Consider the following 54,592-nt stretch of genomic DNA (forward strand, 5'->3'; position numbering starts at 1 on the left):
ACACAAGGTAGGAACCCAATAACTGTTAGCTGAATGAATGGAATGAGTGGTCATTGGGCAGCTTGCTGTGCTGGGCAGCGGCACTGGCCAGGGTGGGGCTACTGGTGACAGTCAGGCAAGCGTAAGGAAGGAACTTTCTAGCAGCAAGAGCTCTTGGGTAGGCCCTGTGGGTGTTCAGTTGAGGCTGAAGGAATCTCAGTACGAAAATTGGAGAAGGCCATTAAGCTTCAGCTAACCTTTGCGATCCTTTCTGACTCTGCGAGTCTGAGGTTACTGTATAATTCTTAAAAAAACCAAACGAACCCAATAAAACCCTTTGCAAACATGAAGTTATCTTTAGCCCCAGCTGTTCTGAACAGGAGCTGAGTGGATGTTCAATCTGGGGCAATAAATGCCAACATCTGTAAGACCTCGAGTCCTCTGGGGACCACTCTCAGGATTCCGTCATCAGAGAATGATATTGACACCAGCTAGCATTTATGGAGTGCTAACTACACATCAGGCCAGATTATAAACCCTTTAGGCGCATAAACTCAGTTCTCACAACAAACTCATGGGGTTGTGAGTAGTGTATGAGTCAGGCGAAGTTGCAGTAACAAGTTCATCTTCGGTCCTCAGTGCCTTAACACAATAAAAGTTCATTTCTCACTTTCTTAAAGGCTGAAGGAATTTGGGCCATTTTTTACCTTTCTGTTCGGACACGTGTGCCCTCCAAGGGCACTGTGGTAAGGAGAGAGACAGTGGAACAAGTGTACGGGTTTGCTGTTTTCAACCTGAGAACCTAAAATGACATCCTACCGCATATGCCTATTGTGATAGTTTAATGAAAAAGCAGCAGTGAGGCATTCTGAGCTGTGAACAAAGTAAGTGCTCAGTAAATGTGAAGGGTGACAGGAGTGATGATCCGTAGGCCAGAGGGATGACTGGAGCCCCACACGGAGCCCCAGTGTGGGAAGGGGCAGGAAGGTGAAATCTCACACTAGCTAAGCCCTCCTTGGCTGGAGTCCCCCAAGCCCCTGTTGGGAGGCTCAGTCCAGACCAGTGTCAGAGGTCACACTGACCAGGGCAAGTATATCAGCAGCCCCAGCCTACCCTCTGTCAGAGGTCTGGTACCTGCTAATACTGTACCAGCCTCTGTCATCCATGCACCCACCTCGTCACAGATGGCTCTGTCTCTGTGGCTAAGCATCTGATACAGCATGCTGCTCCAATATCTATCTATCTATCTATCATCTATCTATCATCTATCTATCTATCTATCTATCTATCTATCTATCTATCATCTATCTATCTATCTATCATCTATTATCTATCATCTATCTATCTTTATCTATTATCTGTCATCTATCTCTATTATCTATCATCTATCTATCATCTATCTATCTATCTATCATCTATCTATCTATCTATCATCTATCTATCTATCTATCATCTATCTGTCTATCTTTCTATCTATCTATCATCTATCTATCATCTATTATCTATCATCTATATATCTTTATCTATTATCTATCATCTATCTCTATTATCTATCATCTATCTGTCTATCTATCTATCTATCTATCTATCTATCTATCTATCTATCTATTTATCTATCATCTGTCTATGCTAGGGTGGGAGCCTTTGAATCCCTGCCAATTTGTCTCCTGCCTGGCCCTTGTCAGTGCCCAGAACCGTGACGCTGGGAGCTGTATAATTTGGCAACATGTCTGCTGCCTCACAGGCTCTCCATGGATACTATTGGTTGCCCAAACTGCCCCTCACTCAGGTGCTGCATGTTTGTCCGATGGTCCTCAGGACAACCAGGCTGTTAGCTTCCCATACTTCTGTTCTCTCAAACTTCCCTCCCTTTCCCTCCTGTCTAGTCACGTCATGCCTGAGTCGGTCTGAACCAGGATCTGGGAGATGGGAAAAGCACCAACATTCATTCGGAGACAATTCTGCTGAGGGACTGCAACCTTGTTTCTGGAGTCGGACTGACGCTGCAATTTTCTTGCTGAGTATCTTTGGTAAAGTTACTTATGTGTCTGTTTCCTTATCTATGAAATGGGGGGAAATAATATTACTTAACTCAGAGGGTCGTTGAGAAGATTAAATGAGCTAGTCCAGATGAAGTGAATAGATAATACATCTTAGCTGTAATAATAAAAACATGTATTCTTCGAATTCAAATCTGTCTCTAAAGCTTCTGCTTTCCCACTCTATCCCACACATTACAAAAGTATTCCTTGATGGAAAGCCAATCTGAGCAGATTAAGTTTGATTTTTCTTTTTATTCTCCTAAATTCACAGGGGATATTGGAGAAGGGTATTTTTAGGAGGCCTTACTGAGAAGCATAGCAGGTGGCCAGATGGTAATGACAGGAAGCATGGTCCCTTCCGTCTGTAAGAACAGCTGAGTGGCATTCAGGTGTGTAACAAAATAAACTACATTTCTAGAGATATCCTACTAGGTCCTGGTAGAAGAGGAGTCACTGTGGAATCTTGCCAGAGAGTGTACAGTCTGGGAAGATTGCAAAACCAGACCCCTGTTCCCAGTCCTGTCCCCTAAGCAGTCCTTTCCCTGCATGGTGCGGACATGGTGTGGACATGGTGCGGACATCTGGTTTACCACAGGCCTCTCTTTCAAGGCACTCTTCCAGAGGACGATGGTCAGGTCATACTCTGATGATGTTCTGTGACTTGTGTTCACAATGTCGACTCCTTCTCATTAACTGAACCACAGGCATTGCTAGACAATCAAATTATGCCACTGGTGATGCTATCTCTGTGGGGAAGGAAATCCCCTTGGCTCCAGAGCTTCTCCTGGGGGTTTCATTTGTCTGCTTTTGTTTTATTTGATTTCATTTTTTTTTTTTTTTGAGAGGGTGAGGTGGCTAATAGGAGTTTTTCCATCTCTTAGCCACTCAGCATCCACTGCTTTTCTCAAGATCATTTCTCAAATTTTTGTGGTATAGGAACTGTCCATCCTTGTATGTGTGGGTTTTGATTGGGAAATGATTTCCAGTGCTCTCCTTTTGGTAGGGAAGCCAGGGAGGACCAGTCATTTCTTTCTCTACTCTTAGGAAAAACTAACCGTGGGTGTTATGTGTGACTCCAGACAAACAGAAACTCCTTCCCTCAGACTTTAAATACGTAGTCTCTGACTGAGGGGGGGCACATGGAAGTGGTTGGAGAACCTGCCCCCAAAGACTAAAAAAACTCAGGGGACTGGGTCTAAGTTGGGGTTCCCACAGCCTGCCCTCTCTCGGGGCTACTTTCTACTTTGATCCATTTACCCTAGAGTTTGTAAAGTTAATACCTTCACAGATCAGGTAAGTCCCTTAAATGTGTGAGGTGTTGGGGTCAAAGACTGGGGAGAAGGGTTGGGTTTGTGCGTAAAAGCCTGTCCTAAACAAAATGTTGTACATCCTGCATTTTGGAGTATAACTCGGCATCTGAGATGGCTAGTGTTCTTGTACTTGCTTGAAGCATTCCGTAAATAATGACATTCTATCACCCAGACTGTATGTCTTAGAATTCTTGTTCCCCAAAGGGGCCTCCAAATCCTTTGTCAGACTAGGGGACCTCATCTGGGGATCAGAAAATAGTCTCCTAGCGGAGGTAGCAGAGGCCTTTGAGGGCAGGGCTCTGAGCTGGGGGTGGAGCTGTGCTCAGGCCACCTGGCCCAGGTCCCCTCTCCTTGGCTCTGTGCAGGACACCAATCTGTGCTTGCCGAATGGCATGGTAAGCCCCTGTCACTGAGGCTGGGAAAGACATTGACCAACATGCCGAGTCACGGCGGTTTTCAAGAAGGAAATTCACGTCTCCTCCGTGTAACAATGTGAGCACCAGCAGGCCCAGGCTGATTCAATGGCCCTACGGCACTGGGACCTGGCACTTTCTTTCTTGTTGCTCTGCCGTCTTTAAAACGCACATCCCACCTTGGGACAAAGATAGCTGGTTTGGTTCCCAATGCCAGGTGCATCTTTCCAGAAAGCAGGAGTGGAGAGAAGGCAAAGATGCTTCTTTTCTTTGAGGGCCTGACCATGGCTTCACAGGGCCTTGGCCTCGATCCAAGCAGTTGGCCACAGCCAGCTGCCAGGAAGATTGGGAAAGATGGTTTTTAGCTGGGTGCCCAGAGAAGACATCTGCTTACAGAAGGGAGAATGGAGACTGGGGAGATAACCAGCAGTTTCTGCTCCAACACTCAAGTGCCTGCCCACCAGCCTTAATAACCCCTGCAAATTGCAGTTGCATTTGTAATTTAATCGTCCTACCCTCTGCTTGGAGCGAAACATCTAAGGCTGCCCTTTATGCTTTTCACGCAAAGGGAGGTTAAATGACTTGTCCAAGTTTCCATAGGAATCTTCAATGGTAGATCTTCAGGCACTAGGCAGGGAGGGGGAGGGGATCTTTTCTGCCTCTCTGTCTTCCCAGGGGAACTTCTTGGTCTCCACTGCTTATTCTCCTTTTCAACTGAGCTTGAGCGGAGACAATGAATCTCTCTTTAAGTGAAGGTGCCCTGAGCAGAGGCCACTGTCTTTTTTTTTTTTTTTTTTAAAGATTTATTTATCTATTTTTAGAAATGGGGGAAGGGCAGAAGGGGAGGGAGACAGAATCTCAAGCCGACTCCAGGCTGAGTGCAGAGCCCAATGTGGGGCTCGATCTCATGACCTGAGCCGAAATCAAGAGTTGGACGCTTTAACCGAATGAGACACCCAAACACCCGTAGACCGCTGTCTTTAAGAGTGAATGCTAAGAGAAGCCAACCACTGCTCCCCGCTGCAATCCCCCCCTTGCCGGTGTACAGTGGCATCTAACCTTCCTGTTCTCACTTCCTGTCCTTGTTTGTCCGGGCCATACCAAGGTGGGCCAGGTGTGGCCATCTGAGGACTTCCCACAGGTTGGGCTGGGCACATGGCATTTTGTCTGAAGAATTGAAACTGGGTGACATTGGAGCTCAGTTAGTTGATGGTGACTTGAAACAAGAGGTTACATAGAATTAGGGTCAGAGTTCCCGCCATGACAAACCAAAACTGCAAGTAAGCCAAAGGTTTGGGGGCACAGATGAGCCCTAAGTAACCCCCCAAATTGTTCTTCTCCAAGCTGGTGGAGTGCATGGGCAGAGAGAAGGTGGAGAGAGATGGAGAGACATTGTGGGTCATTCCTGTTCCCCCTGCACGTGCCTTTATTGCCTGTTAGCCGACTCTCCCTTATTGTCTGTTCCTGTGTGTCAGTCTGGTCAGTATAGTGCAGGAGCTGGGAGTGTCAGCTCTGCACTCAGAGAGCTCTCTGCCCCTAATACTGTGACTATGGGCAAGTAACTGAGCCAGGTCAAGCCTCAATTTGCTAATCTGCAAATGGGGATTCTTCCAGTGTCTACTTCCTAGGGCAGCTTGAGGGTAATACAAGTGACAAGTGCTGAAGTTAGCTTAGAAACGTATTTTCCTCCTTTTCTGCCTCCCCCTCCCTCCCTCCCGCCTTCCCTTCCCCCATCCCCTCCCTCCCTCCTTCCTTCCTCCCACCCAAAGATTCAGGACAAAGGGTAAGGCATCTGAGATGCCTGGCCCATCTCTTTCCTACAACTCCCTTTGACTCCATTCTCTCTTGAGGTATGAGCTCTTTCAGTGAGTTAATTAATGGAGTGATTTGTTTAACTTGATTAAGTTCCTCCCAGAGCCCCTAGCCCACTTCACTTCTTTTTGTGGGTGGGGAAACTGAGGCCCTGGGAGTTAAGCCAGCTGCCCAGTCGAGTGGGAGCAGTGTGGGTGTGCATACCCCTCCACCCTTGTGGGATGCTCCCTCCCCTTCCTTTTCCTCCATCAGGGAAAACCTGGGCATGGTGTGCTTGAGAAGCTTTCCAGAAGGCTGCACTGATGAATTTCTATGCCTTCTCACATGAGGAGCTGGGACCTTCTGACCTCAATATGCAAAGAGAGGCTAAACGTGCAAATTGGCAGCACTCAGGTTCACAGAAATAGCTCAGCCAAGCTGCTCCTCCTCCCCTGTCCCCCAGCCTCCTTTCCCTCATCTTCTGGGTCCTCCATTCCAGGCCTGCCTTACCTGCCTCTCTCCTCCCACCCTTTCCCTCATTTGTTCTCCTTTCTTTTCCCTCCCATGTGCCCAGCCTCCCTTTCTGCACTTCCTTCCCACCTTCTTGCCTTCCCTGCTTTCCTGACCAGGCTGTAGATGGACAGACAGGCTGCACCCCTCACCACGCATCCACAGACTGGAATGACAAGGGGCTTATTAGGGAATTATTTCGAGGTTTTCCAAAGCCCTGCGGATCCTTGGGTGCTTGGGTAGAAGGTGTAGGGATGGAGGGAGGCCTAAGACACAGTGGCCATGCTGTGGGTTCTGGAACCACACTGCCAGGATTCAAACCCCAGCCCTGCCTGGGGCAAGTAACCCCGCCCCTCTGGGTCTCGGCTCCTTCGTGTGGAGAAAGTCAACAATGCCTTCTATCTTACTGGGTTGCTAGGAGGGCCGCACGAGTTCATGCAGATACCTAGCTTGGAGAAATCCAGCCATGATCACTAGCTTTGAGTCCTGAAAACCATGTGAGGTACCAAGGCAACACCTGGGCATAAGTGGGCCAGTGGATGTGAGACCATCTGGGAAAGGCCCCATGACTGAGTACAACAGGTGACAGGTGGGGTGACCCAGTGGGGTAAGCACACGCTCAGACCTGCCTTGGAGTCCCGGCTCTGTCCTTTTGTAGCTGTGTGACCCAGGTCCTGTGGAAGGACATTTCTAGGTCTCAGAACTCACACCTGTACACCGCAGATGCAGAAGCCCTGGTTTTGTGACTCAGGCTTGTGACTTCTCTGTGAAAATGAACGCACGGGGCTTTGCACAGAGCTTGGTGGATATTCTGATGTAATAACTATGATCGCTAACGTCCGTTGCCCACTAACCGTGCATTAGGGATGGTGTCGAGTGCTTTGTGTGGATTAGCTAATGATATGCTCACAATAATCCTATGAGCAGCCGCTACTACCGCCCTCACGCCCATTTTACATATGAGGCTTACAGGAGTTAAGGAACTGGTCCAAAGTTGCACAGTGAGGAGGTAGGATAGCCAGGACTTGGACTCAGGGCTTTGGCCTCCAGGGCCCACCAACGTGACATGGCATTGTATTGCCTCTGAGCTCGAACACACGATGGGCTCCTCTTAATGTCAGAAGAGGAACTGCTGACTTGCTGCTGAGGTCAGAGCTGGAGAGATGACTCCCAGCAGGAGAAACCAGGGATGCCTTCCTGGAGGCATGACACCAGACCAGGCTACAAGGATGAGTAGGGTTTGGCACAGGGAGATACGGCCAGGGATAGCCTCCCTCCCAGGCCAAGAGGACAGCTTGTGCAAAGGCACAGAAGTAGGGAAGTGCCAGAAATGTTCTTCCTCCAGAGTCACTGGACTACATGGGAGCCGGGGCTGCCAACACACATTTTTTGTGTCCAAATCCAACAACTGCCAAAGAAGAGGGCCTGATGGACACTTGTAAAAGGGCAGTGGATGGGACCGGCAGTCAGGGGCCCCAGTGGGAGTGTTTCTAAATCAGGGTTTCTCCATCTCGGCACCACGGACCTTCTGGGTCAGAGGAGTTTTGTGGCAGAGGGCTGTGCTGTGCATTGTAGGAGGATGAGCTGCCTTCTCACCACCCCTCCTCTGGAGCTGGGACGGCCAGCAACGCCTCCTGACATCGCCAGATGTTCCCTGAGGGGCAAGATCGCCCTGGTTAACAACTACCATCCTAAGTGTAGGTGGGGGCAGAGTGTGGAGCATGGGCGGGGGGGCGGCAGGGCAGGACACTGGGGGCCTCATACCAGCGAGTTCGTGCTGTGTGATTGAGGACAAAGCATTTCCCCTTTCTGGGTGTCTGAAAAGTAAGGTGGGCCGATGGGCCCCAGAGGTGTGATCAGCAGCTCCACCTGCCTGTTGCAGCTTCGCTATGCGGCTCGGTGGCATCTGCGCCTTCTCTGAGCCTCTTGTCCCCACCGGGCAAGCTGGCAGCAGTCGGTTCTCTGTCCTGCTCAGGGCCGGGCTCGCCGCTGCCTCCCAGAGCAGGTGTGTGAAGGGCTCTTGCCGTCACTTTGCACAGCAACACCCGGGTGACATCCCTAATTATAGTCAGGAAGAGTGGGTCTCAGGAGGTGGATACGGCTCGGGAGGTGGGGACAAAGTGTTCTCGGGTGTGAGAACATGATTAGCACCGGAAAGCGGGCCAAGTGGGGCTGCTGACGTCATTTCCTGAGGTCCTAACGGAAGAAGGTGGACCCTCCCATTGCTTTTAGAGGAAACTCGTTTCTCGCCTTCACCTTTTGTCCTGGGAACCTGGCAAATGTTCCAGGTGAGGGGAAGGCCATCATGGACTTCATTTGGCTTTGGAATTTAGAATCATGGCAGACAGTTGCGGGGTGGGGGTGCTGAGAGTTTCCTCCCCTATTATTGGGAGCTGCTTCACTGTGCGGAAAAGGTGGGGGATCCCCTGTAGGCCAACTGGGGGCAGACTTTGTGAGCTCAGGCCGTAGGTCTCAGCTCCAGCCCCTGTGGGATGTCAGCACTGAGAGCCTCTCCCCGACAGGACTGCTGGGGTGACCCCGGCTCATGGCAGGTACAGCTGCGGGACTTCATGCAGGGGCCTCCTCATGCCTGCAGTGGGGAAACCGGAGTAGCCAGGCTTTGTCATGCGCTGTCCTTGGCCTCCAGTGATCCTGGGAGGGAGGTGTTCTCAAGCCTGGTGTCACAGATGAAGGTCAGGGAGGTTGGAGCCATTTGCCCAACATCTCTTGGTATGAGGCAGAGAAATGGTTTAAGCTCCGGAGGAGGATTCCAAGGCGCCCATCCTGGTTTGTGTGGAAAGACTCAGAAACTCCCCGTTCTGGAATCTGAGGGTGGGCTCCTCGCTCCCTCAGCCTGTCCCTGTCTGGGAGTCTGGAACACAACTTCTGAGTCTGCTGTTTCCTGTAGGACTCTTATCAAGAAGACAAAAAAGAACAGTCGTGTGGGTGAGGGATGAGCAGATAAGGGGGCAGTGATGGAGAGAGGGACATTTGATAAGGGGCTGGGGGACCCAGAGGGGCTGGCAGGCTGGGGGACAAGGGGGAGATAAGGGGATTGGGGAGATGAAAGGGGACACATTCTGGGAGCCCGTGATAGAGGGGACGGGCAGATAAGGGGCAGGGTGAGGGTGGCCCATGGGGAATGGGGCGTGGACATTAAGGGGAGAAGGAGGAGATAAGAGGCCAGAGAGGGGTAGAGGAGGCACACTCAGAGGCGGGCCTGTGCTGGTGTGGTTCTGGGGCTGATGGGGGGCCTGTGTGCAGGCTCCTGCCCCATCTCTTTCTCTTCATTCTCCAATGGAGCCCTGGCTTTTCCCAGCGCGTGATTCTCTCATTAATCTGTGGGATACAGATATCATGGTGGAGGAGGTGGGGCTCCAAGAGGCCTGGCTGGGTCCTTCCTTAGTGAAGGCTCTGGAGAGACTTCCTCCTGCCCCCTCTATCCACGGGGGAGTTCCCCCCCACTCAGAACTAACTTCCCTCCCTCTCTTCCTTCCTTCCTTCCTTCGCTGCTTCCTCCTTCCCTCCCTCCCTCCTTCGTTCCTTCCTTCCTTCACTGCTTCTTCCTTCCCTCCCTCCTTCCTTCCTTCCTTTGCTCCCTCCCTTCCTCCCTTCCTTTGCTCCTTCCTCCTTCCCTCCTTTCCTTCCTCCTTCCCTCCCTCCCTTCCTTCCTTCCTTCCTCCCTCCTTCCTTCCCTCCCTCCCTTCCATCCTTCCTTCCCTCCCTTCCTCCCTCCCTCCCTTCCTTCCTTCCTTCCTTCCTTCCTTCCTTCCTCCCTTCCTTCCTCCCTCCCTCCCACCTTCCCTCCCTCCCTTCCATCCTTCCTTCCCTCCCTTCCTCCCTCCCTCCCACCTTCCCTCCCTCCCTTCCATCCTTCCTTCCCTCCCTTCCTCCCTCCCTCCCTCCCTTCCTTCCTTCCTTCCTTCCTTCCTTCCTTTCTTCCTTCCTCCCTCCCTCCCTCCTTCCCTCCCACCCTTCCATCCTTCCTTCCTTCCTCCCTCCCTCCCACCTTCCCTCCCTCCCTTCCATCCTTCCTTCCCTCCCTTCCTCCCTCCCTTCCTTCCTTCCTTCCTTCCTTCCTTCCTTCCTTCCTTCCTCCCTCCCTCCCTCCTTCCCTCCCTCCCTTCTATCCTTCTTTCCTTCCTCCCTCCCGTCTTCCCTTCCCCCCCCCCTTCCATTCTTCTCACTTCCTCCACTCAGCGCTCACACTGCTAAATTCTGGTCCAAGTTCTGGGGACACAGTAAAGTTTGCTGTACATTCTGGCAGGTAGAGACTGAATATTAACAATCAAATAGACAAATAAGGAGGCCTAACTGTCATGAAGAAAATCGAGTTGTGTCAGGGGACAAGGTTGGCTTGGAACTGGTTATGCTGGGTTGGCTGGTCAGAGCAGGTGTTTTTTGAAGGTGACCTGGGAGCTGGGACCTAATAATGAGAAGGAAGGCACCCTGAGAGCCTGTGAGAGAGAGCCCTGTAGGAAGAAGGGACAGCAAACTCACAGGCCCTGATGTGGGAGTGTGCTTGTCTTGTGAGGCTGGAGAGGTGGAGAGGCTAGAGTGTGCAGAACTCAGAGTCCAAATTCTATTCCAAGTATAAGGAAAAAGCCTGTTGGAACATCATTGTGACCTTGGGGAAATCCATTCCCCTGTCTGGGCTTCCGTGCTGTTTGTGAACTAGGAGGAGACTCAGGAATCCCTAAGGTGCACAGACATTTGAGCAGAGTCAATGAGGGGCACCTGTGAGACTCGGACCCCCTTTTCACTCTGGATTTTACCATGCATGGCAGCACCCAGGTGCGTGAGTTCAAATCTTGACCTCACCATTTAATTTGTGTGTGACTTTCAGCAAGTGGCTTAACTTCCCTGAACTTCTAATGTCGTCATTTGTAAAACTGGAAAAATAATAGGACTCACCTTATGAGGCTGTTATTGGGGAGGCAATGGGATAATCATGTAAAGGATTTAACTCAGCTTCTGATGCACCATACAATATTATCACTGGTGCCAAGGACACCCTAATCCTGACCTTGAGGTTAGACCCATCTCCTGAGCATTGACCCAAATGTCCAGCTACTGATTGATCATTTCTTCCTGGAAACTGATGTCACGTTGGCACATTCAGCTAAATGTGATCAAAATCACTCACCATCCCCCTCACTCCCCATTTTCTCCCTTGTCCTGTTTTCTCCTCATGGGTCCCTTATCTTGGTTCATGGCACCGTGAGTCTCGCAGACACTCATGCTCAATCTCAGTTATCTTGGCCTTCTTTCCCCACATCCAATCAATCGTCAAGCCCTATCTCTCGGACTCTCATCCTTCCCCTCATTTTCATTCCTAATGTTTCCCTTCAGGCTTTCCTTCCCCTCACCTAGACTATAGGATAATCTCAGAACTGGGTTCCTGCTTTGTTTCTTCCTCCCCGTCCCCATTTCTGCCATCCATCACCACCGCTCTTCAAACACTGTCGCCCGTGTGACCTTAATGTATATCTCCATGCAGGTCACTTCTCTGCTTAAAAGTCTCTGTATCTCCCCATCCACTCAAGGCCCCAGGAGAAAACCTATGGCCCCAGGCTGCCTTCCAAATCTTTCCTGATTTGATTCAAACTTACTCTTCCAGGGCGTTTCCATCGTCCTCCCCTAACACACATTATACCTTAATAGCACCTGTTTGCTCAACCATCTTTGAGCGCAGCTCACTTCTAGAGAAACTCAGTTTAAGTTTCCCCTCTTTGCTGAGAATCTACCCACACTCTGGTGATGTTCTTTCAAGTTCATCCATGCTTACAATTTGAATCAGAACCTCACTACTCTGTGGAGCCTCCTCACGTGTCCACGCCCTGCTGCCCTGCCAGGTTCTGGCTCTCTTTCCCCCATGCTTTCTATTACCTTTTCCAAAAAACCCCTGCAGTTCTCTTGAATTCTTATGTCTCCATTCTTCTCCCCTTCTAGGCTTGCGAATTCCCCAAAGATGGGAAGTCTGTCTTGGTCATCTTTATATTGTTGCCTAGATGTAGCAAATGGTTAAAGAAGTCTGCTAAGTCTCTCAATGTACTATAGCTAAAACGGGATTCTTGATTGTACCCCCCACCCCCCGACCTCTCTGTCGTTACCCTGAGCGGTTCTGTTCTTTCTCCAGTCTTCCTCTTTGTGGTAGATGGAACTGCCATCCACCCAGTTGCTCAAGCTCCGTACTTAAGTCTCAGCCTTGATTTTTCTCCTTCTCTTCCCCCATCCTAATCTAGTCCATCACCAAGTTAGCTCTATCTCCAAAATCCATTCAAATTTGTACACTTCCCTTCACCTACCCTGCCCCCTCTCTTCCCTGGACAGCTGCAATGAGTCCCAAGTGATCTCCTTGCATCTGTTCTTGCTGCCTCGCACTCTGTTCTCCTCACTGAGGTGACAGTGTTATTTAAAAAGGTACATCACATTATATCACTAACTGACTTGAAACCCTTTGATGGTTTCCTATCATGTGGAGTAATACATAGACATCTTATTCTGGTTTACAGAGCCTAGCACACTTACCTTTTCTAATCACATATCACACTACTTTCCCTGGTACCCATATCACATCTCCAGCCACAGTGACCTTTTATCCAATATACTAAGCTTGTTCCTGCCGCAGGGCCTTTGCACTGTTAGCTCTACCCACACTACTATTTTTCCTGATCTTCATGTCTCATATTACAACTTCAATTTTAACTTAAATATTACTTCTTTAATCTGAATTACCTACCCAATCATTCTATCATACTGCTCTACTGCTGCATTGTACTTATCACTCTCTGATTAATTATTATTATTATGTTTTATTCTGGTTGTTTCCATTCTGCTAGAAATAAACTCTATGAGATTAGGGGCTTTAGTCTTAGTTATCACTGTATCCCTAGAGCCTAAGGATATAGTGCTTTGCACATGATAAGAATTTATTGAACAAATAGGAATAATAATAATTATTACTGTTACTCTAGTGAATTGTGTATCTATTACCAGCTGCTATACAGTGGGGAAAAAATGGGGATAATAATATTGATCTCATAGGACTTTGTGAGGATTAGAGATGATTCATGTAGAGTGTTTGGAATGCTATACTTTTTATTATCACTTTTTTGACCAATGTCTAAGGCTGAGCAGGCCTGGAATGCAGGTCTCACTGCCTTTAATACCTGGACTCCTCCCACTCTGTGGAAAAATCGGTAATACTCTGATCTATTTCGTCTGATATTAATATAGTCACAGAAGATTTTGTTATATTTAGTGTTTGCATTGTATCTCTTTTTCATCTGTTTCTTTTAAAACTATATGTGCTTGTATTTCAAGCACACATCTTATAGTCAGCATATAGTTGGATTTTGCTATTTTGCTGATCTGTCAATATTTACTTCTTAACTGGCAGGCAGTTTTTGGTTGATTTTTTTAAAAGCTATATTTTTAAAGTAATTTTATTAGTGGCTAATTAAAGATTAATACTAACTTAATTTTGGGAAAATAGAAAACATTTTTCTCCAGTATAACTCCACAGACTTCTCCTCCTTTGTGCTATTTCCATATATATGACATTTATATATGTTGTAATCCGACATTTCAATGTGTCATAATTACTGCTCCACATAATCTTATGTCTTTTAAAGAAGTTAAAAGAAAAAAAGAGAAAAATAGATGTATACTGTCTTTTGTATTTGCCCAGTATTTAGTTTTTCGTACTTTTTTTTTTAAATTTTTGTTGCTATTAATTTTGTGGATTTTTTTAAAAAAAGATTTCATTTATTTATTTGTCAGAGAGAGAGAGAGCGAGAGAGAGAGAGAGAGAGAGAGACAAATGAGGTGATTTTTCTGGCTTGAGAGGGGTCAGGAAAGGCTTCATGGTGTTGGTGACATTTGACTTAGATCAGAAATGGAACAGAGGAGAGGTCTTTTGAAAATGGCTCTTCTGGGTGGAGAGAACAGGTGGACAGATACAGACAAGGGCCTGGGTGGGGAATAGAAGCTGGCTTGAGCATTTTGCGTGTGAGGCAGAGCATGGATAAGAAACTGGCACAGCAGGCTGAGACCAGGTGGCAGTGGTAAGTGCCAGTTCCAGGAAATGAACAAGGACTGAGGACTTTCGTGAGATTTCTTTTTGTCATGGGTCTGTTGTAAGATTCAAAGGACTGGATTCATAGAATAGAGGTACTTCCCAGAGGAAAACCTCTTATATTGAGAGCAAAGCTTGATAAATTTGTAGAAACTCCCTTCCCTTTCCTCCTGCTTGTGTTATTTGGGTCCATTTCTTTCATCTGTCTCAGTTCACTGTTCTACGGTGTCTGGGCTGAGGCTGACCACGGGCCCACACTGCCTCCCTGTGCTGAGTTTGTGCATAGCACTCAGCGAAGCCGCTCCCCAAGGCTGCAGTGGACGTGAGCTCGGGGGTCAGTCCTGGTCCAGAGGCTCACCACTGTCATTCACTCAGCTTTTCAGATGGGCAGTCTGGCTTCATTAGCAAGGATGTCAGGATGGGCACTCATGTTCCTTTCACACAGAGTCACATGGAGGGGAGAGGAGAGGATCTATCTTGAGGACGGACCTCTACTTGCCTCCTGGGCTTTAGGCAAGGGACAGAGGCCTCGGCCTGCTCCTGTTGGCATCCTGACCTCGTGGCATGGTGCGCCTTAAGTTATGGTTACTTTTTTGACCAAGGGTAGTGATATTTTTTCTATCTTTTTTGACTTCACATTCCTTTCTAATTGTAATGAGAATTTCTGAATTAGTTTCTCGGTCTTTGGGAGGACTTCCTATGAGCAGAGCAGGACAACAAAGATAGGTCAAAACCATCCCTAGCACATAGGGGATGCATCCTCACTCCAACACATAACGTTCCATGTCTTCACCTGGACTTCAAGGCCCATCAAGATCTGGCTGTACTTTTCTTTCTGGTCTCAACCCTGACACGTCCCCTCTATGCATCACATGCTTCAATCAGAAAGCACTCCAAATCTCTGCCTGGAATACCTTTGTCCAATCTTTTTTCTGGCCCACGCCCTCCTTCTAGAGAGCCCCTGCATACCCATCCAGACTCAGACCAAATACACCACCTCTGCAAGTGTTTCCTGAGCCTGAAGTCAGCCATCTTCCCTGGAGTCCAGTGATTCATACATATCTCATCTCAATCTCCTTGCCTATGATGGTGGGCTGGCGTATTGAAGGCTCTCAGGGAATGTTTGTGGGTGAGTGCATACACTGTCCCACACCCATGATGTGGAAGGTGGTTAAAATGGTGGATAGATAGTGACTTGACAAAGCGAAAGTTTAGAGAGAAGGAAGCGGCAAAAGAGCAGGTTCATGAAGAGGTCTTAAATCCCTAGTGTGCCCCTGCCCTCCCAACACCAAGGAAGAGAGAGAGCCACTCCTTTCCCTCCGGTTGTCATCCTGGGTTTCCTGCCTAGCTCCAGGCCCTCCATGTCAAGTTCACACCTGTAACTTCACTAACTCTGCCCACCTCCAACCTGGGCTTGACTTTGGCAGCCAAGTGCCCTGGATCAGGGTGAGAGCCCCTTGACTATGTTTTCACTGAGGCCCAAAGACCAGGTTCAAATCTGGGATCCACAATTTACTGGCACGGGGTCTTAGGCAAATCTCTCTACTTCTTGGAGCCTCGGGTTCCTGAATTGTGAAATCAACGTGGAGGCAGGTATAAAAAATCATACCTGACAATGGATATGAAAATGCCTCCTGGAAATGCTGGAGATAATCATTATGATGGTAACTGATAAGAAGAAATGCATGGAATTTTGCTCTTCCCTGCATTCTTTCCTGAAAGCTGAAGCCAAAAGAAAGTCAGAATCTAAGGATGGACAAATATCACAGCCAACGTGCTGAGTCATTCTGAAGAAATGAAGCAAAATCTTTGGAGCTTTTTATCCGCTCTTAACAGGAAACAGAGTGAACTAGACTCTGACTCCGTGGGACTCCTGCTCTTCATGCATCCCTAAAAGCAGGGCAGCCTAATGATATAGAGTATGGGTTTGGAGTCACATGACCTGGATTCAAATCCCATCTCTGCCAACTGGGTAGACTTGCTTAAGCAAAACTTGCTTAGTCTCTTTGTGCCTCAATGTCTTTGAAGTAATATAATGGTACTTCTCTGTTCTGTTTGTTGCAACGAGATGCCATGACCCCGCAAAGCCATCCGAAGAGTGGCTGGCACACAGTAAACGTCAGCTTTGAGCATTTCCTCTGTTAGCCTCCTGCCCATGGGGGTTTGACAGTTTTGCTTTCGCTCTTGTCTTGAATAAAATAATGAGGCTCAATAATGACCAGGCAGAGGGCAAGGAAAAACATTTAATGAAAGATTGGCTCCTAAGGGACGATAGAAAGGATCTTATCAACTCTCTAGTCCAATTCCTTCATCTTAAAAATGAAGCCCAAGGTGGAAATATTTTCCCTGAGATTACATAACAAATTTAGTTCACTTTATTGGCTTGTTTCCCATGCTGATTATACTGCTTGCATTATCCACATTTCTGTGGATCAGTGGGTGAATAAGAAGTAGCTCTTGCCTCTGCAAGCTATTTTCCAATGTGTATGACATGCAAAATGAGGTTATCATGGTCACAATTTAACCCCCGAAATGCTGGATTAAATGAAATGAAACGGTTTTTTTTTTTCCTTTTTTTTCTGTGCTCTTCTCCAGAAGGGACTTGCCCACGGGCAGTGTAGGACAGAAGTCTTTTTTCCCCTAGGAGTCCATCTTGTGGGATTTGTGCTCTGTGGCCTGTCCCGTAGAAAATTTGACATTAGCTAGAAGTTCACAGAGTACTGGGGCAGGGTGATACGTGAAGACAGATTTACGAGAATGTCACTGGTCATGAGGCAGACATGGGATGTGCTCGGGGGGACCTACCTTGAGGACAGAAAGCTCTTCCCTCTGCCTTGTGCTTTATGTAGATGAAATCTCCTTCTAAGGACCACTCAAGAGCAGTATTAATCAATGCCTAAGAACACATTGTTTATGAAAAACAGTCTTGTAACCAAGGTGTTGAAGAAAGAAGAGACAAGAGAAAGACAACCAGACTGAGGCAATGACGAAGACAGAACAGGATGCCTGCTACCACTGACGAAATGTCTGCTGTGTGCCCAGCCTCCTATTAAGGAATTCAATTCTCCTATCAACGCTTTGAGGTAAGGACTATTCATACCCCCATTTTACAGGTGAGGAAATGGACACAGGTGTTTCAGTGACTTGTCCAAATTCGTCTAGCAAGCAGTTAGAGGAGCTGATGTTTGGATCTAAGAAACTGGCTCCAGTCTGGGGTTGGCATCTAGACAGGGATAGGGACTACCAAGATGTAGGACAAGTTATGAGGGAGTTGTGCCTGTGTAGCATTCTGATCTGCCATGTGGTCCCTAGCATTGGGATGGAGGGGCTCAGCTTGGGGTGGGTGGTCCCTCCTGCTCGTGTCTATCTTCCTTTACTCTAGGGATTTTCTCAGATACCACCTTCTCCATGTTTACTGCCTTTTCTATGCTCAGGATTTTGTTTACACTTGCCTGTGGTGCTTCCCATGTTGTACCTTGTTTCCACATTATTGGAATAGATCTATGGATGCCCTCTAATAAGTCATACTTGCTGGAAGGCAGAGACAAGTTCTTACTCTTGTCCTAAAATTGACAGCCTCAGGACTTTGCTCAGTTGTTACTATTAAATGAATAAATGAATTTAATTCAGAACCACTGAGTAACACTTAAAAACCTCTCCAGAAGTGGAAATACCATATGTGGAAGTCATTTAGTGCTGTTCACAAACATTTCCATGGTCCCACTTTCCAGGCACATGATAAATACTGTTCTTTTACCTTCTATGACACTGGATATGGCCATGTAATCTGCTTTGGAAAATTAAATGAGCAGAAAGGATATGAATGTTACTTCTGGGGAATAGATTTAAAAGTCGGTGTACCTACACCTGAAACTAATGTAACACTGTGTGTCAATTATACTTCAATTAAAAAAAAAGCCAGTGTATCCTCCATCATATTCTTTCTCAGTCATGATGATGGCAGTATTTCAGGTGGTGGCTGCTCCACCAGCCAGAGTCCCAGAGTGGCTTGAAGCAGCAGTCCCAGAGGACCCACAAAGGACTTGTAGCACAGTTGAGCAGTGAATCTTTGTGATTTGAAGCTGTGGGGATTTTAACACTGTTTGTTTTTGCAGCATAACCTCGCTCATCCTGACTGATGCACCATAGAAGATCTTCTGGAAGACAATTTTGAAGATGAACATCACTCTGGCCAAAGAGAGAGAACAGAGAGGAAATAGGAACCTTGAATTAGAGGCAAAGCTCTGTTATTATCAGTTCAGAATCCAGTCTTAAGAATAGCAGAGGGGCTGAAAGGGAGCCATATGTGTTGAGAGCCAGAGAGATGCTGACCAGAACTGGAAGGGCCATTTGGTCCATAAGCCATAGCTAGGGAGGTGGTGAGGAGCGGGGCTTGTGGATGACATGTGAAGGTCTGGGTGGATGGTGGGGTGCCTAGGTCACATGCGGCCCATCTTCAGTTCTGCTCATACAGTGTTTTGAAAATTTTCAATAATTGCTATTATTTAAAAGTCCAGATTACTGACCTCTCTGGAAAAATCAGAAAATCTGGGCAATGTGGTATGCATTACACAGTGTGTTCGACATAGTGTACATGCTCTAGGTCCCTACTGCTCATTTGTTTCTCTACCTGCCCGATTCCTGGAGGCATTGGAATTGGAGACCCCCATATGATCTACATATACAGATCTACGTATATAGATTTCTACATCTACATAGGTGATCTACATATATAGACACCTAATCTCAACCTACATTATGTCTATTAAATGTTATTAGAGGCAAAGCAGTGCACTCCCCTCCTCCAGATTTTGATAGCAGTTGCTCTTCCCAGCACTAATATAGGATTGTCTTAGGGTTTCAAGGCTGAGAGAACAAAGATGTGCAAGACGCTGACATAGCTTGCTGTGCACAAGAGAAGATGATTCTGGGTTGAGACTCAAGATAGGGGCATCGAAACCAGGAGCTTTTTTTTTTTTTTTTTTAAAGATTTTATTTTTATTTATTTATTCATGAGAGACAGAGAGAGAGAGAGAGGCAGAGGGAGAAGCAGGCTCCCCGCTGAGCAGGGAGCCCGATGCGGGACTCGATCCCAGGACCCTGGGATCATGACCTGAGCCGAAGGCAGACGTTTAACCATCTGAGCCACCCAGGCGCCCTCAGGAGCTTTTAAAAGTAAAAATAGCCTTGGGCCGACGAGATTGGGAAACTGTGGATTCTGGCTCTGTTTGCAAATTAGTCATGCCCATTTTCCCTTTCTGTAAACAGGCTAGATTGAGGGAAGATAAAGATGAAGGCTTTTTTTTTGCAAGCGAAAGTGAAAAGTGGGCAGAGAGGACTGCTGGGAGGTCTGAGCTTGGAGACAGTGGTAAAAAGGCTTCAGAGCAACTCTTTGGCGAGATGGTTTCGCTCAGCGGATGAAAGAAGATGTGGAACAAACACAGGGAGAACAAAGGCAGTAGAGGAAACCCAGGCAGGATCAGGAGATAAGTCAGGGGAAGAGGACAAAGGGAGCTAAATTTAAACAGGAGGGAAGAGATGCCTCAGCGGGGCCAGGAGCAATCTATAAATACCTTGAAGGCAACAAGCTCTGGAGAGAAAGGAAGGCTTATTCACTGTCTCCCCAGATGTAGGACAGAGTAGGGGCCAGCAGCAAGCTGAGAAGGCGTCAGGCTGCTGGACCCAGGGGAACAAGGCAAAGTCTGTGCTGTGGTAGGAACTGGGCAGTGAGTGGGACTGGCTCCCAGATGGCTGCTCAAAGTGGGACCCCCTCCACGTCCCCCCAACCCCACACCCCTCCCCTCCTCATGGGGGCTGCCTGGCTCTGGGTGCCTCAGAACCCACCAGCCCCCAGCATCTCTGCTGACCAGGAAAGAGTCCCCTTGGTGGAAAGAGATCCCCTTGGTTCTGGGTGCTAAGATCGACTGGTGGCCTTCCAAGTCACTTTCCTTCTTTAACTCCTGTCCTTCCTCTCTATAAAATGGGGATAATTGCTAGTAGCCTCATAGAGATAGTCTGAGGATCAAGTGAGCCTTTGTATGTTATGACAATGGAAGAAGTTTGCTCTGCCCGGTTGCCACTGGCCTTCGTGTTCCCAGACCCCACGGTTGAGCCCATCAGGGACACTGTTAAGGAGCAGGAAGGTCTTTCCCTTCCTTGTTCCTCTCCCTCACTTGTGCTCTCCCTTACTTTCTTCAAACATTCCTTGATGCACTGACACCCCCTGAGGCCCAGGAAATACACCTTAGTGCAAGGCAGAGTTCCCATCTTTAAGGAGTTAACGACTCAATGGGAAGAGGTGGGCATGAACTCAAATACCATCCTTTTGGTGTGGTATGTCACAGCAGAGGCAAGGGCTCAGCTGTCTGTGACCAGGGAGAGGTGTGGTCCAGGCAGGAGGAACAGTGCGTGCCCATGTGCTGAGCAAGGAACAGCACACTGCGTGTTAGGGAACAGCAGTAGCTCAGTGAGGGTGGTGGTATGGGCTGTGTCTCCTGTAGAGCTGTGTGAGGTGAGGTTGGAGTGGAGCTCAGGGCTGCACTGTAAAGGGGTCAGGGTCCTGTAGCCTGGGCCAAGGACCCTTGCCCTGTTGGTAGAGGGGATTCAGTGAAAGGTTTGGAGCAAGGAGTGCCAAGATGCCCTTTCCATTTTAGAAAGCCTTCACAGTAGTCAGTGTGGGTGAAGGACTTAGGACAGTGGTCTGAGCAGAGTACTGGCCACTCTTGATACACATTTGCCAAGGAGGACTTGAGAACCCCAAGTCCCTGGAACTTATGGAGGGAGCAAAAGGGTTAATCTTGGGGTGGAGCTGAGGCTGTGGATGAAAAGTACTTATTAGCTGAGGGCTAGCAGCCAGGAAACTGCTGGGATTGTGCTTCCTTGCTTAGGCTGAAGATACTCTACCACTCCCCACCCCAGGTTTCTCCTGAGAGGAAACATCACCCGGGGGCCTAGTATCTGTAACTGAGGAGCGGGGCTGGGTGCCTCCTCTCATCCCTGTTTGCATTTCTGTTTGAGAAAGGGAGTGGGCTGAGCAGAATAATGCCATCATTAAACTCCCCCAACAGAGACTTTCATGATGGGAGAGGACTCTGAAGATGTTTTGTTGATGTCTTTTGGAGGACACACCCATCATTTAATCTGAGAACATTCCTTCTGCCTGGCTATCCCATCCTCCACATATAGGAATGGACTCTGGTAGCCATGTTTTACTGCATGTTCTTGCTTCTTCAGTGACAGCTGATTGGGCAAGGGGTAGACACCTGACTCAGGAAAACCAACCCAGAGGCTGGGCTGGTCCAGTCAGACCGTCTCCTGAAAGCCTGGAACTGGGTCACAGAGAGGATCGTTGAGCTTGCTGTAGGTCTTGGCCCTGTCAGGTGACAGGGAACTGAGGTCTGAGAGGGCCATCCTGGGACATTGGGCCATGTGCGAGTAGCATAGAGAAAGTTCATTTGCACAAAGAATGGATTAGAAAAAATTGAATGACCATGGAAGGAAAGTGGGTGAAAAGGAGAGAGAGAAAGGGAAGCAAGGGAGGGAGAGAGAGAAAGAGGGAGAATTTGCCTTGGCTCCTGAATGACTTTTTGTTTTTGATGCTCCTACTCTTGGCTTGTGTAAGATACTACTATATTCTGCCAGTAAATTCCTCTTATGTAAGTTTGGAAGGGGTCTTCATAACCAAATGATTGGACAACTAGTCTTGTTCCTACAGAATCAAGAGAAGTTGTACCTAAAATTTCTAGACCTCTTTTTATTTTTTTTTTGGAAACTCTATGAAAGATTTTCTCATTAGCTTTCTTGCTAACACTTTTAATACCTCATGCCCCTCTGATTAGGGGTCCTGCATGAGGTCAAATCTAAAGTCTTCTGTTACAATTCAAGGACAATTACTTTTTTCTATGACAGATCATCTCTTCTTTACATTCTATCTTCTCTTCCTTACAGTAACTTGTACATAGTAGATATTTATAATTTTTTCTATTGACTAGAGAAAAATTCCTTAACAATTCCCAAAATTTAGCTGAAGAAAAAAAAAAGAGGGAAAACCATATACCTTTTGGACTATTGAAAAAATATCAACATTTTGCTTGGAGAATGGTGCAACCTCTTAGGAAAAGGTAGTAGAAATTAGCTGGGGATTTATCATCTTAGTTGAAGAATCCAAAGTACAACACTAGATTTGTTGCTTAACTCTTCCTAAAAATTTTGCAGCGACTTAGAATTTAAGAGTATAAGACATTCTGAAAATGTAGATATGTCAAGTGAAAACCTTCTGGGTGGTCAAGGACTTTTCTCGCATGGCCCCCAGGGGCCCTGTGGCTGATTGGAAAATTTCTGGATTTTAGAGGTTCTTATGGATAGTGGGTAAAGCAAGGATCCCAGACCAGACAGGTCTCAGGTACTGACCGCATCTCAGCGTGGCTTTGACCAAGTGACTTAATCTCTATGAACCCTGTTCTTTCCTTAAATGGGACTAAAGATAGTCCCTGTCTCACAGGGTTGTGGAGGGTTGTTTGTAAGGTTCTCTGGAGGGGTTTAACCGTTACCAGTAGTCTTAGGAACATGGCTGTGAAGGCGTCACAGGGCTGGAGAGGATCAGAGAGTGCATCTTCTTATTGGATGCCTTCAGCTGCAACCACAGAAAACTCTGATTGGTTTTCACAAGAAGAATGTTTTTTCATCTGCCATTATTGGACAATGAGGTGGGATGTACCTGGTTGCCTGAGCCAGTATGGGAGGCTTTATCACTCGTCTCTCCTCTTTGCCATCCTTAGGAAATTGTCTGCCCTCAGGTTGGCTCTCTGCTAGGTCCCTAGTAACTACAGATATTTCAGATGTCCCATTTAGACACATGAATTTTTAGAAGAGCAAGAGACCACATCTATTGTGTCTCTCCATGAGGGGTGAGAACTTCCTAGAAGCCCCCTTCTGGCCTTGAGTTTCCTCTTACGCCTGTTTCTGAGCTAATCACTGGCAACAGGAATAAACTGAACACAATTGTTTATTCATACCGTGCCTGTGGGCTGGTGGTAAGATCACCTTTCTGTCACATGGGAGAGGGTAGAACTTTGAATAAAAGTGGGTCGTGTTAGCAAGAAAGGAGAGAATGGATATTGGATAGGCAACCAAGTGCTTGCTCTGCAAAGTCTCTCCAAGTCTATTAGTTTGCCAAGGTTGCCATGGTAAAATGCCACAGGCAGAGTGGCTTAAAGAGCAAAAATGTATTTTTTCACAATTCTGGAGGCTAGAAGTCCAAGTTGAAGGTGTCAGCAGGTTTGGTTGCTGCTACAGTGTCTCTCCTTGGCTTGCCGACGGCTGCTTTCTCACCACGTGTGTCTGGGTCCTCATCTCCTCTTTTTATAAGGACACCAGTTATATTGGACTAGGCCTAACCCATGGGACCTCATTTTATCTTGATGACCTCTGTACAGGCCTATCTCCAAATACAGTCACATTCTGAGGTACTGGGACTTAGAATTTCAACATATGAACACGGGCAACACACAATCCAGCCCATAGTGTCATCTTATCCTCTCACTTTATGGATTTGGAAAACTGAAGTCTGTTAGAATCGTGATCTGTCCTGAATCACACACGTTCTCTAGATTCTTAGGCTCGCACAACTTTCCTACAATTTATTTTATATTTTTAAGATTTATTTATTTATTTCAGAGAGAGAGAGAGAGAGAGAGTTTGAGGGAGAAGGGGGAGGGGCAAAGGGGGAGGGAAAGAGAGAATGCTTGCGCAGACTCCCCACTGAGAATGGAGCCTGACTCCGGGCTCAATCTCAGGACCCTGAGATCATGACCTGAGCCAACATCAATAGCTGACCACTTAACCGACTAAGCCACCCAGGTGCCCCACGACTTTCTTACAATTTAAATAGTACATTTTTAGCCCTGCTCTCAATCTTAAGAAGTAAGCTCATGTTTGGCCAAGCTTCAACATACAAGTTGCAAAAGCTTATTTCTAGCTGGGAACTCTTGGCAGGAGGCAGGTATTGGTTTTTGAAGCATGAGGTTAAGCCAGTAAGGACATGTTGGTTGACTTGTTCAGAACCCATTGCTTGGCCTGGAAGATGGCCACATGATCCTAGAGACTGTGTCTGCTTCAGAGAGGGTCACCTGGTAAGGGTTCCTGCAAAGAAAGAACTTCAGTCTGGGGTGGGAATTATAATAACACCTGTCCTTGGCTTTATTCAACTGGATTTAAGGACATAAGCTCACCACAGGTATAGTGTGATATTGGAAGTCCTAAGCAACGTTGAAACCACACCCCAGCCCCTACACTTAGGACTTCTCAGAGCCTTTACCATGCTAATGCCATTTTGTGAGTATATTTACAAAAGGGAATACTATATACACCATATCCCAAAATGACAGCAAAATCCTTTTTTTCTCCCACTTTGGGAAATGCTAGTCTGGAGCAATGCTCTCGCTAACCTTTTCCACAACCTGTCATGAATAAAAAATAATAATCTTTGGCCTCCTGGGTAGATACTACAAGCTTCTCATTGCCAGAGATGCTCTAACGGGCGGAGCATGGCATGGTTGTGGAAAACGGGCCTGGACTTTACAAGTCAGGTAACCCTAAGCCCACAGACAAGACAATCAGCCTTGTCTATAGATCCTGCTGGATTCCTCCATCGTACAGGCTTTGGATCCCTGCCTGGTGGCCAGATTTTCATTCCCTGGAAACCCCTCCTCCCTGCCCTTCCCCCAACAATTCTCACTTCATTCTCTTCCCCCTTCTTTTTCTTTTGCTTCTTTTCTGTCTTATTCTTTCTATCTGCTTAACTCTCCCAGATGGACAGACACTTGTACACGTGTGCACATAGGTGAGAAAGGGTGATGCTGGTGTATACATGGATTAAATAGAGTTCATTGATGATGGGAGTAGATACACCAGTGTTGAGTGCTAAGAAATGTAGGCTCCAGGTAGAATAACAGTAACACACACACATACACACACACCCCTTTGTAATGAAAGAGAAAAGATGGCTGCGTAAAGGGAGCTGTGAGTTGGCAGAGACATGCCAGGGCCCGGAGCCCAGCTGCTCAGACAGAGGGAAATGCTTCTCCGGCCCCCTGTCCCATAGCCGCAGCACCTGTGCCCCCTCCCACCATGGCTCTGCAGGTGGAGGCCATGAGGGAGTAGGTCTGTAGTCTGGGCACCTGTACAGGGCTGGGCATCATTTGCTGGTTACTCAGGGTCCCTTAGGAGATGATGAGAGGGTGGTTGTCTGCAAGCCGCTGAGAGAGAGACCTCACAGAAACCACACATGCTGGTACTTGATCTTGGACTTTTAGCCTCCAGAACTATGAGAAATAAATTTCTATTGCTTAAGCCACCTAGGCTGTGGTCCTTTGTTGTCGTGGCCCTAGCCAAGTAACACATCTGCTGTCACCTACGTTCCTTGACACTGCTTTCCAGCTTGGATCCTTGTTTACTGACTACTGTAAGGTAGTTTGGAAGACAGACGTTTAGCTTTGAAGTCCTTCCTGTGTTTGAATCTTGCTCCTGCCACTTGCCACGTGGGTAACCTCAAGCAAATGGGCAATGTCCCTAACCTTTACTTCATTATTTGTGAAAGGGGACAGTGACATCTTTCCTAGAGGAGTATCAATAATATGGAAATAAAATGATTAAGAATTCTGGTTTCTTAAATTGATATAATAGTACCTCAGACAAATAAGATAGGTAGACGATGGATTAAACAACTGACATTGCACATGTTGTGGTTTGCACAAATTTGGGGCTTAATAGTCAGGCTCCTTTCTCACAGATCCCCCATATTTTACCAGTTCACCTGCACTCTGTGCCGGCTGCTGAACCACCTGCCCTTGGATCCACGTTCCAACTGTCAACCTGGTCTTCCGGCCCTAGACATCGTGTCCATCTTACTTGTTCTGTTTTTTCCTCCTTAGTATTTATTACTAGCTTACCCACTAGAATTGTATGTTTCACGAAGGCCTGCACATTGTAGACACTTCCTCTGTAACTGTTCACTGAGGGAATGACTGAAAGAAGAGATGGTGGGGGCAAAAACCAGATTCCCTGTGGGTCAAGGGGGAAGTCAGTACCGTGGTGGGTAAATAATATGGTGGGTAAATTATGGTGGGAAGTAAGTATTATGGCATCTCCCAGCACCAAGAACCAGAGAAACAGGATTCAAATCCTGGCCTCACCACTTTGCATCTGTGGGGGTTTGACTCATCTGCTTGGACATGAGGGTCAAATGAGCAAACACATGTCAGTGCAGACAATGGTGCCTGTAGGAGCCCGAGGAGCATTAGTTAGTGCTCCTGAGAAATTATAGAGAAGTTGGTGAGGAAGCAGTGATGGGGAGTACCCGTGACTCCTTCTCCATATTTGAACGAGAAGGACAGGAGAGTAGCTGGATGGAAATTAGAGAAATAGGTTCAAGGGCGCAGAAGTGGGATTTCCTCTCCGTGTGAGTTAGTTCTGTGGACCATGGAGGTTCCAATGTACCACAGTCAGGCACAGAACAGTGATTTCGGGACCAGGCACTTTCTAGCTAGAATAGAACTACAAGAATAATAACAAAGTTCAGTTAAGCTATGCTTATTGTTAACTCTTGACATTGGTGCAGAGGTAGCTCTTCCTCCCGCGTCATCTGTTTTATGAGGGCACTAAGGTTCTCGGTAGGTCACCACATACCTGAGATCACAGAGCTACAAGTGCAAGGGTCAGACCCCAAACCCAACCCCTCTGAATCTGATGCTACAACTCTCTCTCCCTCACACATTGATTAGTCATAATGGAGCGGGGAGGCAAGTAGAAACTTTTGTACTATTTTCTCCCAAAATAAAAACCAGTCTTGTATCTTTATACAAGTGGTCCTTTGGACGCCCTTGTGAAAAAAAAAAATTGGTTTCCTACCTTTGTCGTTCTGGGTTTCTATCATGTGAGATCATAAAAGTCATCATAGCCTGTGTGGGAACTGAATTTAGTGCCGTGGGGGGTTGATCAATTCTGAAGCAATTGGAGATGGGGGAGCTGAGTGTTTCTTACTGGGAAAAGGCAATTTTCTTTTATTGAAGTTTTTGATTCTCAAGCAATTTTCCTTCAGGAGGTGGCTGTGGAATTGCCGAGTGCTGCTTGTTGGAACACGGGCAGGTCTCTACAAAGGTAGGGCTGAGTTGCGTAGAGAGAAGCTCAGTCCAGAGAGACGTAGAGACAGCACAGTGGAGGCTTGGAGGCTCTGCCTCGTCCTTGAGTGTTCTCTTTGGAATGCACAACATGTTACATTAAAAACACTTTTTGGGGGGCTAGTATTAAAATGTCAGACTATTTCACATAAAGTTCTGGTTTTCTCATTTTTTTAAAAAATTAATTTATTTGAGAGAGAATGAGAAAGCACATGAGTCGGGGGATGGGCAGATGGAGAGAGAGGGAGAAAGAGAAAGAGAATCTTAAGCAGGTGTGGAGCCCCAAGCTAGGCTTGATCTCACGACCCTGAGATCATGACCTGAGCCGAAATCAAGAGTCGGACGCTTAACTAACTGAGCCACCCAGGTGCCCCTGGATTCCTCATTCTTAAAAAAAAAAAAAAAATCTCTGGCAACACTGGACCTTGTTCAATGGCAACAATTGGCTGGACCTGAATAGTGGGTGTGTGTCGTTCAGCTTATCACAGACCCCTTCCCCCGCATGTGGTCTTGTACCTCTCCCATTTCACTTATTACCCTAGTGGATCTTTTGTTTTGTAATCCTCGAAATAATGGACATAGCAGTGTCCTGGGTGTTGGAAATTTATGTACTAGTTTTGATGCCAAAATGCTGCAGTCGAGTTGGGCAAATCTGTTTGGCTCATGAGACCTTGGTTAATTCACACACGAGAGGTAATATTGTCTTACCATGTGAAGGCATGCGGAACAGCTGATTCACTCATGGATCTCTTCAATCAGCTAATGTTTATTGAGCATGTATGTTATAAACTCAGTAAGGGAGAAGCAGTGCGCCCAAGGCAGAAGCTGTGAATCCTGTTATTCAGGGAAGGAAACTGATAGTTACATAAGTGGGGGGAATACAGGCCTTCCCGAGGACACCTTACATGAGCCTCTTGCCCAGTCTAGGGCTCAAGGAAGGCCTTCAGGAATAAGTGAGTTTTAAATCAAGACTGGAAGGGTGAGCAGCAGTGGGTAGGGAAAAGAGAGGAGTGTCACAGGTGGAGACAACAGAATGTGCAAAGACTGGAAATAAGAGAAAGCAAAGCATGTCTGAGAAACTTAAAGGGATCTGAAATGGCCAGAAAGGATGGAAAGTGAAAGAAAGATCTGGAACTGGAGAGACGAGCAAAGGCCAGAGTTTGAAGGCCTTTGGAAGTCAAGAAGCCAAGAAGTGTTCTGGCCAGTTTTAGTTCAGGACTTTTACTTTTTTTTTTTTAATTTTATTTTGTTATGTTATGTTAATCACCATACATTACATCATTAGTTTTTGATATAGTGTTCCATGGTTCATTGTTTGCATATAACACCCAGTCCTCCATTCAATACGTGCCCTCTTTAATACCCATCACCAGGGTATTAAACCCATCCCCCTACCCCACTCCCCTCTAGAATGCTCAGTTTGTTTCTCAGAGTCCATAGTCTCTCATGGTTTATCTCCCCCTCCGATTTCCACCCCCTCATTTTCCCCTTCCTATTATCTTCTTCTTCTTTTTTTTTTTTTAACATATAATGTATTATTTGTTTCAGAGGTACCGGTCTGTGATTCAACAGTCTTACACAATTCACAGCGCTCACCATAGCACATACCCTCCCCAATGTCCATCACCCAGCTACCCCATCCCTCCCACCCCCCACCACTCCAGCAACCCTCAGTTTGTTTCCTGAGATTAAGAATTCCTCCTATCAGTGAGATCATATGATACATGTCTTTCTCTGATTGACTTATTCCGCTTAGGACTTTTACTTTTGAGACTTGTCTGCCTCTGCAGCTATTCATGAAGGGGAAACGGCTAGTGGAACCATAGACAGATCCCAAGTATCAGCGTGAGTGGAAATGGAAAGCATTTCCCTAGCTGTCATTGAAGAAATTAACTAGTTAATGGTGGACTGTAGTTGAGTCTGATGAGAGTAACTCACACCCTAAATGAGTTTATACCTAGGAAATAGAACGCACAACTAAAAGATACTTGAGATAAATTATATTTCAATAGGAAACAAACACTGTTTGGATCAGCTTCTTTTTTCTACGGTAGTTTGACAACTGCACTATATGTTGTCCATGAACGAAAGTGCTGCTAAAGGACATCTGAAAAATTCATCAGCTTCCGAATGGGTTTCCCAGAGAATCCATTCTTAACACACTTGTCATGGTAACTGCAGAAATACTGCCTGTGTGACATTTAAGCATAAAGACAGGAGCAGAAAGAAATCATCACTCAGGGGCTCTTTCAAAATTTGATCTAAGTTTCTGAAAATCTAGGCCTTCAATAACACCAACTTTTATTTGACATTTCCGGGTAACTGTGTAAAAAATTTCTCCTAATCCAAATATACACTTCAGTTCTTTGTATATCTTCTGGGGGTGAAGAGTCACTGTAATTGCCACTGTGGGGGCAGGAGGGACTAGGAAGATCCCCCCTGGTTTGTTTTTTGTGATTGAGCGCACTCTCCTTAGTTCTCCTTTCGGAGTTGTTAAGAATTCCCTCTACTCTCTCTCCGGCCATTTCTGTGGGCAAAATGAGCATGCTCACTCCCTCATCCATGTCAGAATCCTTGGCTCCCCTCCAATTCCAGTGCTTGTTTTAAATTGGAGCAGAGTATGAGACAGGTCTTCCCACAGAGTCTAAAAATTCCCCTTTAAAAGGATTATCTATCTTCTGGCACAGAAGCTTGAATAAAAAGAACAACCATCTCTATTTTTCTGGCTAATTCCCTTGATCTGAGATCTGGGCCAACCAGATTAATTATAAATGGTCAAGAGGCCCAGGCAGGGCTTGGCTTGGTGAATTGTCTACATGGTGCAACTAGAGAGATTGATGAAAATCCTCTGACCAATCTCTCTCTCAATAGCTTTCTCTGAGGTTAGGTAGTCCTCAATTAGTGATCTTAAAAACAAGTTATTATTAGAGGAGTAGTATATTGGAACCAAATTAATTCATTTAGCAAACATTTACTGAACATCCACTATAAGGCATATGATATGCTAGGTGTGAGGAATGAATGATAATAGCATGATGGTGATAACTACTAGTTAGTGAGTGTTCACTAAGGGACAAGTACTGTGCTAGGTGCTTGCTTGGTGCTAGGATTTCATTTAATTCTTTCAAACTCTTTGAGAGCTAAGTTTTATTGCTTTTACTATATGGATGAGAACATGGAGGTTTAGAAAAGTTAATTATATTACTCACAGTCAAGATCACCCAAGTAGAGTGTGTCAGAGGTAAATTTGAACCCAAGTGACTCCAAGATGAAATACTCAACCAATATGCTGTCCCTCGGGACTCCCCAGACCAGGGGGAGAGGAGGACCTATAAACCAGTTACTTCAACAAGAGTGAGGGTGCTTACAGAGAGTAATATGAACAATGGGCCTGGGAAGGTCCCAAAGAGGGGGGCTGCACAAGATTTTAGTGTGGAGCTAATATCTGAGCAGGGCTCAATGGAAACCCAATAGAAGGGGTGAAAAAACTCCAGGCGGGGGTAGTTAGGGCATGTGTGCTCTGGAGCAGCTGGGAGTCCCCGAGGCTGGAGAAGGTGAGGCGGGAGAAGTCTGGAGTGGAGATTGGACAGAGACATCAGAGGGAAATTGTGAAGGACTTCCAATTCCATCCTATGATTCTGCAGGATGGTGGTCACAGCTTACCATACCAAATGACCCTTTGAGATCAATTTATAATTAAGTGCAACTCCTTTCCTGTCCCAAAATAAAATGGAATAACATGCCTACAACTATACTTGTAAAGCAAAAATCAGTCTAGCATTCTAACCCTAAAAGAAAGAAAAAATAGAAGGAAAGTAACTTAAAAAAATAAGCATTTAATTTTCAAATGCTTAAGCACAGTTGCTCTGGACGACATAAAACAGATGCTGTATCTGTGTGTTGTGATGTTACCAGTTGTGAAGGCAGAGTGAGTGATTCTTATGTACTGGAGGCTCAAGTCCAATGAGAGTGTTGCTTTTGATAATGTAATTTCTCTGAATGGTAACATTTCTTGGTCAAGTTTCCGGCAAAACAAAGTCCGAACTTTTCTCTATTTATGTGGTAAGCACAATCCAGGAAAATTTGGTGTATGTTAAAATTGCACTATATATATATATATATATTTTTTTTTTTTTTGAGGGGGGTGGAGAGTGGGGGTAGGGAAGCCAGAGGGAGAGAGAATCTCAAGCGGAGGCTGACCCGGGACTCAATCTCATGACCCTGAGATCGTAACCTGAGTCAAAATCAAGAGCTGGATGCTTAGCCGGCTGCACCACCCAGATGCCCCTGCACAAAAAACACTTTGTGTTTGCTGTAAAACAGTTAGGTTCTAGGCTCAGATCATGAGAAACATGGCTTTCACCTTCATGATGTCTGGAGGGACATTTGGAAATCATGAGGGATGTGGGATGGACTGTTCTTGCTGGTATGAGCCCCTGCTGTGTGAGGCTTTAGTAACTTCTGCCCCATACATGCTGAGTCTCCCCCCCCATTCTCCCCACCCCCATTATCATGACAATTAACACTGTTCCTGCCAGTTGTAAAAAAGTTCCCAGGGGTCTTTACCATCCAATTAGGACACAAAGCTAAAGGGATTAAATGAAGAATAATTAAAAAATAATTAAAGAACCCTCAAGGAGTTTTAAGTGTAATGGGGGAAGATAGGACAGTTAAGTAAGGTATTAAGAAACTCTGTGCCAAGTGATGACAGAGGGATGTGATCCAACGGAGTGGGAAGGGAAGGGCTCACAGGGTGCGGGGTGGGGGGGGCGGTGGCTGGAATGGTGGCTTGGATTTGCTCTTGCAGACCCTGATGGAAGGAGGACCTTCCAGAAAGAGGACCCAGCATGAGCACAGGCATCAAGTGAGGCCCCCAGGACCTGGCGCATGTGGGGCGCTGCACCAATGGTTCAGCATAGGGATGTGTGGGAGGTTGGGGAAGGAGGCTGGTGAGACTGGCAAGGGAAAGCAAGGTGGCAGATGTTCGGGATCTCTGGAGCTAGTTCAAATTATGAACAGGGAAGTAAATTTCTGATCTGTGTTTTTATAAAAAGAACATTGGCCAGACCGTGGGGAAAAAAATCACATGTACCAGTGGTTCTCAAGGGTATGGTCCCCAACCAGCAGCAACACATCAATTGGGCCTCACCCCAGACCTGCTGAACTGGAAATTCTGGAGGTAAGATGTGTGTTAGTGAGCCCTCCATCTTTACCTTGATGTCCATAGACCACTCAGACTCTACATGTTCAGAACCGAACTTTGGAGCAACAGGGACTGGATTTACCCTCCCACCTTAAACAACCAACTAAACATATAAAAACAGTGGTTTTCAGAGATTAGACAACATGCAGCATAAGATTGCCGTGAGAAGGGACATCAATGAGGTGGCCCCTACAGTTGTCTCAGCTTAATTCCTGGCCTTAGAAAGCCCTAAGGAAGTCTCGCTGCTGGACCCTCCTTTCCACAGACACTCATTTAGCTCATGCCCCAGCCTCTTTCAAGTCTTTGTCAAATGCCACCTCCCCCATGAATCCTGCTATGATTGCTCTATTTTGTACAGTTCTGTTCCTCTTTTCCCTGCTTCCCCTTCACTACAGAGCATTTCTTACCTTCTAATGCACTATAGAATTTACTAATTTATTGTGTTTAGTGTATGTCTCCCTCACTAGAAGTTATGCTCCCCAAGGGCAAGCGTGTTTGCTGTTCTGTTCATGGATGTATCCTAAGCACTTGACCCCTGCCTCTCCCATTACAGGTGCTCAGCCAAGGTCTGCCTACAACTGGTGAGTGAGAGACTCCCTCTGGGCCCCACAGTTTATGAGGGACTGACCTGGCTTCTGAGCATAGATCTTATACCATTAAAGCCCACAAAGACTCTCCTTTACCACTGCTCTACCCAGCATAATACATACTCAGCCTTTTGAAGGATAGAACTCTGTTATTTTCCACTTGCTTTAATATTACATTTTAACACACTCAATTATGAAATAAAAAGAGATAATGAGAAAAAGTATTTTGTACCTAAAATTTGCCTGCGAGTGCTAGTTGTCAGTAATCTCAGCTCGAGTTAATAATTTAGTCTGCTGACTTAGTTGACCCATGCCACTTGAGAGCATTCATTTCATCTCTACACAGTGAATATCCTAATGTATTCCCAATCTACCCCATAGTTAGTGTTGAGTTTCTTTGTTTCAGCTGTTTGCATACCAGCTTCACAATTTTTGTCATTTGCTATACTAATCGTGTTTTTCTCTAAATGGACTCATCTTTTATTTATTTAAATTTGTTTTTAAGGAAAACTGGACTATCCCATTAAGTGAGAAGCACAGTTGTTTGCCATAAATAGAATGTACATTAAATATGCATTAAAATAATACATAGCTATTAAAAAATTAAAAAGTTTGTGTCCTGCCTAAAGGACAGGACACATCTCCTCTCTCGTTCCTGGTAGACTTGCCACAGTTTGGGGGAACACTTGCTAGGCCACCCTCTAAACCATGATGGAACAGGTAGTGTTCTCCATGTGAAACCCTAGCGATTCATCTGGTTATTGCTGCTGTACTTCTTGTGATTAATAAAGAAGCCAAATATTGGACCCTCATTCCATTCGGCTGGAACAGGTGGTTGTTTCAAAGGTGCAAACTAAATGTTGTCTCTGAGAAACGCACATTCATATAAATAGAGAAAAATCTTAAGATCAAATTTTAAGTGTATCTTTTTTACATGATCATGGTCCCTAAGAATCCAGCTTTCTTAAATGCAGTAAGTGATTATATGTGATGAAGTCAGTCCCCAGCTTTTCTGAGTAGCAGCAGATCCTTAGAGATTATTCAGTTGTACTCATTAGAGGGTGTTAAACTGTTGTAACAGAGAGACCCCAAAATGCAATGGCTCATTTTTCTCTTTGGGGTGAGTAGCTGGGCTCTGTCCAGGCCAGCAGTCGCCCAGCTGGCTGGACAGCTCTGGTATCCTCCTGGGTGTCCTCACCGCACCTGTGTAGGCTCTCCTGTGCAGTTGGCAGGAAAGGAGAAAATAGAATACGGAGGAAGCACATCTATTGTCTTAAGGGCTACAGCACAGAATGCACACATGACTTCCACTCGCGTTCCACTAGCAGGAACTTAGCCACGTGGCTGCCCAGCTGCTGGGTAGTCCCGTGCTCAGCTAGTTCCCCTACCAGAGAAGAAGGGAGAACACATATTGCACATATTGATGTATAGCCGCCAATCTCAGCCACACTGGCCCAAACCCCCTCTCTAAAGAGATAGGAAATACACAGGTCCTTGCACTTAAAGATTTTACATTCTAGTTGGAGCAGGAAGACAATCAATAAAAAAAGGAAAGGAAACTTTAAGATTAGAAAGAAGGTCGAAGGGTGCCTGTGTGGCTCAGTCAGTTAAGCATCTGCTTTTGGCTCAGGTCGTGATCTAGGGTCCTGGGATTAAGCCCAGCATCAGGCTCCCTGCTCAGTGGGGAGCCTGCTTCTCCCTCTGCCCCTCCCGCTGCTCATGCTCTCTCTGTCTCTCTCTCTCAAAAAAATAAATACAATCTTTAAAAAAAGAAAGAAAGAAAGAAGGTCGATGAGACAGTGACATAGAGGGACTAGGGGTGGTCGGCACCAATCATGTAGGTTATAATAGTAATGTCTAGGTCATTATTGTATGCCTCTTCCCCCACTGCAGGTGTCCTGTTTAGCTGCACCCATACCTAGTGGTTGGCAGGACACTGATGAGAAGGACCACCAATCCTTAAATCAGGATACGCTAGTTCAAGGTGTAGGTAAAGGCTCATTAACCCTTTGTCTGTCAGATTTCCACCCTTAGTTATAGTCAGGGTATTTGAATTGACTTTGACTGTTAATAGAAACTGGCAGCTTTCTGTCAGGATCAGAATTTTGCATTCATCCCAAATGAACAGTGCTAGCAAACAACTAGCGATTATTAAGTGCCTGATGTGACAAGATTTTGATGTCTTAATTTAGTTCCCAGTGGGAGGATATATGTCACCCAAGCTGCCTAGTACCACAGAGGGAGAAATGAGCTGTATATAGAGCCTGTAGGTGAGAGTCTGGGGACAGTCAACATCCCCAGCAGAAGACAGGGGTCCTGCATAATATGCGAGAAATTAAAGGAAAAGAGTTTTTTTAAAAAAGGGAATGCTTATAAACTTAAAGAGGATTGACTCCTTGTCACAAAGAATAATTTCAAACTTTCTACCTGGTTTAAAGACATAATGCAAATGAAGGATCGCCTGAAAGCTACATCATCCATCCGATTTTTAAAATACAGTTTAGATACTACTAATTTTTTGGTTACCTAGACTGTAAAAAAATTCAAACCATGGTTTCTAGGTCTGCAGAGAATTGTTTCTTCTGCATTGTGCCCTTCCGGTCATGCTCTCTGTGTTCTCCCAGGAACGGTCAGAAACAGCTTTAAGGCTCACATTATTGTGTTTGCTGCAGGAATTTTGTTAAGGACACTGTGTTTGACATTAATCAGCGCCCCAACAAAAGGTATTCCCTTCAGGGCTTAGTGCCAGGAGAAGTTTTGCTCATCCTGAAGATCTGATATGTTTTCTTCTTGTGAACACTGAGAGTCAGATGACTGATTTCCCCTTTTTGCTTTGGCAACCAGGAAGCTCAGTGCCAAATTCATGGTTTATTTAGTAACTGCATAGAACCTAAGTGACCTGCCGTCTAATATCGTTCTTTGCTTTCTGCTCTCAGAAATCACCTTTTCTAATTTATATATTTTTTGGTCTAGATTATTATTTGCACACACAGACACACACACATCATACACATGCACATTTCTTATATGGTATGAGGAAGGGAATATGGATAAATGAAGAAGGAACCTAATGCACATTAAACTTTGAATTGTTCACAACATTCTATATTTGCTTCCAATTTTATCCTTGCACACACTTATTTCCACATACTTAAATTCAAATAATCACAGACACAAGATTAGAACAGGGAGGAAGATTAGAAGTTATCTTTTTAAGGGCACCTGCCTCCTCATCACTATATGCTTGTGGAATTTCTATTACTTTCCATCAGGTGATTCTCTTGTATGCTCAAATACCTCCATTGAAGGTAAGCTTACCATCTGCCAATGTGACTCATTTCTGGAAAGTTCTGATCATTAGAAATTTTCCATATGTTGAGCCATCTCACTTCACCTTTGATCCTACCCTGATGGGCCACATAGCAAATGTTAATTCTCCATCCATAGCTGTTAGCATTTGAAGTAGGCTATTATATCCCGCAGAATCTTTTTTTGTTTTTGTTTTTTGACTAGATACTTCAAATATTCTACAGATGATAAAGCCACGAGTCCTCTTATTGGCTGTCCTGGTCACTCTCTTCCAACACAAACCTTATTCTGCTTATTTTCTCTTTAAAGTAAGTTTAACAGAACTAAACTCAAAACTCTGTCCAAAACAATGCATCCTTGCTCCTCATTCTAAATACATTCTAAATACATGTTAGCTCTCTGTGGAGTCAAATTGTAACATTGACTCGCAGGGACTTCTGCTAGCCAAAGTCCCTAAATCCTTTCCCTATTTTTTCTTCAACGTGTTTTTGGGCCATTAGTCTTTTTTGAATGTAAGTGGAAGGTCTTACATCCCCCTCATCCACTTTCATCTTGGTATGTATAAACTGTTACTTAGAACTTGGCAAAATTTTTCTAGATTTTTGTCCCATCATCCAAGATATTTGCTCCCCTTCTTGGCTTCTTGCCATTCACAAATTTGATGGTCTGAGCTTCTATATCACCACTTGATGCAGGGAGAAAAAGCTTACGATGAGCAGCCAGGAGCCCTGGTGTGTGTTAGCAGGGACCTTCCTCTAGGCAAACACTTCTACTTTTAAAATAGCATTCTGTCTGTGCTATTTATTATTTGTCATTAATCTTCACGCTAGCATCCAAGATAAAATTTAGTAACCATCTACTGAGAACAAATTATGTGTCAGCCATAGTATTACGAGCTCTTACATCCATTTGGATTTACTCTTCAACGAATCTCTGAGACAAAAATGTTAGATAGAACAAGGCCAACACTCTCATGCCTGACTCATGGTTTGCTGATTTGTGTGGAAACTGGAAAAAATTAAGTTCTAGTGTTGGTGATAATGAGCTTAATATTTAATATTCAATGCATATTGAGACTAAAATGAAATTAACTGGGGGGGCGCCTGGGTGGCTCACTTGGTTAAGCATCTGCCTCTGGCTCAGGTCATGATCTCGGGGTCCTGGGATTGAACCCCGTGTCGGGCTCCCTGCTCAGTGGAGAGTCTGCTTCTTTTTCTCCCTCTGTGCTCGCTATCTCGCTCTCTCAAGTAAATAAATAAAAATCTTTTTAAAAACATGAAATTGATTGACAAAAATAGTGAACTCTCGGGGCGCCTGGGTGGCTCAGTCGTTAAGCGTCTGCCTTCGGCTCAGGTCATGATCCCGGGGTCCTGGGATCGAGCCCCGCATCAGGCTCCCTGCTCTGCAGGAAGCCTGCTTGTCTCCCTCCCACTCCCCCTGCTTGTGTTCCCTCTCTCGCTGTGTCTCTCTCTCTGTTAAATAAATAAAATCTTTTAAAAAAAAAAAAATAGTGAACTCTCTTTAGACTTAAGCCTTCAGACATCACGTTCAGCTGGAAAGAAGAGTAGGATTAAAGATGATATGAATTGCTAGAAATAAATCCAGAAAGATTGTCTCAAGAAGGCAAGATGTACTGAGATTTTACATATTTTTTCATCTTTGAGAAAAGAATCCTCCTTATGACATGTAAGTTAATTTCCCAACTCAGCCTTTTAAAATATTTTAGAGACAGAAATGCGTTATCTACATAAATCGGGGATTGTCTTTAAGCTCTCCCTTGCTACTCAGCTAGTTTCTGATGGAGCCCGGATCAGGCATCAGGTCTTTTCTCTAATAATGAAGCCCTCATTTCTCCATCTTGCCTAAGAAGCTAATGCGATAGGCCTTTTAAAATGCCTTGTTGAAATCCCAAGGCACCACTCTGTGTTTCACTTTTTTCTTAGTTAACATGAGGTCATACAGACATTTCCAGAATCAGCTCAGTCTGAGAGTTCACCATTGTCTCTCTTTATGAAGTATTCCATCTGAGTTAATCGACCACTGTTTATTTAGCCATTCCCCTATTGTTGGCCATTTGGGTTCTTTCCAATTGCTAATTATTATAAATGGGCTTTGAGGACTGGTAAGTGCTAGACAGATGGAAGGCTCTATCATTATTCTTTTGTTATCACACTCCCAGGATGCAGGCATTTTTCTGTCTTCCTGACCTTCTTCTTCCTAATGGCATTCTTACAAAAGCACCAAAGATCTGAAAACATATGCTTTCTTAAATCATCCAAGGCTGCACTTTTCATTTCTTTTTCTCTTCAAGGTCGAGAGAGAAGTCCAAAAATCGTAGGTCTGCATCTGTAATTCTTCATGGAGTTGCTAATCAAATACCACATTTTTTCTTTCCCATCTTTGTTTGGTTCACTTTCAAGTGAATTCATTTCAGTTCCCCAACCCATCCATTATTTTTTTTTAAAGTGTAAAAATGGAACTTTTAAAGTAAAAAGCAAGGAAAAATATAAATTCAGTGGGTTAACATTCTGAATTAAATGCCCAGGAAACCAAAATATGAACATGTACATTTTAAACATAAGATTTACTTTCAAAGATCTCTCATATGGAATACATATTTATTGTACAAAAGTTGGAAGAATATTTAAAAAGTAAGTAAAAGGGAACAAAAAGGTTATAATCCCATTTTCTCAGAGTCTTTGCTACTAAGATCTTGGTGCATTCCTTCTAAATTTTCTTTTTTTCTGCAGGATTTCTTTCTTTACATAGTTATTTTGCGAAGTTTTAAAAGTTTAATTCATTGGAAGGGATTTTTAGGCTGTGTGAAAGGTGGAAAGAACACGGGCTGGAGTCGGGACCCTTTAGGTGGAGTCATTTCTTAGGGCCAATCCTGCGCCGATCTCATTTTACCTGAGTGACCGTGCACAAGTCCTACAAACCTGTGACTCTCAAAATATGGTGGCTCCCTGAATCAGAATCTCTTGGGAAGGTTGTTACAAATGTATATTCCTGTATCCCATAGTAGTCTTAATGAGTCAGAAACACAAGTGCTGCCCTATCCTTTTTGGGAGATTTTTTTCTAAATAGAAAAGGGTGTGGGGTTTGGACTGGGTTATCCAGGGTAGGAGTTCTTGTCAGAGGGCTCCCTTGGGTTGGGAGGTGAACTTCAGGAATCTGAGAATCCTGGGAATTCGTTTGTAAGTTTTTGTCCTTTGACATGTACTCATTTTGTGGACAGAATGTCTGTAGCTTTAAACTTGATAGATTTATCAAAGAGCTCCTTACTCAGCAAGATGTCTGAGCCTTCATCGATCTAAGATCTCTTCCAGAAATCCCTGTCATGGTCATCTGATGGCTGCAAGAAGTACCATGCTGTTCCTGTGAACATCCTCCTCCTTCCACGGTGGCCAGCAAAGCCATGAGACTCTCCTCTTTCATTAGTTATGTGGCCTCAGGCCAGTGGCACAGCCCCTTAAATAATTTCCCTCCTGAAAAAGCTTAATAGTAGCAATCATATTTTATTTAACACCTGTTATTTGCCAGGCACTGCTTTAAGCACTTTTTTTAAAAGAGAGGGAGTCGGGGAGGGGCAGAGCAAGAGGGAGAGAAAGATCTTAAGCCGGCTGTGCGCCCGTGCAGTACTGATGTGGGGCTCAATCTCACAACTTTGAGATCATGACCTGAGCCAAAATAAAGATTTGGATGCTTAACCGACTGAGCCATCCAGGCGCCCCTGCTTTAAGCACTTTTGACCAATTATCTCATTTCAGTCCACCGAACAATGCTATGAAAGAAGCACTGTTATTATCCCTCTTTTAAGAATGAGCAAATAGGCACAGAGAAGTCAACTAACTTGCCCATGATCACACAGCTAATAGATGGTATAATTATGATTCAAAACCACATTGGCTGCTTCTAGAGCCTATGCTAATAGCAGCAATCCCCCTTATCAGCAGGCATATGTTCCAAGACCTCCAGTAGATGCCAAAGACCTCAGATAATACTGACTCCTACATATACTGTTTTTCCTGTGCATATATACATATGATAAAGTTTAATTTATAAATTAGGCACAGTAAGAGATTAACAATAATAACTACTAATAAAATAACACAATTATACTGCATATTGTTATGAGAATATGGTTTTGCTGTCTTTCTCTGAAAATATCTTACCTGTACTGTACTCACCCTTCTTGTGATGATGTGGGATGATAAAATGCCTACATGATGAGATGAAGTGAGGTGGACATCATAGACGGGACGTAGCATTAGGCTACTACTGACCTTTTGATGAGGTGTCTTAAGGATCATCGGTTGCCTGACCACAGTTGATCACTGATAACTGAAACCATGGAAAGCCAGGCAGTGGAAGGGGGAGGGGGGACTACTGTACTAAGAGTACTAAGAGTATCAGTACTAATATCATTTCCAATAATACTATCAGTAATGAATGATACTAATTAATACTAACAGAACTCATCATATCACTACTAATAGTACCACCAACAGCAGAGGCTAACAGAACTGAAAGTGTGTACCAGCTGCATGACCCTGACCAAGGGGACTCCTCCATTTCCTCCGGGAACCTCTGGGAATCTCTATTCCTTCATTTGTTCGCTGGGGATGGTAAATGGCACCTGCCTCCCAGGGCTGCTGGGACGAGTAAGTGAACAAATGTCTGCAGAGCATTAGCCTGCCACCTAGTATTACTTGATAGATTTTTTTTTTTTAATTGTGGCAAAATATATATAATATCAAATGTACCATTGTAACCATTTATAAATGCATGGTTCAGTGGCATTAAATCATTTACATTGTCGTACATTTACTGAATAGATTTTGTTTGTATTTTCTAGACTGTTAGAATCCTTACCACAAAATCGGGCCTGTTGCAAGTATTTAGCAACCTTCAGCTCTTACCCTTTCCCCCCCCCACTCAGACCCTTCCCCACCCTCAGCCTTGAAAAAGTCTACCGCACTGCAGAGATTTCGGTGAGCATTCTTAGGTGCAACGTGAGGCAGAAGGATGGGACTCTCTAAGTGACCACGAGCATGTGACTTAACCTCGCTCTGCCTCGGTTTCTTCATCTGTAAAATGGGGGTTGGAGCAGCAGCTCCTAAATAAGGTTGCCGTAGCTGCCATCACCTGAGTGAAGCCCTCAGAATGGCTCCAGCCCCGTCAAGCACTCAGTAAATGCTGGAGACAACTTTTATTATTTTTAGGATCGCCACTGTTCCTGGGAAGAGCTTGCTGGCATGGGCGCAGAGGAGCTGGAGAGGAGGACACGGGCTCCAGATGCCTGCTACCCTTGCTGTCCCCCTCTCCCCCCACCCCGACCATGGGCGCTCAGGGGCGACAATAGTGTGTGAGGAGGAGGAGTGAGGCCTTCAGGCGCCCACGGAGCTCTTTGTTCCATAAAAAGCTTCGACTCAGGCTGTCATAGTGGCCTGGGTATTTCTGTATCTCTTCAGCTTCTATTTTGAGTGCAGAATTGGCGTGGGAATGTTTTCCTTTATTTCAAGCCCTAAGTACTTGTTGGGTAACAGCTGTTTTTAAAGATAATCTTTGAGGCACGGAGATGCTGCTGAAAACAACCCAAATTTCCTGAATTCAAAAAGTCTTCCCTGTTTGATTTGCCTGATTTTACTTTTCTCCAGGTCTTCACTTATGCTGTTGCTTCTTCTAGGATTCTTCTACCTCGGCTCCTGCTCTTTTGCTCCTGTCAAAATCATCCTTGTTGTCTTGCTGCCAGTTCCTCTGGTTCCCTCAAAGCCTTTCACTATATGGGCCTGGTGTTGCACTCGGATTAGAGTGTTGGTTAGTTCTGAAGAAGATCCCCCCCCCCCCGCCCCCGCGATCTGGACTGAGGGTTCTGGAAGACCCAAAGGCCTTGTTTGATTCATGACCACTTCCTTGCTGTCATGAAGCAGAAAACTATAATGAATCTTTCTCTTTGTCAACTCAACATCCAGACACTCTACTTGTCCGGGTTGGTGGGGGGAATCCTAAATAGGTAGGTGGAAGGGTCCCGCCTCGTGCACAGAAGCCAGATGAGGAATGAAGAAATCCCTACTCCTTGTCCTCTGCCTGGGAGAACACAGGCAAGACCTTGGCCAGGAGTAGCAGTGCTCACCTCTGCCCAAGCCTGATTCTGCAGCCTTCCTCACAGCCTTCTAAACTACCAGAGACTCCAGAAAATTCATTTTCTGTTTAAGTTAGTTAATCCTGGCTTTTGTTGTTTATCGCCAGTAATTCTTACTAGTATAGTATAAACATAATGAAAACTTCAGGGATATTTATAAAATTCAGTTTGCTGAAATCCCACATAATGATCTGTTGTCTATGCCTCCTCCACATTCTGGTACCTTCTGGCACTAGCAGACTGGTTTTCCAATTCCAAACCACTGTCTCCACTGAGTCCACGTGGTTCGAACGGAGTTGACTCCACTCGTGGCTGCAGGGTGGGGCTGTCTGGCCCGAGCGGCGCACCCTCTGGCTATCGTGATTGGTTCAGGGCTGGGCATGTGACCTCATCCAGGCCAATGAGATTAGGCCCCAGGATTTCCTCCAGAACCGCTCGGCAGATGTGTCTCTTTGCCCGGATTGCTAGGCTGGTGGTCAGGAAGGCTGGGATTCCCAGGGACCGGCAGGAGGGTGAAGTAACCTGAGAGCCCCCGAGGGTAAGCCGGTGCAGAGGAAAGGAAAGCTGAGAGAGGAAGAGCAAGAAATCCTGATGACGCTGCTTGAGGACCTGGAGTGAATAGCGCCTGAGTTGTACCATTAACACCTGACATGTCTTAAATACTATGAACCAGCACTGGTGTAAGCATTTCACATGTTCTAACCATTTCCTAAGGCTGCCAGCACAAAGTACGATGAACTGGGCAGGTTAAAACAACAGGAATGTGTTGATTCCTTAGCTCTGGAGGCTAAAGGTTCAGATTCAGGGTGGTGTCGCCAGTTTATATGTTGAACCGTTAACCCCCAGTGTGACTGTATTTGGAGATAGGGCCTAGAGGGAAGTAATTATGGTTAGTTAAATGAGATCATTGGGTTGGGCCTTGATTTGATAGTCCATATTATTATAAGAAGAGACACAAGGGAGCTCTCTAGCTCTCTTTCTGCCACGTGAGGACATAGTGAGACATTGGCCATCTGCAAGCCAGGGGGAGAACTCTCACCAGAAACTGACCCCGTCGGTCCTTGCTGGACTCCTAGCCTCCAAACTGTTAGAAAATAAGTTTCTGCCATTCTTTCTACCCAGTCTATTATGGCAGCCCAACCAGACTACTAATGCCACCTCTGAAACCTATAGGAGAGAACCCTTCCTTGCCTCTTACAGGTTCTGGTAGCCCCAGGTGTCCGTTGGCTGGCAGCTGTGGCACCTCAGTCTCTGCCTCCAACAGCCCCTGGTGCTCTCCCCTCGTGTCTCCCCGTTTATCTTCTCCCCTCTTATAAGGATAGCAGTCACACTGGATAAAGGGTCTACTCTACTCCGGTATGACCTCATCTTGACTGATGACATTTGCAAAGATCCTGTTTCCAAATGAGGTTACATTCTGAGGTACGGAGGGTTAGCACTTCAATGTATCTTTCTGGGGGGTGCATAATTCAACCCATAACACATGTGTTGACTTACTCAGTCCCCACAACGAATCTATGAAGTAGGCATGATTTTTTTTTTTTTTTTAAAGATTTTATTTATTTATTTGAGAGAGAGAATGAGAGAGAGCACATGAGAGGGGGGGAGGGTCAGAGGGAGAAGCAGGCTCCCTGCCGAGCAGGGAGCCCGACGCGGGACTCGATCCAGGGACTCCAGGATCATGACCTGAGCCGAAGGCAGTCGCTCAACCAACTGAGCCACCCAGGCGCCCTATGAAGTAGGCATGATTTTTATCATCACATCCTTACCCAGATGAGGAAAGTGAGGCCCAGAGAAGTTACGTAACATGCCCAAAGTCCTACAGTGAGGAAGGATTTGAGCAGAGGTCTGAAGTCAGACAAAGTGGTGACAAAGCCTACACATTTAGCTACTGCACAATTTAGTCCAGAGACATGATCCAATCAATTCCCTAATTTGCTTAGGCCAGTTTGTGTTGGGTTTCAGTTTCTTGCAATGACTCCTTCTTTCTACCGTTGGTCTCACCCTTTCCCGTGTCTAAGTTCTTATGAACAGACAGCTCAGCCTCAGGACTTCACTCAGACCCGCCCCTTGGGGTCTACTCCAGCTTCTATAATTACTTCTTCCTCTTCCTTCCCCCTCCTTCCTCCCCATCAATACTCTGTGCATCAGCTGCTAGCTCTCAGCTAGGTTAGAAGGAAGCCAAGGGAGTAATCGATACAGAGTGATGTGTGATTTATAGATTGTAATTTTCCTAGGGGCTTTTAGCTTTTAGATGCAAGTTGTTAACCCATTGACTATCTGTTTGCAAGTTCAGATCTTAAGATAAAGGGATGAAGGTGTTCAGGCCAAAGGGAGAACTTTAGGAGCTGATGCTATCTTTATTCCTCTAACAATTCCAACAATTCCAAACAGATGGCATGTGTGGGAGTTTAGTGTGAGGGTCCTCCTGTTGGTGTATAGTTATTGATCTCTTCTAGAAAGTGGGGATCTTAATGTACCTTCAGAGTCTTGTATAGATGAAAATTGTTTCTTTAGTCAATTCAAGATTTTGTCTTTTTTACAGGTAAAATCTCTTCCCCTTGGAATTCTCTTTGCCTTATATCAGTCTTTTAAACCTTCTTATAATTCAAACATAACTCAAATGCCTTATACAATAGAGGATAAATTTTTCCCTAGCTAACATCTATGATTACAGTAATCAGCATTAAACAAACAAACAAAAGAAGTTAGATTTAGATGTTTTTCTGTTGAAAATCTCAGCTCCTGAGAACAAGGGGTGAGTCTGAATCTTACCCCCTCTTAACTTTTTAATCTTCTTAACTGAAGCTGGTCTGACACAATGGTTAAGGACACATAGAGTCAGAGGGACTTGGATTGGAATTTCTTCTGTGATATTTATTTGTCTGGGGCCTTAGGCAGATGAGCTAACCCTGCTCCTAGTCATAATGTGGACGTGTTTCAGAGTTGCTATAAGGATTAAAATATATACTGATTATAAAGCTCTTAATTCAACACATAATAAGCTTCAAAAATGGTATTATTTTCTTATTTTTATCTTTACACCCATCTCTCAACAGACTAGAGTACCTTGCATATAGTTTAGTGCTTAGCAAATGTGGAAATTCTACTGGTTTGAATACAAAATTCCCAGGTCAACCAGGACACTAAATTTTTAGATAATTGTGCCCTGAAGGGGAGGGCTATATCAACTTCAATTTTCTTGAATGGGTTTTCATTTCCCAGTGGCCCTGTGAACTGATATAAGGCATGGTCTTCTCTGTGGCTATAAATCATACCTTAGGTTAAGAGAGGGAGGAGAAAATGCAAAGAACAATGTTCTTGACTAGGCAAAAAGAGATGGGATTTGGTGTGCAAATAGAGGGGTTAGTTTTCAATAGGAGCATGAGCGTGGGAGGTATGGTAGGAGTATATGGACAGAGAATCAGGCAGGCAGGTAAGATTTGGTGGAGGAAAATTGTGGAAGTGCTTCTTAATTTTTTCTGTGAAATGACCAGATTCTCTAGCTGTGAATAGGGATGAGGCAACAATGTTAGAGGTTGGAGGAGAGAAGAGATGGGATGAAATAGCTGGCTAAGAGAGTGGATGGACTGTGGAATGTAGTGTGGTAGCCAGATAGTAACTGGGGCTTTGGGATGGTGAGAGGATAAAGTGAGACCAGCCAACATGGTAGCCTGTTTTTCTGTTAGTTGAATGGATAACACTGAATGGAGAGGCCGATGGGTTGGATTGAATTAGAGCTATGCTTTAACCAAGAGAATATGACAAAGCAAGAGATGGACAAAGGGGTCAAGGTGTGTTCCCAGAGGATTGCAATGATGATTAAGTTAAGCTAAGGAAGGAAGGAAATGAGACATGAAGGACAGTGAAAGGTGGTAGGATAAATAGGATAAATAGTTTGACTTAGAATAATTCACAGTTAATATCTATCTTGGCGATTATTCTTTTATTGCCTATGTACTCCATAAGACTTTATGCTTCATGAGGATAATTACCATGCTCTTTTTTTGCTGAACATTGTATCCTGGGCTTGGATCAGTGATTGACTCAAAAAAGCATTCAGTAATATTATTTGAATACATGAATGAATAGCAGTTTCTATTTATCGAAGAGTTACTATGTGATAGGCATTTTTTGTTAAGAACTTTGTAAACATTTATGCTTCATAATAACCCTCTGATGTGGGTATCATTACATCCCCTTTTGCAAATAAGGAAATAAGATTAGAAGAATGGTTAATGGACTTTCCAAATCCCCTCTAGCTGGCTGGAATCCAGATCAATTTGTCTGCAGAGTCTACAACTTCTACTACTGATGCCTGATTGCCTGCCATGTCCTTCTACAGTTAAAAATGCTTTCTCCCCTGGTAAGGAAATTGGCCATCAGCTCCTTACCTTAAGATTTGAGCCCTCCTATCCCACCCCTTGTGATGTCCCTTCTTCCTCTTCCAGCACTACTAATGATTTTTATACCAATTCTACAAGATTGTTGTGAAGATCCCATTAACTTAGGGATATAAATGGATGTAAAATTCTTTTTCAGATTTTTAATTCTTTTTTTAAATTTAAATTCAATTAGCTGAGTTATAGTACATCATTAGTTTTTGATATAATTTTTTCAGTGATTCATTAGTTGAATATAACACCCAGTGCTCATCATATCACGTCAGATTTTTAATTCTTTATACCAAGCAAAGATGTGATTACGATTTTTCTTTACCACTTCAGGTCGCTTGTTCCTTTAATCCCTCCATATCCCATCCTCTATTACTCTCTCTTCTCCCTCTGCCACATGGTAACATCCCGCCATTCGTCAAAGTTTAGAATGCAGGCATAACTTCTCCATAAAGATCATAGGCCAGAGAAAGAAAGGCAGTGTTTGGGTTAAATCATCTTGGCCAGACGGAAAATAATTTGAAGTTAGAGTCATGTGCTGACTTGGGCATTCCTAGGGCAGCACCGTAGACATTCCATTCTTAGAGCAGCACCGTAGACATTCCAGTTTTGCAAGAGATGGTTTTTCCCAAGCCCGGGAAATGCACTGATGTGGGAGGTTGTGGTTGGCAACCTTCCTGCTCTGAAGCTCAGCGCTCCTGGACTTGCCAGGGGAGGGTGCCTGCGCCACCTGCACCTTTGCTTCCTCATTCTGTGCAGGTTGTGCCCTTGTATCCTGCACAAGGATGCCCTGCTGAGGGCATTCGTGGTGCCAAAATCCAGATTGTGCCCTGCTTGCTGGCCCTGTGACTACCGAGTTTGTCCAGGGGAAGGGGTACCTGTTTCTAACTGCAGAAGAGGCTCAGGAAGGCTAGTGCAGGCCTGATTCACCTCTTTCCTATTGGCCTGGGTGGGTCTGTGTGCGTCTTCACCTTTAAACTTGTGAGTGTGTGTGTGTGCATGTGTACACGGCTTGTAACATTACTTTTGAGAATTCAGATCAATAATCTGATGCCCTATCTTACCAACAGTGATCTGACCCTTCCAGAATTTCAAATGCAATACATCGCCAGCAAACTTCCTATATTTTGTTTGGTCCTTGTTCCCTCACTCCCACCCCCCGCTGATCATACATCATCACCGTTGGGTGTTCATGATCTTGCTTTCTCTCTCTTTAAATTTTGTTCATGCTTTTAAATTTTGTCTTTCCACTCAGTATATTTCATGAGCATTTTTGATTTTTTGGTATGTCTTTTTGCAAAACGTAGGTTGTCATTTTGTATGCAAGTCTTTATATTACAGAAATTGTATAGTGTTATAAAGTTTTATTTTTTTTTCACTAGGCATGATGTTTCTAAGATATGGCTGTTTTTAGTTTTTTAACTGCTTTGCCCCCCTCCCCGATTCTCTTTGGCCTTCTTTTTTACATGACTTGTCAAAGTAAGGTACAGTTAAAATGTTCCCTTCTCTGGGCAGACTTCCCTCCTTCTTCCAATGTTAGGTGCCCTCTTCTGGGCTCCCACGGTATTTCAATTCTTTTGTTGCTGTAATTACGATTTCATTTTGTAATTAAAAAAATCTAGGGGCGCCTGGGTGGCTCCGTTGGTTAAGCTTCTGCTTTGGGCTCAGGCCATGATCCCAAGGTCCTGTGATCGAGTCCTGCGTCAGGATCCCTGCTCAGTGGGGAGTCAGCTTCTCCCTCTCCCTTTGCTCCCCCCCACCTTGTGCTCTCTCTCCTCTCTCAAATAAATAAATGAAATCTTTAAAAAGAATCTATTTATCTTTTTATGTTGAGATCTTCCATGGAGCATACCGACATATTCATTTACGCAATTCTGGCACCTAAAATAGCTCTTCGAACCTCTTGTCAACAAATGTGGGTCATTTACGCAATTCTGGCACCTAAAATAGCTCTTCGAAGCTCTTGTCAACAAATGTGGGTTGAATGAATGAATAATAATGATAATCACTAATGTTTATTGAGTGTGAACTACGTGTCAGACACGGTTCTGGTATTTCACGTGTCTTGAACTCATTTAATTCTCACAACAGTCTTATGAATGAGGGATTATTATTGTCACTGTTATCTTACAGGGAGAAACACTAAGGTATGGCATGCTCAAGTAACTTTGAAGTTCATGTCACTTATAGAATTCAAGTGCCCCCCACAGTTAGTATATAGTGGAGCTGGGATTCTAACCAAGGCAGTCTGGCTCCAGAGTCCAGGGTCCTAACTGTTGTTCTACAGCAGCCCACAGACCACGTAGGACTTGTGGCTCCCAGTCCAGTGTGTGTTCCGTGCCACAGTGCAGGCTCAATCCTTGTTATTTCTGTTCATTATTAGGTGTCTGTTGGGTGTTGCCATGAGTGTTGTTGTCCCTCTTGTAGGTGGGTGTCATTATCCCTGTTTTTATAGATGAGGAGACCTGGGCTCCAAAGAATAGGGTACCTTGTCTGTGATCTCTCAGTTAGTGGCAAAACCAGGATTTGAACCCCGGTCTGACTGACTTTCCATGCTCTTCCCATGATATCCCATGATTATCAGAGAGGGCACCCTGGGTCTGAGATCCTTGTTACTCTGATTCCTTACATTTGTGGGAAACTGATGGGCACTTGGTGGAAAGGCAGGGGCTCTTCCAGCTTTGATGTGGTCTGAGGAATATTCTCCTATGATCTGTGACTTTCTCCATGGTCTTGCCATTGAGGGCTTGGACTCTTTTTTTTTTTTTTCCAGAACCTGAGTCTCTGTTCCCCATGAACGTCTAAAATGTGGGCTCTGTGAGGGTGGGGACTCATCTCTGTTGTAACTTCAGTGCTTAGAACAACGTTTCACACAGTAGGGTTCAGTAAGTATTTGTTGAAGAAATACCGGATCTAACAATTCTTTTTTGCTTCCTTAAGCCAATTTATATGGTATTTTCTGTTGCTTACAATCAGAGGAGTCCTAACTGATAAATATGCATGGTAGGTGTTATTAATCAATTATGACACTTTTTGTAGCTGAATCTAGAGGCAGATTTTGAATCCTTTCTTTTTAAAAAATAATTTATTTGTTTTAGAGAGAGAGTGGGAGAAGGGCAAGGGGAGAGGAAGAGAATCTCAAGCAGACTCCCCACTGTTGAGTGCAGAGCCTGATGTGGGGCTCAATTCCAGGACCCTGAGATCATGACCTGAGCCAAAACCAAGAGTCAGCCACCTAACCGACTGAGCCCCTGAATCCTTTTCAGTATGGTGCTTCAGACAGACATTATGAATCATTAGAATTAGCAGGTGAGATGGAACTCATTTAGAATCTATACTTGTTTTCCATTTACTGTGTAACAAATTACTGCAAAATTGGCAGCTTATAACCACATATATTTATTATCTCACAGTTTCTGTGACTCAGAAGTCTGGGCATGGCTTATCTGGGCCCTCTGCTCAGGGTCCCACAAAGCTGCAATCCAAGTCTTGGCTGGGCTGCGTTCCTTCCTGGAGCTCAGATGCTCTTTCGTGCTCATTTAGTTGTTGGCCAAAGTCATTTCTTTGCGGTTGTAGGACTGAGGTCCCTGTTTTGTTTTGTTTTGTTTTGTTTTCTGGTTGTCAGCTCTAAAGGATTCACTGAGATCCTTGTCACATGGCCACATGGCTGTGTCCCAGGCTTGATCACTACAGGACAGCTCTGTTCTTCTGGGTGTGCAGGAAAATCTTTTCAAGAAAGTCTCAGGGGTGCCTGGGTGGCTCAGTCTGTTAAGCGTCTGCCTTCGGCTCAGCTCATGGTCCCAGGGTCCTGGGATCGAGCCCCACATCGGGCTCCCTGCTCCGCGGGAAACCTGCTTCTCCCTCCCCCACTCCCCCTGCTTGTGTTCCCTCTCTCGCTGTGTCTCTCTCTGTCAAATAAATAAATAAAATCTTAAAAAAAAGTCTCAGTCCCCCTTTTTAAGGACTTTAATCTGGATTAAGTCAAATAATCTCCCTTTCGATTAACTGAAAAATCAACTAATTTGAGACCTGAATTACATCTTTAAAAATCCCTTCACTTTTTCCTTAGAACTTAACTTACTGATGGGAGTGCGATCCCTCACATACACTGATCTACCTGCACTTGTGAGGGGGGCGGATTATACAGGGCATGTATGCGGGGGGATGGGAATCTTGGGAGGCCATCCTAGAATTCCTCCTACTTCATCATCCCCGATCCAGCCCCAATTCTTTCCTGTACAGATGAGAAAACTGAGGCTGAGGGAAGAAGTAACTTGCCTACAAACATGGGATGTCCGGAAGCCCAGCTGAAATGAAGACTCCAGGTCTTCAGCTTCCTACTCCAGTGCCCTTTGAGGTCATTGTTGAATGATTGCTGAACCTCTTTATTCAGGTCTGTACAGTCCCTGACCTTGAGGCAACAACCGCTGTGTTTTAGTCATTTTTGTGTCTCTCCCTTCACCCCAACTCCCCTGTCCCTAACAAACAGATCCACAAAAAATGTTTTAGGGTTGATTTGACTAAAAATCCATTGGAACTTGAAGGCTGAAGTGAGCTGTCTAATGTCTAATACCAAACCAATGAGGGAGTCAGACACAGAAGTCTTAGAGGACTTTGATGGAATATTAATAGAGTCCCTGCCAGTGACAATGGTGTCTCTTCTTCCAGCAGCAGCTGTGACCTTTCAGAGTTAAGAGTCACCATGGGGACCCTTCCTAAGGGCTGGACCCCCTGCTTTTCAGCAACTGAAGCCACTTACCAGCGATGGTCATGCTGGGTCTTGTGGAAGAACATGATGAATAGGTGAAAAGTTTGTTAAAAATGTCAGCTAATGACCCCAAATGATCTCTTGGGAGGCAGTGGGGTTCATAAGCTTTCATTCACCAGCCGTTTTAGGGCATTTGAATGGACTTTGTTCTTCTTCTTATAGTCTAGGCTTCTTAATATGAAATGTGTATTTGTCTGAAATGAGGTGCTGGCAAACAGAATCCTGTGGGTGCTATATGTATAATATATAAAACATATATATGTTAGAAATATAAATGTTAAAATATGAAAGTATTTTATCACAACTTCCCAGGGACTACATTTTTTATGGGAAAAAACCTTTCTGAGATTTGGATACCTATACAATTTCTTGGAAAGAGCACATTTCATGGAAATGATCAAATTCTGAGTTTAATTCTCTAGACCAGCATATTACCTGAAAAATAGTAGACTTTTAAAGAATAACAAAGGCCTGGAAGTGATTTGTAGAGTGAGGGACAGATATAGGGCAAGAAGGAAAAGGTTTTTCAAAAAAGTGTAGGATTCTGGAAAGCATCTTTGATTAGTTATATGAATTTTCTCTTATTGTATAACAAATTACCCCAAAATTTAGTGGCTTAAAGTAAAGGACAGTTATTATTCTATTGTTTCTTCCAATCAAGAATCTAGATGTGGTTTAGCTGATTCAGGGTCCTATAGTGTTAGCCAGATCTGTGGTCTTATTTCAGGGCTCTGCTGGAGGAAGATCCTCTTCTAAGCTCATTCAGATGGCTATTGGCAGATGAGACACCAGTTCTTGAGGGCTGTTGACCAGAGACATCAGTTCTTTCCATAGGGTGAAACTCCTTCATGTTCTCTCTGAGCCACATGAGACAAAGTGTCACTGTGGAAGCACAACCTCATAATTCACAATGTCTCATGCTTGCTTCAGGGAAATGACTTTAGAGGTAACTCAGAGCTCTTATGTCAAAGAGGAATTACAAATGCTTGTACAAAAAATTCTTTTTTGTTGTCCTCTACATTATATAAGTATTAAAGTCTGAAAGGTTGGCTTTTCCCAATCTGGTTTTCCTTAATTATTCTACTGTTGACTGTATGTGAAGGCAGCCAAGTTCATGGATGGTTTCAGAAAGGCCCCATGGCCCACTTGATTAAAATCAAAATACTCAAATTTCCATTACTCTAATAAATCTGTTGTGTTAAAGCACAAGTTCTAAGATGGCTTCTGTCAAAATGCAAATAACAATCCCATATCAGAAACTCTTTCACTACTCACCAAAGCAGTGAATGTCAGGCTGGTTGATGACAGGAGATAGAACAGAGCCCAGAGAGGACAGGATCAGCTGAGCTATCACAGTGTAAGGGACACATGGGTATCTGGGCACCTGAGGGCAGAGGGAGGAGGATGCCAACAGTGGAGGCCAGAGCAAAAATCCTAAAGGTTAGAAATGGAGAGGTGTAAGAGTTTAAGATTTTTTTTTTTTTTTGGTAGGCGAGGAACCTCTATGGAGAATTATGTTGGTGTATATGGCACTGACAGGCCAGTGGAGAAGCAGCAGCTGGAAACCAGGGCTCCTGAAGAAGAAATGAGACTAGCTCCCAGAATCAAGACTAGTGCTCAAGTCCTTCCTGGATCCTTCTCTCTGCTCCCTGACCTTTGCCCTCTTGCCCTTTGCCCACACCTTTACCTGGCTGATCTTAATGTACCTTGTATTAAAATGATGTGTGTAGGAATCTCTCTTTCCCCAAATAAGTGGATATCTATCACTTGTGGTCTAGTGTTTAATCTCTCTTCTTTTGGTAAATTGTCCCCTGGGAAGCCATCCTTCCCACTCAGTTTTGTGGTTGGGAATGTTTGGCTCCATCTACAGAGTCAAGGGCATGAGCTGATCATCTCCCCCCTCTGCAATTGTTTCAGAGAAGGATGCACAATCTAAGCTGAGCCAGTGAGCTCTGAGCAGATATTTTCTGGAATTCCTGGAAAGAAATGCTTTCTGTCCACCACTGGATTTGGTCATGTGAAGCTTGGAGCTGCAGCAGACATTTTCTATCAGGTGGGAGACCAGCTAGAGGCTGAGGCAATCCAGGGAGGAGGAAGAACTAAATGATGCAAGGAAACCAAGTCTGGATGTTATTACTTGAGCCTCTGGATCAAACTGCAACTGAACCCAGTTAAATCCTTGGACAATCACTGGAGTGATCTTACTCGGATCTTCCTCTCAAAAACAAACAAAGTATGAATGCTCACCTAACATCTGCAGAACTAAAGGTGCTAAAGAGTTCCCTCCAAGAATGATAGACTCTTGCAAAAAAAAATTTCATTCTTCAAACCAGACGGCAGAAACTTCCTTATTACTCTAAAAATGGTAGCTCTTTCGAGCTTAAGAAAATCTTAAGACAGAGCCTCCAGGAGGAATTATATAAGAAGAGTTTTCACAGTGTATTTGACTACATTTTTCTCAAAGATTATTCCTAACAATAATTTTTGACAGGTTATTACAATCCCCATGTTACAAATGAGAACATGGAAACCTGTGAAATGTAGAGATATGGGCTATAGACAAAGACTCCAGACACTAATGACCTGGGCCCTGTGCCCCAGTGTAGACAGTGATTTAGCTGCATTAGTCAGACTGGCTCTGGCTCGCACAGTTGTTATGAATAGTTGTTATGAAAACATAGACTCCAGAAGCTCTTATGCCTGGCTCAATCTGAGAATTTCACCTGGTAAAAAGGTAAGATAAAAATGTTCTTCTAATGAGCTTTCTCAACTCTTGCAGACGGAAGGCTAGCCAGATGTTCCCTTTATAGATGGTTCACTTTAGCCTCTTGAATCATTTCTCCAAGCACTCAGGACTCTTCCTAATGGATAGTTTCAGGAATTAAA

General features: G+C 44.8%; 1 long non-coding RNA gene across 1 annotated transcript; it reads left to right on the top strand.

The window, feature by feature from the left end:
- Nucleotides 1-1,869: 1,869 nt before the first annotated feature.
- LOC144379503 (uncharacterized) lies at nt 1,870-53,472 on the top strand. Its single transcript, XR_013442669.1, has 3 exons — nt 1,870-2,009; nt 51,181-51,331; nt 53,198-53,472. It is a non-coding gene; the product is annotated as an uncharacterized LOC144379503 (long non-coding RNA).
- The last annotated feature ends 1,120 nt before the right edge of the window (nt 53,473-54,592 follow it).

This window comes from Halichoerus grypus, chromosome 11 (genome assembly GCF_964656455.1).
Source record: "Halichoerus grypus chromosome 11, mHalGry1.hap1.1, whole genome shotgun sequence".
Lineage (NCBI taxonomy): Eukaryota > Metazoa > Chordata > Mammalia > Carnivora > Phocidae > Halichoerus > Halichoerus grypus.